Genomic DNA, 72,089 nt, shown 5'->3' with positions numbered 1-72,089 from the left:
TAAGCAAATAGCCTATAATTCCCTTTTTCATCTATAACTATAATTATAGTCAAAGTTTACAATTTACTTACTTGCATAGCGCTTTGAAACGAACACACACTTGCACGAGCTTTCGGTTTGAGTTCAAGAGCTTAGTACCCGAATCCCTCAAACCTAGGCTCTGATACCAACTTAAAACGCCCCATTCTTTAACTTTTGACTTGGTTAATTATAAACAATTATTTTGCAAAATTCGCTCATGACCCGTCCGTAACATAAGTAAATCCCTGTTTGACAACTTCAATTCAAGCACATTATTGACACTTTCAAAAGACTTAACCAAGACCAAGACCTTACTTCCAAATATTTACCAACATATAGAAAAGTTTTTAAAGAGTTAGCAATTCAAACTTCAAAAGACTAGTTACTAAGCAAACTAGTTACAACAAAAGTGCCTTTTTGACCAAAAACATTGTACAAAAGTAGCGGAAGCGCATATAGGCGAGATTCATATGTGTGCTCGTTCCAAGTCATCGAACCGATTAAGTTGAGGATTTACCTACATCAACAACAAATTTCATTTTCTTAATACATTACTACTAATATGATAAATCAAATTAATTCATCTCAAACCTTCACTTCTTTAATGCACATTCTTACCTAACGAATCGGGTTGAAACATACCATCTCGCAATCGAGACAATTCATGCCATTCATTAACCCTTTGAAGCGGGCAAATGTAAATTTACATAAACATCTATTCGATTCGTTTATAACGAATCGAATACGTGCATTTCATTACTTTTACATACATCCCATTCCAACCCGTTTATAACGGATTTTTAATTTATTTCTTTCCTTTTTGCATCACGAAACATTCCTTAGGCTCGTTATGACGAGTCGACTTTATTATTCATCCATTCATATATATTCATATAAATGACCCGTTCACAACGGGTTAAACTACTTAATTCAATTTCACACTAAACAATTGTTGCTTAAGCTTTTATACAAGAAATGTTGAACGACCAAACAAGGTTAAGTTCGAAATACACTTACCTCGATCTTGTGCGTTTTCCGTCTTCCTAGCACTTGAACTTTCTTCCTTCACGCCTACATTAACATGTTCATTCTATCATTTAGTCCATCCGTACATCATTTCATTATTTACATAATTTTATTGTATGGCAACATCGTCACAACTTTCCAAATTTCACATGTTTGTTCATTTAAGGACATTAAACACATATGTTCTAGGATATAATTTAACTAGTTCCCTTAGCAAATCATCAACAATCAATCAATCCATATGATCCTTTTTACTTCATATCAATCTAACTAATGTTAATGCATCATATTCAAGATCATACATCAATATTTCAAGGTTTTACATAGCTACTTCTATCATCTTGATTATCCTACATTTATGAAGATTTTCATATCAAATAATTTTATGAATCAAGATGTTCAAATCATCAAAACCACACATAAAACTATTCTACATAACAAATCCAACTTCCAACAACACTTATCATATCATAATCTCATGTTAGGGTTGAAACCCATTTCCTAAAATTCATCAAAACACGAAATTTAACTTACCACTCTACTGAGTATGTTAAGATAATCGAAAAATTGAAAGCATGCAACTGATTAACTTCAAATTCCCTTGTCGATTTGATAGATTTTGCAAGAACAAGGTTTCCCCTACTCTGGTCGAACCAAACACACACCAGTGTGTGTGATTTTTTTGTTTTGTTTTTAGTAATCCTTTTGATTTATAATTTTTTCACATTTCCCTCTCCTATTTTGCTATATGCTTAGGTCGTGGGGTATGGTGGGGCGGGGGTTGGGACCATGGGTTGGGCATTGGTTGACATGTGGAACCGGGTGGCAGAGATGGGAAACCCACTACAACACACGGTATGGTGGGGCGGGAGTTTGGGGTCGTGGGTTTGGTGGGCTTGTGGGCTGACCGGCTGGGCAACCCAATAACACAAATTTATTTTTTTTAATAATTTTAAATAAAGAAAATTACAAAAAAAAGAAGATTACAAAAAAAAAAAAAATTCCTAACTTTTATATTTGTTTTTTATCTCTTCTCTCAACGCCAAGACTATTTCTAACTCGTCACCCTGTAGGTGATCAATCGGCTGGGATAGAATTTTCAAATCATCCCGTCTTTGTTTCAGGGCATCTCTAGCGGCATCTCTAGCTTCTTTGCTCCTACGTATTTCGGCCCTTTGTTGTTGGAATACGTTGAATGTATCCAACTTGCATGAAATGTCATCCAACTGGTCGCTGTATATTCCCCTACGCGAGCCAGAACTCCCAGTTGAAGGCGACGCCGTTTGTTTTTGAGCACGCATTCTTGATGCATTTCTTCCATGCTCAGGCCGGTTTGGGCTTGGCGAATCATCCAAAAGGTCCTCAAACTCTTGATCTTGTGCATCAGATTGAGCTTGGGATGATGCCCTTGACCCTTTGGAAGACGAGTTAGTTTCGCTACCAATGGGGACAGTGGACCACTTTGGATGGAATTTACAAATCTCCCAACAATGCATGAAACGGAAGTCGGCCTTCATATTTGACTTGTATCCGACCAGTGCATTTGTCAAAATGTCGGCTTCGGTTTCACCACTTTTAGGGTTTTGCTTTGTTTTATTTAAACACCCACTAAATTTTGTAAGTTGGGTGCTTATTTCGGTCCACTTTGAGGATAAGCTATCGTTTTCACGAAAAGTCCCCTTACCCATTTCTTCATGGAATTTCCTACTAACGCATTCCCACAAGGCGGTTCGATGTTGCGAATTTCCTATTTTAATAAAAAAAGATTAATATATTACACACTCATATAAAAAATAATCATTCCATTAATATAAACTAAGGTTAAGAATACCTAAAGTTGAATGTTGAGATTGTTCACACCAAGCCCTCGCCAATGCAACTTCTTCAGCATAGACCCATTTTTGTTGTTTTCGTTTGGCGGTTTCAACTAGTTTATCCTCCTCGGTTTTTTTATGACTTCTTTTTTTGATGGGTTTCGATGCGGAAGGACCCTCTTTGGGTGGTTGAGTTTCGGGAACGGACTCGTTTAGTGAAAGGTCGATGGAGGTTGGTGAAAGGTCGATGGGCGATTGTGAAAACGGGGTAGGTATTGAATCTTCGGTTTGTGGGAAGTTAGTATATAAACGATTCCCGATATACGATGCATAACTTGCTAATTCGGGCGTAGGAGAGTGTATGAAAAACGGACGAGCTAGTGGACGAGTGGGTGGTGGGCTAGGATTATTTTCTTGGAATCCATACGGGTTATTCGGGTCAAAAGGACGGTTGTAAGGATGCATTTTTCGTATTGTAGAAGAAGAATTTGAAGATGTATAGAAGATGTGGTTGATGAATGTGGTAAAAAATGGAAGAAAAATATGAGTTTTATAGTGAAAAAATGGAAGTTTTTTTTTTTTATTATTATAGCCGTTGGCCAACGGCTCTTTTCTTTGGGCCATTCACAAACCGCCATGTCACCTCTTTGCCCCGCCCGGCTTGAAACCCAAGCCCCAAGGGGCCACGCCAAAACTCCCGCCCTCCCGGGGTGGTGACTTGGGCGTTTTACCCCAACCCACGCCAAAAGTCCCGCCCCATACCCCACGGCCTTAATTTAAGCATTTCACATAACTTAACTATCATTTTATCATAATTCACCAACTAAGTTAAGTTTTTTATTTATTTTTCACTTATTTTCATATTAAATCTTTTTGGGGTGTTTCAAACTAAATCACTTAACTTGAGGGAGGTTGTAAAAGTAAATTTATAGAGTTAGTGCACATGTTATAAAGCCAAATAAACTTGTACAAAATGACCAAATATGCGAAACCAAAAAATGAAGGACCAAAGCCGGGAGGAGAATTCTCTTCCAACTTTGGGTTTAAGTATATTGTATAGAATGGGGTTATATAGATTTTGGTGTATTTTGACAAATAAAGTATTTTGACTAATTTTTCTTTCTGGTAAAATCCCAATTAAATAAAAGATTATACTAGTTTTAATATAAACTTTTCGCTAAGTGCATGCATGGTTAAGTACGTAAAGAGAAGCATATGAAGTTACACGACCCAGCTCATTTAGCCACAATATTTTTCGAATTTCATAAATCCATCCTCTTGACACGTATACCGACTAAGTTGATTCAACGCGAACACTATACTAAGTCCCCGAAATTCATTTTTGAACCACCATCTACTTCTCCAAGACCTATGTCTAAGTTTCCAACTTCTTGGTCCATCACAAGGGCGTATTCCATTTCCCCATCATTTTTCTAGTGCGCTTAACACCCAAGATTTACCAGACCTTGGATCACCGGCCGCCTACCCTAAAACCCACCCTCTCAGATTGACTACATTGCCAATTTCAAGGATGGCGGTGGTCAATTTAACTGTGAGTACGTCCAACACCCATCCAATCTCGTCTCTGGCTATTGAAGGAAAACTCCCTTGATCATCTCCATTCCCTCAACCGATCAATTCCTTTTATGAGATTCGATGGTGTAAACACAAAAGAATGAAGAGGTATCCCCTCCTTTTGCCAGGACAATAATTCAGACATTGTTGGTGTTGATTGTTCACTTGTTGTCTTTGTCGGGCGAAATTGAGTTTTAATATGGGGTTATATTGGTTTCTTACACAAAGTTAACAGATTATTAATGACGATTGTTGTTAAATGCCAACTCACAACAAAGTCAACAGATTATTAATGATGATTGTTGTTAAAGGCCAAATGTGTTATATTTGAGCAAACAATGAGAACCAAAACTGTAAATTATCATACTTACTGACCAAATTTGTAAAACATGTATACCCCAAGGACCACTTGTATAGTTAAGCTAGAGATAATTAAACAAATTATTAAGATAATAATACTTTAAATACAAATCACTGTCATTATCATCCCTCATTCTTTTACCTAAATATTATTATATAAATCAGATAAATGTTCACAAATGACATAGATTGTGAACGTGTGATGGTTCATCATTCATGATTAGGATCGATCAAACCTCATTTGTATACCACAAAGTTTGCCACATCCCCATCGATCAAACCTCATTTATTTGCCACCAAGTTACTTTCTTTTAATAGATGCACATATTTTAATGAAGAATTAAGTAAATAAAAACCTAGTGGGGGTTCACTGTATCGAGTCTGGCTCCACATGTGCTCATAAACTGCAACCACGATTGCATGGTCCATCCCCCAAAGTCAAGAATTCAAAGTTTGAAAGTCAGCATTATATGAATCCGTCAATCCCAATCACGAAACCTGCCAACAACCAAGTTGGCCTATTTGAGCTCTTGAGTCTTTACTCATCTCACTCACAGTATCTGAAAGTGAGAAAACACACACTTTTTTTTTATTATTATTTAACGGCAAAGGCAAATTTATTAAAACACAACACACACACTTATAACATTATATATTCACACAATCATTTTGTGATTACACAGCATTAGGTAATTACATAATATCTAGTGAGAACAATTATAACGTTATATAATGTACTAGCACATATAACCATGGGCGGACCTAGATAGAGGGTTGGGTGAGCGGGCGCACCCCTTGAAAAAAAAATTTAGTGTATTTTACAGGGTAAAATCCCGATCACACCACTTGAAATTTTGATTAAACCTCTCGTTTGCACCCCCAAAAAATAATTCATGGGTCCGCCATTGCATATAACCCTCTAATGTATACATACACACACATCCGGGTACATAAAAAGTTTAATACTTAATAAAGTTATAGGTCCACATGTCCCATCCAGAAGACATTTAAGGTCGTGTAACTAAGCTTGAGCTAGTTCGACCATCTTACAGCCATATCAAAGAACTATCATTTTTTATTACTGCTGTCGAATATTCCTTACAAGATCCTTACGCAAGCTAACGTCAACATTAGTGATTACTGAATAGTATTATGAGTTATGACCAGCCGCCAAGTCCAAACAAAAAACCGTTTGACGACCGGACCCTACTTCATTAAACCCCTCCACACGAGGACCCTCCTAAATCTGTCAACTCGTTCATGCACCACCTTTATCTATAAAGATACCCCTTTAAAAATTTCCAAAGTTGTATATCAAAACAACTATTTTAAATTTGGAAAAAAAAAACGACATATATTATATATATTTCTTTCATCCTAAAAATCCACTATGGATCCTTCCTTTTTTTATCATTCCTCACAAGAAACCTCCTCATTTGAGTACTCTTCTGATTTACTATGTAATAATGTACACAACAATAATCACCACTTTCTCCCTTTCAACGAAAATGACTCCCAAGAGATGCTACTCTTTGGAGTCATTACCGACACAGTGAACCACAACCCGGTATCATACCCAACAAAACACACTAAAGAAGAAGAAGAAGAAGAGGGTTTCGAGCCAGAAAAGGAGTGCAGTTATCGCGGAGTGAGGAGGCGGCCGTGGGGGAAGTATGCAGCCGAGATACGCGACTCCACACGAAACGGGGTTAGAGTATGGTTGGGAACATTTGACACCGCTGAAGAGGCTGCCCTGGCATATGATCAAGCTGCGTTTGCTATGCGTGGTCCGGCGGCGGTCCTTAATTTCTCGGCTGAGGAAGTGTATGAATCATTAAGGAAGATGGATTACAAGTATGAGGAAGGGAGTTCTCCTGTTTTGGAACTAAAGAGGAAACACACAATCCAGAGGAAATCACTTGTGAAACAGAAGAAGAAAGAGAAGGAGGTTAAGGTTGAAAACGTTGTCGTTTTGGAGGATTTGGGTGGGGATTATTTGGAAGAGTTATTAGGGTTCTCTGAGAGCTGTAGCAGCAGTAGTTCTAGTTGGTGAAAATTTGAAACATTCCACACGCCGTAGACTTTTGTGTTACAACACGTACGTATTTCTAGGTTCTACCTTCGAAAGAGGTTTCTTTTCTTGAACGGTGAATTCACGACTTGAATCCAAGACATCATACTTTAAGTATTTTAAAAGGTTTTCCCTAATAAAAGGGAGTTGAGAGTACGTGACGATTTGTTAGATATGGACGGCTACATATAAAACATTTCTAGCTAGCTAGTTTATGATTATTTGTATATATTTAAGTAACTTGGTATGTGTGATATCTTATATTATAATATATCTAGTTATTATAATATATCTAGTTGTTTATTAAAATTATCTGCGAGGGTCGAACGCTAGATGACGTTTTTTTATAATTTTTTTTTTTATGTTAAGCTGGCTTTCACGGCATATTATTATTAAGGTTTATAACATGTTGATTATTCAATATCAACTTCAAATTTGGACCATGTACGTTTGTCGTTTAACAAGCAGTCATTAAAAGAACCCCCTGTATGCAAGGAGCAAGGGCGAATTTGTGTTGGTGGTAGGGTGGTCCTAGCTAGAAAAAACTCTTTCAGTTTTAGTTTTTTCAGGGAAAAAAATATATCTATTTAGTAATCACCTTTCATATTGTAGAAGGACACTCTCAACATAACCAAAATTAAATATTATTGTTCAATCGAGTTATATGGATCTCAAGCCCATGTGTTAACTTCTAACCTAAACTTTTGGAATCAAGTAAACAAACGTCTCGCACTTTGATTTTAATCTTGATTTTGGGGAATTGGCTTATAATAATCTCAACTATAGGTCATTGGCTATTGACAGTTTCACATTTGAATATTCACTCCACCAGTCCCACCTTTTATTTATTTTTCCTACACCAGTCCCCCGTTAAAAATAACTTAACAGAGTTAATATTTTTTTTTTCAAATTACAAGCAGACTTTTTAGTGCTTTTGATCAGAATGACGATACAAGTCCATTGATGTAAAACTTACATTGAAATGGTGCTCCATATGACTTGATTTTTGTTAATTGAAAATTTAAACACCCGAATTGAAGCGCCGTTTTCATCGTTTGGAGCACCGTTTTGAGGTAAGTCTTACATCAATGGACTCGTATCATTGTTCTGATCAAAAGCGGTAAAAAAATTGTTTGTAATTTGGAAAAAAACATAACTTCGTTAAGCTTTTTTAACGGGGGATCGGTGTAGGAAAATAGGTGAAACTTGGGACTAGTGGGGGGAATATTTAAAGGTGGGACTGTCAATGGCCAATGACCTCTAGTTGGGATTATTATAGGCCAATTTCGCTTGATATTTTAGACTTTGATACTTTTATTGCATAAGTTGTTAATTTGATTTACGAGTAAATTACTTTTTGAGTCCCTATGTTTTAGGATTTTTAACCACTTGAGTCTAAAATCAAAATGTTTAACATCCTGAGTCGCTATAGCCACTTTTCTTAACCATTTGAGTCCAGATTTCTAACACTATTAGAATTTTTTGGTTAAATATTATTAAATGACAAAAATACCCTCTACATCTTCCCTATAAAAAAACCCTCCGCCTATGTTGCACCACCACATCACACCTTCACCTTCAGATCTACATCAATCCCCCTTTTTCCCACACTCCCCGTAAACACAAATCTCTAATTATCATTATTATTATTATGTATCCTCAATTTCAACCATTGGGTGTCAGCCCAATGGCCACCAGCCCGCATTCTAACCCGGAGGTGGCGGGTTCGAGTCTTGCTTGTTCCCAATGCCCCTACGGTAGCGGAAACAAATTGCAGTTCATCCAAATCTAAATGGGGGCATCTGAATCCATACAAGTAGCAGAAGACGACGATGAAGAAACCGAACAACTAGAAACACATGATTATACCTGAAACTGCAAAAAATCAGCCTGTGTCTCCCTCTGGCAAGCCAAAGTAGTCAAAGAGCTAGCAAAGTTTTCAGTTTCCAGCGGATCAATATCAACACAAACAAGCCTACCGTATCCCCTTTTTTACAAAACCCGAGTAAAGCCGGCACGTACGACCTCAACTTGGGAGAAATCCCACACCCCTCCTTCATTCTATTCACCAAATTGAAAGCTAATTCGGGGTCTTCTTTTGTTGCCGCCGTCAATCAAGGTGTGGGACCCTTGCAACGTGTTGTCTACGATGGTAGTGATAGTGGTGGGGATGGTGGTGCGGTGGTGACAATGATGGTGGTGTGGTGGTGGTGGTGTGGTGGGGATAGTGGTACTGAAGTGGGGATGATGGTAGTGCAGTGGTGGGGATGGTGGTGGTGGGGCTGGTGGTGGAGGGTGGTGGTGATAGATGCCTAGAGAATGGGGATGATTAAAAGGATACAGAGGATGGGGTTTTTATAGGGAAGATGTGGAGGGTATTTTGGTCATTTAACAATATTTTACCAAAAAATTCTAACAGTGTTAAAAAATTTATACTCAAATGGCTAAGAAAAGTGGCTATAGGGACTCAGGGCGTTAAAAAATTTTATTTTGGACTAAAGTGGTTAAAACCCCTAAAACACAGGTACTCAAAAAGTAATTTGCCCTTGATTTAATTAGGTTGTGTAAATGAATTGCTTAGCCTTTAGATTTTCATATATAATTGATATTTAAATTGAATTAAGTAGCTATCTGCCGAACACTGATGAACAGACTCTTCAGTGTCATTGATCTCTTCTCCTCATCCAAGCGTTCTTCAAAAACAAAGAACAAAAAATGACATATGACTGTCATCAGTATCTTTTTCTTGAATATTTGTCCATCTCATGCAGCAAATCTTACAGAGTTACTCCTCTCAGCTAACAATCCATTCAGTGAAACTTCACGAAGAACAATACTGAATATCTAAGAAAGCATATTAGCCATCTTTGATTTTTTTTAGCATCTTGGAGTTTTACAGTGAGTGGTATTTAGTAGTATTGGCGTTTGTTTTTTTTGGTTTGATCAAATAGAAGTTGCTGAGACGTATCATTTTATAAGGATGTCTTTTTGGCGCGTAGGTTTAGGCGGTGCATTATTATAATAAAGTATTTATCGTTTCAGTTACTATTTTATAATTATTGTTTTTGATAAGCTTTTTATCTCTGAAGTCTGTAACACGTCCCATCTTTCAAGTTTGGCGTTTTAGATTCTAATATAATAAATTTTCGGTCTCTTCAGTTTTACTGTTTTGTAGTTACTGTTTCTAGTTACATTTTCAAGTTTGGTTTTTATTTTTATTATTTTATTTTTGGGTTTTTTATAATACTTGTCCAAAGTAATTTTATTATGGTTTGGTAGTTTTTGGTGCGTTTTATGGCATGTTGGCGTTTTGACAAGCATTTGGCTGTGTGGCATTTTTATTACATATGGCGTTGTTATTATATAACAATCAACTAAAAAAAGTTAATATATATATATATATATATAAACAATTGATCTTACAAATCTTCAGTGTCACTAGTCACTTTCTTCTTTTAAAGCATCTTCATTGGCTGTTTTGACTTTCGTATGATTTTTTTTATTTTTGTTTTTTGAAGTAGTTTTTTTTTTGTCACCGTGTGCAAGCACAAAGTCTTAAATCAGCCTCTTTTTCTTGAATATTTGTCCATCTCATACAACAAAATGTTATTGACTTTTCACCCTTCAGCCAACAATCTTTGAATTTCCAATGAACGATGTTTGATTTTTTAACTTTTTGGCGTTTTACCGAAAAAAAGAACGCCACTAAATAAAAGCACCTTAAAACTCTAAATTTTGATCATGCTAAATCAATAATGTTTTGTTGTATGGTGATGGACAACATTGTTAATTCTCAGTTAAGAAAGATGTCTGACAATGTTGTCCATCCCATACAGCTAAACTTTATTGACAACAAACCTCAATAATGTTTTTGTATATTTTGGCGTTATAAATTGGATGGAAGTTGAGGATAAAGTCAATAAGATTTTACTCAATGAAATGGACAATATCCTCACTTAAAGATTTTGTCCATTACATTGAGCGAAACCTTACCGACAACCAAACTGAATTTCAAATAAAAGTTTTGGTTTAGAGGATATTTGATGTTTGGGTTTTTTTGGCGTTTCTAAGACGAATGGTATATATTAAATATGGCGTTTGTGTTTTTGTGTGTTTTAATGGAAGGTCTGAGATGTTGTATATATAGGATGTTTTTTGGCGGTTTTTTTAGGTGGGATTTTATTATAATTAATTTTGTCGTTTTATATCTAATGGCGTTTTTAGATGATGATGGTTTGTGCTATTGTAGGTTAAGGTAGTAATTTAATGGCGTTTTATTTCATGCGATAGCGTTTGGTGTAGAGAAGTCAAAAGACCTTTTTACCCTTAATGAAGCGCGCCACAGCAATAAAAGTTATGTTATTTACGAAAACGCCACCGCGTCATCTAGTCCATAGATTGTTTTGATCGGACGATCCATAAGCGTTCTCACCGTTCTCACACTTTTCACCGTTTTCTCTAAATCCTGACCATATATATATATATATATATATATAAGTGGTATATTTTTAGCTATTTTATATATTGGTTCAAGTTTTAATATTTATAAAACACGAAAAAATATTATTACACTACACTTCATGTTGGGTAAGTGCCACCATCGTTGGCGTAATTAGGTTATGGTAAGATACTTAGGTCGATACAATTGTAGGACCGTTTTCGGGACCGAAACCGTGATTAGTGTGAGATCGGTTCAAGACCGGAGAGATTAGAGATGGATAAACACACTTCTTTGAATTAATCGGTAGTATAACATTACAAATCGGCCCGATTATATGATAACCGAACTAATACCAAAGGAGTATACATCCGGGGAGAGACCAAGTGGTGATCTCTCCCCCACACAATGAAGCTCACAAGGAACTCTCAAATGAGCTCCCCTTCTCTCTAAGTTTTGCAAATGACAAAGGGTTGGTATTTATACCCAAACCCCCTTGTCTAGCAAAACCCACATGGTCAAACATACAACCCTCTCATTTGACCACTTCAAACGAGCGGGTCAATACACATTCGTTTGACTGTGTCACTAACTATTACAAATTCAGCGTAAAATAATAACTAATCTATTCGACAAGCATCGGACACAAAATCTGCATCAACAAATTCCCCCTTGTCTGTTGCTGTCGAATGCTAAAAATGCAACTGCAATCGATCTTCAGTCAAGTATTTATCTTCTCTGTGTTAACAAATTCCCCCTTGACCGATGATCCAGGTAAGTAGTATCTTGACACTCTTTGTATAATAGTTCCCCCTCAAAGTACGTGTATCCGTGTTGGGTGTTGTGCAATTTCCTCACAAGGCTCAATTGACCGATCTTCCGCTGATCTTCCAATACTCCAACCGGCATTTGATAAGGGTTCCATTCTTTAAAAAAAATGCATCAAGTCTTGATCTGTCATAAGACAAACTCTACCACCTGTGATTGCGTTTAGAAATTTACCGAAGAAATTCAACATATGAAAAATTTTATCCCCCCATGTCTTTGGTAAGATCTCTAAACCTTAACAGATTCCCTCCACTTCAAAGAAACTGTCATTAATTTCACAGAACAAATTCTCTCCACTGAGTAGAATTTATCTTCAAATGTTCACCAATTCCCATGCACTGAGCGGAACTGTCATCAATCTTCATTGAATGTTCTCGGTTGTTCGAAAAATCACGAAAACGACTTTCTTCTTTGCATATTCTAGTTGAATAAGAACGTCCCCTAGTACCTCGTAGGATCCGACTTGTATCCCTCCAAAGACTTTGTGAACTCGTTAGGACCGGTATTGACATTCTAGGTTCATTCATTCGTTACCAAATGCGAGAATATGACAATAAACAAAAAGATTTCTTCGTTGCATATTCTAGTTGATAAAGAAATTTCGCCTAGTACCCCGTAGGATCCGACTTGTATCCCTCCAAAGACTTTGTGAACTCGTTAGGATCGGTATTGACATTCGAGGTTCATACGTTCGTTTTCAAATGCGAGAATATGACAATAAACAAAATGCTTTCGAACATTTACGAATAACCGATAACAATCATAAACATTGACGTGAAGAAGTGAACATACCATTTTGGTTTTTGGCCCATAATAGTCAAGTCACCAAAATTTGACGTTTGCATCGGTAACCGTGACTACCCCACATTTTTCAAAAAATATCATCATCTGTTTTCATCATTTTAAAGCGATCCCGCGCGCTCCCGAACCCGTATAAATTGACATTGAAGTTCGATTCAAATATCCTTTGCGAACACCCGACCCCACTTTGCAACTCACAAATAGAAGCGGGTCATCCATGTTTCATCCTAGAAACTTAGATATTTGGGCCCCCAAAAAAAAATCCAACCAAACATCATTATGATGTTTTATAAATAAGTGGATCCATAAAAAGAAAATCCATAAAATTCGTCAATTATGCTGGCCCAAAATAAATATTTCATCATTCTCTAAACATTGGTCTTGAGACACACAACCAAAGGCCCATTCAAACATTAAAAACCCTTCAACTTGTCACCAGCCGACAATCATCTTCCAGACTCTCTCTCTTTCTTCGATACAAACAAAGCAACAACTGTAAATCATCACTCCAATCCCCAAATACAAATTGTGCAGACATCATCAAACCCTTCACTCTCTCTATGCGATACAACATCAGCATCCAATAAACCCCCTTTTTTAATCTTTGCGATTCCAACCACAGGAGCAGACAACCTCCCTAATTTCAAGTCTCTCTCAATTTCCCAAAACCCCTTTCTTCTCCTCTTCGATACACAATAGCAACCAGCCGACATCATCTTGGTATCTTCCTCTTCTTTTGTCATCTTCGATAAACAAAGAACAACAGCCAACATCCTTTCTCTTTCTGCGATACCAGCTGATAATAAGCCAAGGAGCCGACGAAACTATGACTAGGTCGACGAAACAAGGAAGCCGACGAAACAGGATATTCAGGAGTTTCGTGGGCGGGGCGTTTCGTCATGTGCAGGGGAAATGGGGTTTCGTCGGGAGTGGGTATGAAGAAACCCTAGTTCTTTAACCAGCCGCCACCCATCTTGAAGAACAAAGTGTACTGTTCTTTTGCAAATTTGACGAAAACATTGTATATATGATTTTTGATGATGATAACTTGATTATTTAGGTGTAAAACATAAAACTTAACCTTCTGGTCATCACAGATCTGCATATTCGGGTCCAGATCTGGATTTTTCTTCTTTTACACCTTTTTTTTACATCTTGAACAAAAAGCACAAAAATCACAGATCTAGAGCACATGTGACTTAGTAAACGGTTAGATTTACTAAATCGGGCACCATGGCTCTGATACCAATTGTAGGACCGTTTTCGGGACCGAAACCGTGATTAGTGTGAGATCGGTTCAAGACGGGAGAGATTAGAGATGGATAAACACACTTCTTTGAATTAATCGGCAGTATAACATTACAAATCGGCCCGATTATATGATAACCGAACTAATACCAAAGGAGTATACATCCGGGGAGAGACCAAGTGGTGATCTCTCCCCCACACAATGAAGCTCACAGGGAACTCTCAAATGAGCTCCCCTTCTCTCTAAGTTTTGCAAATGACAAAGGGTTGGTATTTATACCCAAACCCACTTGTCTAGCAAAACCCACACGGTCAAACATACAACCCTCTCGTTTGACCACTTCAAACGAGCGGGTCAATACACATTCGTTTGACTGTGTCACTAACTATTACAAATTCAGCGTAAAATAATAACTAATCTATTCGACAAGCATCAGACACAAAATCTGCATCAACAACAATAGCCTTTAGTACCGAGTCATTTTCAACGTCTATTCAATCCAAAAGTAAAGGTTTAAATTTATGGGTCATAAAACTAAAATAAAATAAAAAGATATATTCGTAAAGAATGATGAGAAAAGGGTGTTAGTTAACATTGATCGCAAGAACTCGGTTTTGAGGCAAGAAGTTGTATCCTATTAAGTATTAATGCCTTAAATCGTGGAGTTTTTTAAGGACCCTCACACACTCGACGACCATATTGGTTTGAATAGTAAGGAAACGCCCCGCAACGTTAGATCAAACCACAACGATACTGTCAAATCAGCAGGGAAACTATGTACCATCGTCGTTTAGTATTTCGTAAGGAAATATCATAAGGGGTTTAAATGACCAATCATTATGGACCCCTTGGTTTGGTGTTAAATCCCCAAGTAAAGTGACGATAATATAAACCAAGTCATCGTCATCGGTGCTTTATTGCTATCTCCACGCTTTGGCAAGAGCTTACCAACCCAAAGTCCCAAACCAAAACATGTATTGTATAAGAATAAAATGCACATATAGTCCATGTGGTTTGCCAAAATAACAGGTTTAGTCCCAAACTTTTAGAAATTATATTGGTGCTCCCTGTGGTTTGCTCGGTTGTTACTCAGATAGTCCCTATAGTGGATGTCCGTTAGTTTGAGCTGTTGAGTTGATGTGAAATAACTATAATGCCTCTTAGTGTTAAATAATAACAACAAAAACATTAAAATTTAAAGAAATATGATTAATATTTGAGAATATGAGTGGGACCCACTATTTTTGCCTAAAAAATAAACTTGCACCCAACCCACACCCATTGTCCCCCTCTTCTCCGTTGATGTTTCTCTATCGCCGGTATCACCTCAGACACCATCCTCACCTATTTCATTCCATAACACCACCCACCTCCACCATTAACGCCACCCATCTGCAACCATTAAGAACACCAACCTGTAGAAAGAGAAATAGATGTATCTAGAAAGAGAATGAGATCTACAAAGAGAAACCACCGAGACCTATCACCGTCGTTTCTGTAGCCACCGATAACATTTCCCTTGCCATCGTTCCCTTACCCATAGCTTTTTGGCATCCTGAAGAGACCATTAACTTAGACAAGCAAGACAAATTCAACTTCACATCACCCTTAAAATCCATAATCTCCTCGAACAAATGTGACAATAACACCACCCTGCTCGACAAATCTGTACAATCTTTCTTAAACTCTCAATCCAACACCGGATGTCCGACCAATGTCCCTGGAAAACTGGAGGAGTAATTGTATAGAACCGATACCTTCCATCGTATAACATTCCTGTTAGTAATCGACCTTCAACCATAACCACAACCATCCACTTATCTCTTGAAACTGTAATTTTCAGTAAATCCTCCAAGTTTTTTTCGAGAAACCCATCAAAACCACGCATCAAAACAGATCAACAAACTGAAATTAGGGCTTTGGTTGGTGGATGTGTGTGAAATTGCTCATAAATGGTGGTGAACGGTGGTTGTCGACGGTGCGAAACGGTGAGGAAGAAGAACGGTGATGGTGGGTGGGTTTGTTTGAGATCTGAGAGAGAGAGGGCGGAGGGAGAAAAGGAAGGTAGGGTTGGGTCCTACATATTTATTTTTTTTTCTTTTAATGTTTTATTTATTATTTTTTAATATACAGGGTAGTTTAGTCATTTCATAGCAATTTAACTAGATAACTTAACAAACATCCACTATAGAGACTATCCGAGTAACAACCGAGCAAATCACAGGGAGCACCAATATAATTTCCAAAAGTTGGAGACTAAACCTATTACTTTGGCAAACCACAAGGACTATCCGTTTATTTTACTCTATTGTATAAAATAATGCTACCAACACCATATTGTATAATATCTCTAAACATGTATTATTGGTCCAATAAAACACATTTATACTAAGCTATACGATACGAAATCACATTTATAGGCTTATACGAAGTCAATACGTGACATATACTACGCTATACGATACGATATCACACTTACGAGGCCGATTCGTGACCTATACTACACCTATACGATTCGATATAACCTTTATAAAAAAACCTTCATATACGCTGCGTATAGGTCTATACGCAGCGTATATAAAGGGTCAATAAGACCATTTAGCCCTTCATTTGGGGCTATATGAAGCCAAATTCAAGGGTAAAAATGTCTTTTGACCCTTTATATACGCTGTGTATGGGTCTATACGCATCGTATAGTTGGAAAGACCATTTTACCCCTGCATTTGGGGCTATACGCAGCCATATGCAAGGGTAAAATTGTCTTTTTGACACTTTATATACGCTGCGTATAGGTCTATACGCAGCGTATATAAAGGGTAATTTTTATTTTTAACCACAAACTTGTGGTAAAAATATACTTTTTGACCCTTTATATACGCTACGTATAGGCCTACGCAGCGTATATAAAGGGTGAATTTAAAAAAAAAACATTTTGAAGTATCGTATCGTATAGTATAAGTCTCGTATAAACCTCGTATAAGTCTCATATATGTCTTGTATCTGCCTATAGGCCTATACGTGACCTATACTATAGTGTCGTATTGTATTATATCGTAACGTATCGTATCGTATAGTGTATATTATCGTATCGTATCGTATAGTACACCTATAGACCTAGACGGTTGTTATGTCGTATCGTATCGTATAGTAGCGTATCGTGTTGCATCGTCTCGTATAGTGTATAGTATAAGTCTCGTATAGGTGATGTATATGCCTATAGGCCTACACGGGACCTAAACCATACCTATAGGCCTATACGAGACATATATACACCCATAGACCTATAAGGGTGTTATATCGTATCGTATCGTATAGTAGCGTATCGTGTTGCATCGTATCGTATAGTGTAGTAGCGTATCGTGTTGCATCGTATCGTATAATATATTTGTATTATTTACCAATAGTATTGTTTTTTATAAATAATTTTCTTTTTTAATTTTTATAATTCATAATAGTTGTATTATTTTTAATTTTTATAATTTATATTTGTATTATTTACCAATAATATTGTTTTTTATAAATAATTTTCTTTTTTAATTTTTATAATTAATAGTAGTTGTATTATTTTTAATTTTTATAATTTATATTTGTATTATTTACCAATAATATTGTTTTTTATAAATAATTTTCTTTTTTAATTTTTATAATTCATAATACTTGTATTATTTTTAATTTTTATAATTTATATTTGTATTATTTACCAATAATATTGTTTTTTATAAATAATTTTCTTTTTTTATTTTTATAATTAATAGTAGTTGTATTATTTTTAATTTTTATAATTGATATTTGTATTATTTACCAATAATATTGTTTTTTATAAATAATTTTCTTTTTTAATTTATATAATTCATAATAGTTGTATTTTTTTAATTTTTATAATTTATATCTGTATTATTTGCCAATAATATTGTTTTTTATAAATAATTTTCTTTTTTAATAAATAAACAAAGGAATATATAAAAAATACAAAAATTGAGCTTTATATACGCTGCGTATAGGTCCCTACGCAGCGTAGGTCCCTACGCAGCGTATATAAACCCTTGTTTTCTGTGCAATGATTGCTGATAAGGCTCTGAAATCCAGGGTTTATATACGCTGAGTATAGGTCTATACGCAGCGTATAGGGTTAACCCTATACGCTGCGTATAGACCTATACGCAGCGTAGGTAAACCCTAAGTGTGCAGATAGGCAAACAGGGTGTGCAGATAGTTAGAGCCTTATAAAATATATTTCTCCATATTTTAATTTAAATGCTTCATGCATTTATAATTTGTCATGGTCTCCTTTCTATGCTTCAGAGTTTTGTCACATAAACTTCACCTTTTATTACATAATTTTATATATTATATTCAAAGAATTCGCTAACAGTCGTTTCATTTTCAATTTGTATTGTACCATCTTGTACATAGCTTACCGAGATAACATAATCATCATAAGCTTATTCCTGCATAGGAGTCACATCCTTAAGATGTTTATTTAGATGCACTAAACTGCCTAGGGAAATGCATTAAGAGTTCCAGTTATGTTCAACTTATCAACGTATACATCAATTATATCGTTCTCCAGAACATATTTTACATGATTTTGACACTTTAAATCCTATAGGGATTTCATGTAAATTTCATTATCATATATTTAGGATATCATAATACTCATTAGACGCGTATCAATTCTCTATTGCATTACTAAACTAGAAAGTTGTTGCATACTCTACTGGAGAATATTTCTCCTCATACTTAATTACGAGCCTTTACGAATATACATATGACACCAGTTGTTCCTTAAATTGCATAACTTCACATTTCTCATTAAGTTTTCGCATAAAAGGCTCATTTGTATCTAACATATTTTACAACTTTCAGTTGTATGGACCACTTGTCCAAAATAACTTATCAACGTATACATCAATTATATCGTTCTCGAGAACGTATTTTACATGATTTTGACACTTTAAATCCTATAGGGATTTCATGTAAATTTCATTATCATATATTTAGGATATCATAATACTCATTAGACGCGTATCAATTCTCTATTGCATTACTAAACTAGAAAGTTGTTGCATACTCTACTAGAGAATATTTCTCCTCATACTTAATTACGAGCCTTTACGAATATACATGTGACACAAGTTGTTCCTTAAATTGCATAACTTCACATTTCTCATTAAGTTTTCGTATAAAAGGCTCATTTGTATCTAACATATTTTACAACTTTCAGTTGTATGGACCACTTGTCCAAAATTTCAAGATTCGTGAGAGAATTCAATTCTGGCTCAATTGCGTGCTTTCATTTTGGCCAATCATTTCACCTTTCATTTATCGGTAGATCTTGGTTCTTGATCCTCATAATTTTCATTATTTCAAACGCTACAATATATACAAAAATACCATCGACGACAATTTTGTTATGATTCCACATATTTCCAAACATGATATAATTTACTGAGATCTCTATATTCAGGTACATGAGGTTCTTTTAAAACCATCATGTCGAATGTCTCTTTATGAGACACTTTTACTCTACCCCAACTTGACTGTTTTCATTACTTGCTCCATCTTTTAGGATTTTTTTTGGAACCGATTAGTCTAACATTCTTCAAGCGTGCCATTGACTTATCACCAATGTATGGTTGTTCTTCCGGAACACTAATCTTAATTAGAGTATCTGACTTAGTTAGTCACTTTATTTAAGTCAGTGAATGTGTCTATAATTAATTTCCTAATTCTAGTAAATGAATTATCATTTGAACTTTCGATTAACGTATTTTAGTTTGAGAATCAAGATGATAGAATGATAATTCATTACAACTTGCATAATTTTCCACATTAGTCTTTAACGCCCCAACACCTCTCCGTGAACGTCAAAAAGGAGTTCTAAACGGGGGTTGTGAGTGAAATTGCAGACGTAAAATAGGGGTTAAGAGTGGAACTTAATGCAGCTTAGATGAACCAATAAAATCCTCCATTTAGAGGGAGGCCTTTAAGAGAATTCACCCCACTCCATCCAACATGCCTTAGAGGATGATAATGGAAGGTGGTCGATTTGTTCTACTTTTTGTTTTTGTTGAAAAAGAAAAGAGCATAGTATGTGTCATTCCTGAGCTTTCATACTTTAGTAACTGGTTTATTTATTCATCTATAAATTCACATATTTTAGTATACCCTTAATCTATATTTTTTAAACTAACAATTTTGTTCGAATATATAAACTCGATTATATTATATATATTATGTATATTATGTAGACATAACTCTATTATACCTATGTATATGTGTGTGTATCGATTATGTTTGGGGACACGTCGGATTAAGACACACTGGTTCAAACGGCGGTTAATCCCGCCAAAAGTAACCGCCATAAAATAACTGTCCCTCACTATGTATAGAAACAATTTGCCGGGATCAATAACCGGCACCAAGAAATTTTGTTATAATATCCTTCACTCATAATCATCCAATTCGTTTGTGTGTGTGTGTGTGTTGCTTGTATTTGATTCATTATGAATCCATAAAGTGTTTATGGTGAATCAAGTTCTGCAAATCATGTTCAAGATGAAGTTAAACTTCCGCTGCCAACATGTGGTATCAGAGCCACGACAGATTATGAAGGAGAAAGAGTTTACACGTCTGCAACGGTTCTGCCATGCAAACATTGTTTCGACGAACAAAGGGAACGATCGATGACAAAGACAATACAAATAAGATGCTACTAGTCCAGCCAGCCTGGACATCAAATTGCTTACTGCAAAGAAAAAGTAAATGATGAAGCAACTCTTTTGATCAGGCAAGCCATTGATACCGACAAACAAAAACATGAAGAAGATGAAGTCCGAAACTCAGAATTCATCGTCAACGGCACTGATGGTGGCCTCTGGTCAGAAATCTGGTATGTAAACACATATTTTTATACATCATTACTCCGGTAATTTAGATGCATTCAAGAGGATCAAGAATATGTTCGGTGTTGAAACAAACACCGGTGAAAATCATTTCTATCTCATAAGGAGTATAGGGGCTGTGGATATTGTCACGACCCCCGACCCCATCCTGGTCGGAATAGGAAGCCGCGAGCAGTCAAGTGGTACCGGTGATTATTTTGAAAAACATTGCAGCGGAAATTTCATCAGGACCGTGAGTTAGGAAAAATATCAGAGTTTAAAAACACCGGATTTTATTTATTAAATAGATGGGATAACCCATGTTTTACAAAGGTAGCTTTAATAAAACGATATTTCTTAATTTGATTTAATTAATAAAATAAGCCACTTCTTGAAGTCCTTCAGTGCTGGATTCAATCCTTACTCCAATCTACTGTAATTACCTGAAACGCGTTTTAAAAAGGTTTTGTCAGCGGGAAATACTGAGTGAGTTCATTCAGGTTTTATACAAAACAGATTTGTTATAATTCACAGTATTAAGAGCGATTACAATGTTTATATGTCAACCAACTACCCACAGTATTTGTCACTCGACTCGTTTCGGTGACTGTGGTCATATCACTGTTGGGTCCGTTCACCCACAAGTGACGTCAATCACTGTAGGTCCCCCTTGAGTCTTATGGATCTTCACAGAATCGTCTTTCCAATCAAGAGTGCGGAATCCTCTTGATCAGAATTAGCAGAAAACGTGTAGAAAACAGAAATCAGAAATTCAATTTCAAACCGGATCTTTATTGATTATCTATCAATCTGATTACAATCAATCCAAGATCCCTAACCAAACCCTAATTTCGTCCAAACCCTAATGTTCTCACGAAATTGCTCTCTAACAACTGTTTTGGCTGATTAACCTCAACCCTAATGTCTAACCTTGTTTATATAACACAAGGTTCACAACTGGGCTAGGTTAAAGACTCATGGGCTGCGAATTGGACAGGCCCAATTCGCCCCCCATCACCCAATCCTTTGGGTTTAGTTAGCCCAAACATTACAACTAACTATTACAAAGCTAAACCCGCTAACTGTTTATCGTTTAACTAATTACAAGATATCCAAAGACCAAATCTAAGCTGTTGTCACAAATATGCACCAACAAACTCCCCCTTGACAATAGCTTCATAAAAACTTTGTCTTGAGTCAAAACTTTGTCTTCGGTCTTCTTGCAATCTTCATGCAGTCTTGCACTGTCTTTGGTCTTTGGATAGCTTCAGCTTTAACGGCTTCTGTCAGCAACAGACTGTCAGCAACAGACTCCCCCTAAGCTGATGCATCCAATCACCAAAACTTTAAAACGTTAGCTTTTGAGTAAACTCCAGTTCAGCATTTGCACATCAATCTTCAAACTCTTCAATCTTGTCTGCAATATAGAAAGGAGGTTCTACCATGCAGCCAATCAAACTCTCATCTTCACAGCAACTTCTCAGCAACAAACTGCTTCAATCTGTATACTATAAAACAAACATCTCGAGAAACCATAAGAATTTTTCAACATAAGTTAAAGAAATTATTATTTTTCAAGAGATTAGTTAAACTGTATCACAGATTAAGCATTTTCAATCTATCACCAACACGCAAAACTTTTTGTTCAACACACAAGAACCTGCCTGATTGAAAATTTTGAACTCACTTTCTAACACCGTCTCCCCCTATCAGTAACAATTCCTCCAAGAATAACAGTTTTCCGTACGTTAAGAATTTTAAACATAAAATGACACTATTTTTGGATTTTTATATTTTTCTGAAAGCAAGTAAATAACGAAAGCAATAAACACTCTATTTTTGTGAGAATCACTGGTAAGAAGATCATATCAGCACAATCAAACTGTTTCACACAATTAGATAATTCTTTATTCAATTTTTAGTGAAAGCAGTTCACGACGATTACCAGTATGTTTGTCCATCTAAACAAAATGCATGAACATTTCAAGTACCATTACCGTATGATACATTAAGGTAATTTTATTTACTGAAATACGAGCGTGTCCCACTTCAGGATATACCCCCACTATCAAGGTATGCACAAAGATTCATCGTAGTAGGTGAGTATACTGAATTCATACTTTAAGATATCCTGACTGTGTCCAGTTCTGCATATAATCTGTTTTATCATGTTTTGATTTCTTAACAATGAACACCCAAATAAATACTAATCAAATCCTGGAAATATAAACAGCACACTCTATCATGCAAGTATCTTCCCTACCACATATTTCACAAGTCCAATCCAGAGTTCTGAAATCTTAACTGGGAATAGGTTGAGAAGAGAACAGAATAGATCGTTAGTAGAGATGGTATAATATACAGATCAAATGAGATTTTCTCAGTTTGATATAGGTTTCTTGGGTTTCTTTTGGGCACTTGAGGGCCTCTTTCGGGTGTATTAGATCTATAGCGCGACAACGAACAGCTAGGCCAGCATGTATCTGGATGCAGCAGAAGCTGTTGTTGCCTAGCACCTCCAGGTCAGCATATATCTGGATGCAGCAGAGGAGGTACACGACTTTTTACAGAGAAGATTTCAGAATCAGATCAAAATTGTGTGTATCGGGAAATATACAGACATTTAAATAGAAATGAGCTAATTCCAAGTGACTATCTTTCCTGGGGTCATGTACAATTTTAGTTCTAACAGACAGACAGCCAAGATATCCCTAGTTGAAACAACAGTATAAAGACCCAAAACTTCAGATTTTGGCAATCTATCAACGCAAGAATTAAGGTCATTAAACCATACACCACTAATGTGTTCCCCACTCATATTCAGTTCATTTAAGTTTATATCACATTGGTAAGTTGATTATTTCATGCTTTTGCCTACTGGTACATCATATGATGAAGCTGCTATCACACTTAAGCAATTTAGGTTCAAGTTCAGTGTGACAGTGTAACTTGCTGATGTACTATCATTTCTTCTTTTTCACACAGTGAAATCTCATTTTTGATTTTCTATTTTTTTTTATGTTTTTGATTTTTCAATTTTTTTGTGTTTTTGATTTTTAAGAAAACGGTAAACTATTTACAAAAAATTCTTATGAAAAACCAGTTATTCAGGATTCCTCATCCCGTTGAGTTCGACTAAATGTTCAAAGCGAGCCCTGTCAAATGCTTTAGTATAAAGATCTGCCAGGTTATCCTCTGTGTCGACTCAGCACTTTGAACTTCAATTTAAATCATTTAAAAAATATATATCAACAATCTCACACCCCCCGCCATGTGCCTAGAGCAGCCACTATCAACATAAGTTGATAATCCTCCTTAGCAGCTCCTGCACACACTAACTTAGAAATTAGTTAGATTGGGGGACCCAAGCCTTAATGGTCTTGGGTCGTCCAAATTCACCAACCACCGGAACATCCATCCAATATCCATTACTCCTAACTGGAGTCTTGGATCTCAGACCTGTTGGAATTTGATTTTGATTTCCACTAGGTCTTTGGTCCTGAGGGTTCCTATATACATTTGGACAATTTGACCTTTGGAAATTTTGATTTTGAAACCTACTTCTACCATTATCATACCATGAATTCTTGAAAAATTTTGGATGTTGTTGAACATTTGAGTTACAAAAACTCCTATGTTCATTTCTTCTTTGAAAATTTTGATTACAAGAAGTCTGGTATCGATTTTGATATCCGAAATTTTTATCTTGACTTTGAAATCGATTTGATTTACCATTATAATGACTAAATTGTGGAGAAATACTTCTTGGTCTATCAAATCTTTTCGAAGTTGAAGGTTTAGATTGAAATTCAGGTTTCTTTGTCTGACAACTTGATTTTACATTATTGCTTGACCCAACCTGATTCCCTTCTTTCACCACATCAACTTTTTGCTTACCTTTCTTCAAAGGACAACAACTCGCCACGTGCCCTTTGTTGTGACATTTAAAACAGGATCTTTTCTTGTAATTTTTCTTTTTGTTTGATCCCTTTTTAAATGTGTTGGCCTTTTCGTCTTTAGTATCCTCATCCACTTTATGAGGTGTACTGTTAGACCCAACAGATTCTTTCAAAGAAACTGGACTACTTGGCAAGTCAACAGCTATCGGATCCACTCCATGTGCAGTGGTTACAAAATCAGTTAGCTCATCTTCAGTTGGCAAAAATGAGTAGTCTTCATTTTCAGAAGGTGAAGCTTTAGTAAACCCCACCCCTGTTTTATCATTACTCCTTTTTAAACCTTTTTGAATTTGAGTTCTGACTAACGAAGAATTCCCAAAATTATGTAACTTCCCCTGAAGTTCTACAATTTTGGCTTGTGCATCAGCCAATTCTGTGCACTTTTCTGAAAGCTCGTTAGTCTTTTCTTTCACAGTTTCACGAGCCAAATCAATGACCTGTAACAGTTCATTGACTTTGCTTGTTAAACTGCTAATTTCCTGTTCATTTGATTTTAGTTTTTCTAAACAGTTTGACTCTCTTTTAATCAAAAGAACATTTAACTCTTTTCGGTTTTCCAAATCAGCTAACAAAATGTTGTTTTGCTCCGATAGTCTGTCAACTTCACCCTGTAGTTCAGTGCAATTATGACACGTATGACCTACAGGTTCTGGTGTTACCTTCACCACTGTTGTAAGTTCATTCACACCATTCATGCACTTTGAAACCTCTGCAGCCTTCTTCTCAACCTTCTGTTCAAGAGCTTTCTTCTTCTCTTCTTTCACAGCAACTGCTTCTTCATCAAATGCACGATCTCCTACACTCTGTCTTGATGAATTCTGATAGCGTTTTCGTAAAGCTTCCCACAGATCATAAGAATTCCCATAGTGCTTGATGGTATGTTTAATTCCCTCAGGCAGGGACATCTTTATCACTGCTAAAGCTTTCTTCTCAGCATCAACCATCAGTTTCTCAGATTCATCCATCTTGTCATAAGAAATCACTTTTGTCCTTCCTTCAACACGACGTGTAGGAGCCATGTATCCATCTCTAATACAATACCACATTCTGGTATCTTCGCTCTTCACAACCAATTCAAACTCCTCCTTCCAGACAGCATATTCGTTAACATTTGTAAGCTTTGGCCACTTCTCGACATTGTCCACTTTAATCATCTTTAAACACGTTTTACCGTAACCGTACTAATAAAACCGTACAAAAGTTGTCCGAAAACAGTGGTTACCAAATTATACCATTAGAATCGTCTCGAAAAGACGAATCCAATTATATATAATGTCAAAAACCGAATTCGGGATTTTTTTGTCCTAAAAATCACACGAGTTCAAAGGTCCAAACGGTTCTGTCAGACGAGTTACGGATCAATTTCTATTTGCAAAACACCGAAAAATTTTCGACGCTTGCTAACTGAAATTCCACCCCTTAAATATGCTGATAAATTCGCTGGTTATGATGTTAAATTCGCTGGTTTTGAGCTAAATTCGCTGAAATGGCTAATTTTGCTGGTTTACTTTCGCTGGTCAAAAATCGCCGCTTAATTTCGCTGAAACCGTGATAATTTCGCTGTGGAAAATTATTACGATTACCAAAGTCGCCTTTGGATTTTAAATTCGCTTATCAGTTAATTTCGCTGGGACAGATCAACGCAATAGTTAAATTCGCCAGAGTATTTCGCTGGTCAGTTCAATTCTCTGGTTTCTCAGCAAATTTAACTATCTTGTTCAACAAGCAGCTAATTTCGCCAATCAGTTAATTTCGCAGATCTGCAAATTTTGGAAGGTTAATCTTTTCGAAATTCTGATTATTCTCCAACACAATTCTGCAAAATCAAACAAGCAAATCAGTCAACTTTTGATGAAAATTTTTATGAAATTTATGAAGAACACGAAGAACAGTCTTCGAATCTTCAAGAAATTCAGCCAAAATTCTTCAAAACTATCAGCCAAAAACAATCCTGCAAACCCTAAAACCTGCAAAACAGCAATCAAACAACCCAGAATATCAAAACAGCCAAAAAAATTTCGAAAATCTGTATCAAACCAAGAAAAATTTCGAAAATTTATAAACCCTAATTTTCAGGTTTATCAAAAATTTCGAAATCACTCCCTGTTTCTGCAGCAAACAATTCTGAACCGAGCAACCAAGAGCCTAACGCTCTGATACCAATTGTAGGTCCCCCTTGAGTCTTATGGATCTTCACAGAATCGTCTTTCCAATCAAGAGTGCGGAATCCTCTTGATCAGAATTAGCAGAAAACGTGTAGAAAACAGAAATCAGAAATTCAATTTCAAACCGGATCTTTATTGATTATCTATCAATCTGATTACAATCAATCCAAGATCCCTAACCAAACCCTAATTTCGTCCAAACCCTAATGTTCTCACGAAATTGCTCTCTAACAACTGTTTTGGCTGATTAACCTCAACCCTAATGTCTAACCTTGTTTATATAACACAAGGTTCACAACAGGGCTAGGTTAAAGACTCCTGGGCTGCGAATTGGACAGGCCCAATTCGCCCCCCATCACCCAATCCTTTGGGTTTAGTTAGCCCAAACATTACAACTAACTATTACAAAGCTAAACCCGCTAACTGTTTATCGTTTAACTAATTACAAGATATCCAAAGACCAAATCTAAGCTGTTGTCACAAATATGCACCAACAATCACTATTAGGTCCGTTCACCTAAAAGTGACGTATCATGATTTAGGTACGCTCACCTAAACTGATAAAACGCTAGTAATGTGCACATTACCCCACATACCCGGCTGTAATTGAAGACTACAAAGACTTAATCCCTGTAATTATAACTTTGGAAAATAATTTGGAGTATTGTAAAACAGTTGATAAAAAGAGAATGACTCACTTTATAAGCATGCAAGATTGAGTTAACAAGCTTCTTGATTCTACTTCTTCCGATAATTAAGCATGCACTTTATTATTCTGGATCTTCTGATGATTTAATAGTTTGTTTGATTGTAAGTGTGTAGTTGGGAGTATTCTTGGTAGTTAAACACATAGTTTAACAGAATGGAATACGTATTGGTGTAAAACCCAAATCAAACCTTAACGGTAGTCACGAGATTCGAACCTTAACGAATTTCACAAAGTATAGTCTTATTCAGACAGTACTTTGGTATCCATTTAATGAACTCACAAAGTATAGTACTTTGGATTCAGTTTAACGAAATTCACAAAGCACAACATTTCGGCATTCGTTAGATGGTTCCTGAATCGATCGGACAGGACATCGCTTTGGTGATTATTGGTTAGAACACCAACGTATAGAGAGAAGAAGAAAAGAAATGAGCAACGAAGAATGAAATCCTAGGTTCCTATTTATAGCAAGTAAGCAAGCACCTCAACAAATCTTCTGATCAATATGGGATACAATTGACATGCCTACCTACCTACTTGACATGCTAGCTAGCTTGCTTATATATATTAATTCAGCTGCTTCACTCGTTTTTCTCGAATAACTTTTAAAATATGACGTTTTATAAAACGACGAATATGTCTTTAGAACGAGCATATTTTTATCTATGTTTTAACCTAAGTTTCATTAAAAACGGAGTAAGGTCAAAAAAAATAATATATTTAATTATTAATATTAAACGTTCTCATACGACCCCATATATATGTATTTTTAATAAATCTTACTTAGCTTAATTAATCTTGTTAGCTTAATTAATATTGATTAACTGATTAATTAATCATACTAAACTTAATTAACAAATTAATTAATCTACTCAGCTAACTTAACTGCTAACTTTATTTAACTTATCAAGTTTACTTAGCTATTAAGTACTCTAGCAGCTCCTTGCTTACGAGTTCTAATTTCTAGATACAATGGAACGTGTATTAGTGTACTAACTCAATTCAACTTTAACGACAATCACGAGATAAAACCCTCACAACGATTTATAAGTGCAATACTTAACAATTCAGTGGATTCACAACGAATGACAGAGTATAGCCCGAGTTCAGACAGCACTCAAACATTCAAGTTGAAATCACGATGAATAACAAAGTACAACTCAATTTGAGCAGCACTCAAACAATCGTTGGATAGTTATAATTGATCGGACGTTGAATCGTAGCAGCGATTGAGTTAATACCCGGTATCGTAGCAGCACCCCGCTATACTAATTAGTGATTCGTGTGTGTTGTGGATTGTTTCTGCTATAACTCAGTCTACGAAAGGAGAATTTACGTCGTTCAAAGGCCAGGATTCAAGTCCCAATGTCGGCTATTTATACACGAAAATTGACATGCTTACGGACCGTAAGCCTTATCCCTTACGGTCCGTAAGGGAAACAATCTATTTATAGGGTAGCTGGGTTCGGGACTAGCCTTGCTGACTTGACAGAATTTTATTTTAAAATTTTGACAACGAGTTATTGTGATAATCGTTGGCTAGGTTTTACCCCCCTGAGTTTTTAGGGGCCCTGATCCTGATTCCGATTGTTCTGAAAATTTTAGGGTTTGCGCAGAATTACTTGGGTGTCTCAGTTAGGGTTTCCTTATTGGATAATTATCATACTAAGTATTAATTTTATTGAGAGTTGTTCCATCCTCCCCACCTTATTAAAAATCTTGTCCTCGAGATTTGGACTATGATATTTTCTTGGGGTTATGTTTCTTCTTTTAATTAAGAGAAATAATGTATCGTGGAATGGAATCAAAAGATATTTTGAGGGGTATGGATTTTGAAAACAAAAATGATTTATAGAAACAATTGGATTCAATATCCGGAATGAACTTACTTAGATCAATTGAGGGAGATTCCGAATTGATAAATATCTATTTGTGAATGGAAGTATGGAAAATGATTTGTCGAAAATCAATATCGTTTACTTAAATGGTACTGGACAATAGAATTTAGTGTATCGTAATCTGAGTACATAATTGTACCAAGAATATGACAAATCAAACGAATGACGTATGAATAGGGTTTATTATTAGCACATGCTACAAATGTATATGGATACTGCAAGGTATTGTTATGATTGAAAGAACTTAATAATAAATTTACCGTTTTCGAAGTTAACTGAGAGTTTCAAGGAAGCGAGTCTAGGTATTTCAAAAGATGAGACATTCCGATGAAATGATATAATTTCCAAGGTGATTATGTTCAAGCCAAAAGATATATGATCAATAGATTTTTTTTTAAATGAATGTGAAGAACTTTTTGAAATTAATAAAATTCTTTGTCAGAAGAAAACTTACTTGATTGGTACCTAAAGAAGATTTAAGATTGACAGGTTCAAAATGAAATGAAAACATGAAAATGATTCGTCAAATATTGAATTATGATATGAGAAAATCAATGTGCTGAGATGGGTGATTTGTAAGAATACACGAAAAGACAATAAAGTTAGCGTATTTTTGTCTTAATACATAATTGTATTCAGATGATTTTAATCAAAATGTTTGATTAAAGATAGGTGATATTTTGATTTATTAAATACCTTTTCCTTTTATGTTATCATAAAGTAGAATAATAAATAAATATAGATAGGTTTAAAATATCAAAACCCGTGGTAATTTTGACAAAGTAATGATATATGTTTTATAAATAGGTTTACCCAATATCCTAGAACTCACGATTATCATTTTTTAAAATCAAGTATGTTTAACTATAAGATTTTATAATAGGGTATTTTAAATCATAAAAGTAAAATAATAAATGTTTATTTTAATATCAAGCATAATAACATTTGATATTTTAATGTATATATATTATAAAAGAGTATTTCTAGAGTTAAATGCTTGGTTGGTCCCTGTAGTTTGCAAAAATTTCACACTTGGTCCCAAAGGTTTACTAATTACACTCGTGGTACCCAAACATGTCAAAAGTGCACTCGTGTGGTCCCCAGGTCTAACTGAAGTTAAATTTCTCTGTTAAATCCCATCACGTGCTAAGCACATGAGGGTAATTTGGTCTTTTCACCTGGAGCCCATTATAAAAACCACCTTATCTTCTCTTTTCCCTCAATAATAACGACCGTCTTCTTCAAGGAACCCTAGATTTCCTCTCTCCCATGTTTCTCCTGGAACCATAGAAGATGGCAACCTGTCGATGTGGAAAGTTAGCCATTGTTCGAACATCATGGACCGACAACAACCCAGGACGTCGATTCTATTCATGTCCATCACCGGTATGCAATAGCTTTCATTAATCGATGTTGTATTTGGTTCTAATTTTTGAATTGTTTGATGTGACAGGATGTCTCGTGTCCTGGATTTGTTGGTTGGGTTGACCCGCCAATGTGCCCACGAGCTGTTCGCATCATTCCAGGGCTACTTCGAGCAAGAAACAGGGCGGATCAAGAAAGGGATGAACTTCGGACTGAACTAAGATGGAAGAACAAGCTGATTTTAGTACTGTTGTTTCTGTTAGGGTTACTGTTTGCAATGTTGTTAGCTTGAGTGTAATGTTATTGTGAATTATGTAATTTGACCAAATACTACTTGAATGAAATTGGTCGATTTTTGGTGTTCAAAGGTATTGTTAATAAAGTGCAAAAGCGATACGGTTGACCATTGCAAAAGCGATACGGATGACCATTTTTGATAAAGTGCAAAAGCGATACGGATGACCATTTTTAATAAAGTGCAAAAGCGAAATGGATGACCATTTAATAAAGACACAACAAACCTAATAAAGACACAACAAACCTAACAAACCTAATAAAGACACAACAAACCTAATTAATAAAGACACAACAAGTATAATAAACACACTCAACTGCCAAGGCTATTTATTACCTGCCATAGCTGATTACCCAAGCAACCATAATAAAGACACTCAACAACCATAATAAAGACAACCAAAATGGACATAAGCATACTGATGAACATGTCAAACATAATAGACAACCAAAATGGTGGCATAAACATAAGCCACCAAAAGATAATATAAATGCAGCCCTTCAAAAGCATCCAACCTATTCTTCAGCTGCAGAACCACCAGCAGAACCAACAGCAGCTACCTCATCATTTGCCGAACCACCTTCAGTTGCCTTTCCTTTACAGCTTCTTGAATTATGCCCCTTGACATTGCATTTCTTACAGGTTACAGTCCCACCCTTTTTTGTCAGCTTACCTTTCTTCTCCATGGCATCTTCAATCTCCACTTGGTCTCTTCTCCTCTTTTTCTTTGGCCTGCCAGCTTGTTTGTGGTGAAGTGGAGGGGTTAATGTTGTTGGAACTGGTGATATTGGCCAGAGTTTGGGAACATTGATGGGACCAACCTTGTAGGCATAAGCCTTTTTCCAAGTGTCCAGATAGTAGCATAGATGGACCCAATCCTCAGGTGGCCCAACCTGTTGTTTGTGTGCAGCCATATCCCAGTTAACAGCTACAGCATGCTTACATGGTATTCCAGAAATTTCCCACCTCCTACATGTGCAAACCTTTTGTTCCACATTCACAACATACTGCCCAAGAGTCCCTTGTACCTGCCACCTACTATCACCACACCATTTCACAGTGCATTAGGCTGCAGCCTTCTTGATCTCATCTAAAATCTCTGTTATCTTTGGTGTGAGGGGGCCCTTACACTGATGTTGCACCTTCATCACATTGACTATTCTCTTCATCAAATACTCCCTAAGATATTCCAAGCATGAAATGATTGGCTTTTCCCTCCCTTCAACAGTTTTGGCATTTAAAACTTCACACATGTTATTCAGTAGAACATTAGATTGTGCCCAACCTACACATTGATAACCAATAAAGCAATGTTTAAAGTGATAAATAAATTTGTACTTATTTTGAGATGTGGTCTAGTGTTTGTGCATATTACCTGTAAAGTGAGATCTAGACCAATGCTTTGGTGGAATTTGTGCCAACCAGTTGTACGCTTCCTCATTGAACTTCTTCAACTCTTCCATTTTTTCCCTAAACTCAGGTACTATTACCCAAGAACATGGGTCAATAAAGTCATAAGCAACATAAGCAATCTTTAAAGCCTAAACTAATTAATCAACAAGTTACCTGTTCTGGCAGTTGCACATGCCCATAAGCAATCTTTAAAGCCTTTGCCCCTCCATTTTAAATTCATATTTTGGTGAATATGCCTAAGGCAGAACCTGTGTTCTGCAGCAGGGAATACCTTTTCAAGTGCAGGAATAAGGCCCTATAATTAACACCCAAAAAAGTAAACATGTTAAAATTCAAACCAATAATTATAAACAGTGGATCAGAAAATTGCATAGGCTAACCTTTTGTCTATCAGAAATGAAGGTAAACCTTGAGTTGTTTTGTAATGCTAGATCATCTTTGAGACATTCTAGAAACCATGTCCAGGAATCCTTGTTCTCTGTTTCTGCAATTGCATAGGCCAGTGGATAGAGTCTATTGTTGGAATCCAAGCCTACTGCAACTAATACCTGACCCTGTTGTGAACCCTTCAAGAAAGCCCCATCTAAGCCTAGTATGTCCCTCCCACATTCCTTGAAACCTAGCTTCAGTGGACCCAAGCAGATGTAAATTCTCTTGAACACCCTTGTTGGAGAATCTGGGTTGGGTTCAGACTCAACTTCAATGTGCACTATTGTGTCTGGATTTGCACTTTGAAGCTCCATTATATAATCCCTTAACCTTGAATATTGTTCCTTGTTGTCACCTTGAACTTCTTTTGAAGCAAGAGACTTTGCCCTAAATGCTTTCATCCTTGAAACCCTTAGTTCATACTTCCTAGCCAGCTCTTCTTGGATGGTCCTCACAGAGATGTCTTTGTTACATTCAACCAATCTCTTCACAGCAGGCTCCTTAGCCATGAACTTTGCTGTGAGGTGATGGCTTTCTCTAGTTTGCAGACAGGTGTGTTCAGACTTGTGAGTTTTCACTGTCCAAGTTTCCACTTCATTTTTCTCTTTAGCAACATACAACACAAATGGACAAACTACTTTGTCTAATCTTTCTTTTCTTTTTCTACAGAATATGGCATTGGCAGTGAGTACCTTTTTTGACTTTTGAGACCCGCTGAAAGATTCCCTGGACCTGGGCCCAACAGTAGGTTCATTGGGCTTGGGCCCAACAGATTTTCCCTTATTGCCCTTCTTGGGTACTTGTTTCACAAACCCATCACCTTTCTTGTAAACTAGGACATTCCCTTCACATACTACTCTAATCCTAGTCTTGTCATTTCTCAAAAATGACAACTCCCTTTTGGTAAGAACTGCATGCCTCCTAACTTGTTCTTTAACCTCCTTTGCAGATCCAAATTGTTGACCCAAGTAAAACCTTGATTCATGCATCCTACTCTTTCCCTGTTCAAACAGTTAAGTAAACAGTTAAGTAAATATTTAAGTAAACAATTGCATTCATTCATCAGTTAAGTAAATATTTAAGTAAACAGGCATCCTAACCTTTTGTTTATTCCTGATTTCCCTTAGCTTTTGGCTCCTTCTTGTTTCAAAATCTTCCATTGATTCATCAGTTAAGCTATCAAATGATTCATAGCTAAGGTTGTCATCAATTTCATTTTCATAATCCACTTCATTTCTAACATCATCATCAATGCCAGAATTACGGTTGCCCACATATTCTTCATCCTTATCTACAAAAACACTGAAGTCCCTCATATCAACTTCCATTTCTTCCACCTCATAATCATTGTCAACTATGTAGTCACTGTCTTCTGAATCATCACCCTCATTCTCACTTTGATGAGAACAGTCAGCCTCACTACCACCCTCATCCTCACTACCACCATCATCCTCAGCCTCCCTATTGCCCTCACCCTCATCCTCAGCCTCCCTATTACCCTCACCCTCATCCTCAGCCTCCCTATTACCCTCATTATCCTTATGACCCTCATTGTTTGGGAATTCTACAGAAAAATCAATGTCATCAAAGTTAAAACCATCTACCCATGTAGCCTCTTTTGCATTATCAGTCTCAATCCCTATATTATCATTGTTACCTACTGGATTATCATTGTTACCTGCTGGATTATCATTGTTACCTACTGGATTATCATTGTTACCTACTGGATTATCATTGTTACCTACTGCATTATCATTGTTACCCACTGCATTATCATTGTTACCCACTGCATTATCATTGTTACCTACTGCATTATCAGTCTCAATCTCTATATTACTTGTATTGTTATTAACACTAGAGGACCTTCAACATACTCAAGCATCAATCTCCTTCAGGTACCAACTTTTTTTTGTTTTGTCTAACACCAACAAACTCCTGGTTTTCCTCTGGTAATTCCTCAATAACAACCTTAGATCCCTCAGGTGATTTTAAATAAGTATCAACCATAGATGTTCCTTGTTCAATGTAAAAGTTAATTAACTTATTTTCACCCACATATTTTGACAAGTTACGAACATCAGCATCACACCCTAAAGCTACCAAACCAGTATCTAAATCTCTACCTGGTATTTGAAAATGATAATAAAGTGGCACCTTTTCTTTCAAGAACTTTAGTTCTCGCATCATCCAATCAACTTCATGAACAGAAAACTCATCAATGTCGATGTAATCCACATACACTGACCTTCCTTGTAGATACCTTCTGCTTGGAACCCTCCTAAAAAATCCACCGTAGAAGATTTTTGCAGAAAACGAACTAGGGTTTCCTTCTGTTCAAAAATCATAACAAAAAAACAGGCAAAACACTATGAGACACTTCAAAATCGCTAAATGTTTGAACTTTAGCACAATCATACAAAAAAACTTACTGTAATCACGATCTGGAGTGAAATCATCATACTCGTCCCTAATGTACCAACCCATTCTGTTCGATCGATCCTATACGGCTGATTATTTCTTCAATCGCCTTGATTTTGCAGAGAAAGTGAAGAGACGGGAGGGTTTCTTGGTGTTAGTGTGAGAGAGATGAGAAGAAATGAGAGGGAAAACCATAAATATCAACTGACAACCAGGGACTAAACTGTGCAATTGCAAAAGTAGACATCAAATCAAGGTGAAAAGACCAAATTACCCTCATGTGCTTAGCACGTGATGGGATTTAACAGAGAAATTTAACTTCAGTTAGACCTGGGGACCACACGAGTGCACTTTTGACAAGTTTGGGGACCACGAGTGTAATTAGTAAACCTTTGGGACCAAGTGTGAAATTTTTGCAAACCACAGGGACCAACCAAGCATTTAACTCATATTTCTATAAGTATTTAATAGTTGTGAAATATTAATCAAGATGAACATTTATTTATAATATGTCTTGTTCATGAATACTTAGACAATTATTTAGATAATTTTATTCGTCCCTTTAATTGTTTTATGAAAATATGTCTTCTCTTTACAGTACAAAGTATATATATTTTTATATATAATATAAAAATATTTTTATATATAATTGAAATTTACTAAATAAGTATGATGACTTAATTTATATACATTAAATAGTTATTATCATGGTTGGATATTGGTTAGTGCTGTCTTGTTTAAGCATAGGTGATCAGTCCATGCCTAACTAAGGCTAGGCTACCCAATACCTGTACTTGACAATAACCCTAATACCTAAAAATAATATTAACACCACTATTATTAATATTTTATTACAAATATTAATTATCAAAAATAAATAATAATAACTAGTCATAAATTTAAACGAGATTAGCGCAATCTTCAAATTTGTGAAAACGTCACCACAAGGTGATCGTGATTTAAAGAAAATGATTCAATGAAGTTGAAGACCAACAAGCATGTTATAGTTCAAGAGAAATGAAGTGCTTGTTGGGATTATTTTGAATATGATGGCTTCAATTCATCATATAGGACCTTGAATGGAATATGTATTGCGAGCAAGTTAACTGATTTTGAATAAAACGAGTTTGAATAAGAAAGTTCGAACATGATCACAACAAAAACCATGTATACCTTTCAAAAGAAAATCGAGTTTTTCAAGAAATTCATTGCTTCGATATTAATGAGTCATCGCTTTGTAAAAACGCGGTTTACAATGCAAAGATCAAGTATAGTGAAATGATATTTGAACTTTTTGATAAAACAACAAATGGGAATGATGCCCTCCTATGGTTTTCATAACTCAAATGAACCACATGCGCAACAAACAGTGCATGTGTAACGTGTGGATTTACCAAGAAATGAAATGGATCAATATTTGCTGCTATGAAAGAAATCCTCATGGTATGATGACCATTAAAAGAAGTGGAAACACGAAAGTCAACTCTTTATAGGCAGAAGTCAGAATTGCAGCGAAAGAAATATAAGAACTTCTTATCTGGAATTTCGTGTGATAACTATTGTTAAATGACATTACCAGAGAATGTCGAATCTGGTATATTTGTCATAAAGGAAATAAGGGAATTGCAAAAGTATATGACTTCTTTTGCAGTACCAATAATTATGACTCTGATTAGACTATGCATCGATGGTTGTGAAATCTTGTCCCAACATACCTCAGCGATATTCAGATCGTTTGTAGGATCATGTGGCAGAGTGCCGCTTTTTGATTAGTAGTTCTTCCACTGACGGAATTAGTATTGGTGTCGTCGTGCCCAATCATATTTTCCAAAGGTCTTGCCTCGAAAGTCGTGTGTGATATACTTCGACGTCTGTGGGCGTATAATTTAAGTTTCACGTGTTTTCTTGTGCACTAGCCCAACTTTACATGCTTCTTATTTGCGTTAATAGTTTATGGTAACGCATTGGAAATTCTTATACTTTTGATGGTGTCCCAACTTAATGGATTTCCATTATTATTATTTTCGCTCGAGTTACGAGGTAGATGATCAAACAAAATAATGTTTGATATCGATATATGTAAGAGATTCTTGATAAAGGAATCTAGATTTATTATTGACACATATGCTTGTGCTTTATTCTTAATTATCAATCGTTATGGCTTTTGGAATTTCTTATAGATATACATATCTATATAATCATATATTTCACATACTGTAATATACATACCCTTTATAAGGTTAATGTATTTAACAGATTCTTATTTCCAAAAACAAGTCTGATATCAGGCCATGATACTATTTAGGGAAATCTTGTCACTTGTTTGACATTTTATTTACCTCGTCTTATCCGATTCGCGCCGGAGAGGTAACCTCAGTATATCCGGAAAAGCTGGAGAGTCTGCTACACCATGCCCAGTCTTGCCGGAGAAAATTTTCTATTTCCCATAAATAGTATCTTTTCAAGATTTTTAAAAATGCCTCTTTTATTAGTGCTTTTATTCAGAATCAAGGAAATTTGTATTTCCATAACATATCTTTTATTCTAGACCAAGTAATATCAATAAGCAAGAATAAATAGCAATTAAGTGCTATTGCCTGCTAACCGTCATTCTTATGGCATACCAATATCCATTACATTATACTTATATAAGTAACTAGGCTATCACCCGCGAACATCGCGGGTAGAAAAATTTATGTTTGAATTAAAAAATAATACATAAGTAATATTTATAAACTAATGAGTGGATTGTTTCCCTTACTAAGAAATATTTTTTATTCGGTTTGAATAATATTCCAAATTGGCGTCCATGTGTGTTTAAAGGTTTCACGTAGAATCATTAACTTTTTACATGGGGTAACGGCATGAGGAAAGTTTGTTCGATTTGTTATTATTTTGAAATGCCTTTAGTGCAGGAAGTTTACAAAAATAAGTTAAAAATAATGGGTCATTTAAATTGTTTGGTGAATGTATTTTTTTTTTGTTTCTATTGAATCAATTGGGGCAATCATATCTTGGGCTCCAATTGATTATTTTGAAACGTTCTACAGGCAAAATAAAAAAGTGTTTTCATAATGGCCCAACTTCCCTTTGACTCACACAAAAAATGTTATGCATTTTATGTTGCTTTGTGATAGTTATGTATTAGTGAAATAACTTAACACAATAAATACAAACAATAAGAAATCGTTTTAAAAAATACTATACTCTTATGAATATGTGAAATGGTATTCAAGTAGTGTTTCAACAAAATTATAAGTCACTGAGGTTACTTACTGTTAATAAACACCAACATATGTAAGGTGATATGATAAAAAACAACTAATAACAACCATTCTAGTAATATCAACAATTCAAGTAACTTTTATTACAGTTATTAGAATGAAAATTCAATTCAGACACATATCATAAGTGTGTGAACACTTCTTTGTAAACCACATTAGTTGTTGTGTTGGTAGGTTTGCCATCCTTATCAAGAATTAACATCTTCACACCTTCCCTTGATTTAACTCTTGATAATGCTACATATAGCTGGCCATGTGTAAAAACGGGCTCTTTTAAAAACAATCCAACCTTAGATAAAGATTGGCCTTGACTCTTGTTGATCGTCATAGCAAAGCACACAGCAACAGGAAACTGTCGTCTTTGAAAAGCAAAAGGAATTTTTTTGTCGGAGGGAATCATGCTAATTCTTGGTATGAATGTTCTGGTTCCGACATTAGCACCTGATATAATTTCAGCTTCTATAACCCTCTTTCCAAGAAATGTAACCTGTAACCTTATACCATTACACAAACCATTTTGCTGATCAATGTTCCTAAGAAGCATAATTGGAACTCCAGGTTTTAAAACCAAACGATGATTAGGTAAACCAGATATCTTTAAACCATTAAGGACATCAGGAGAATACAACTCTTGTTGGAATGAATCGATACCTTTCTCCGTCGCACATATACTATCAGAACTCAGGTACTCTGTTAGTTCACCAGGAAACAATTCTAGTAGTCGATCATTTATTTCATGTACCACCTCGTTTTTTGGTGTCAGAATCGCCCTTTCAGAAAAATAATCTCGATCCTTATATCTTTCAAGAACAGATGGATATACAAATTGAATTAAACTTTCGATGGGATCCAAACAATCTGTGATTAACAAATCAGATGGTATTTCTACAGTTGCTACACCATCATTGTCCCCTCCAACTTTACCCTCGCCAATATCAAGAAGCCATTCGGCAAATCTCTTTGTCGACTCGACTGTAGATGGTAAAACACCAACAGTCAATCTCATGTTTTTGGTCAAAGTAAGTAACTTGCAATGGGGCCATATATAGGATGAACTCAACGAAGCGTTAACAATTTCTTGCCTACTTCCGTTTGGAATAACAGGAAGAATTTGTCTAAAATCACCACCAAAAACGATAACCTTACCTCCAAACAAAACATCCGACTGACACTTGCTTTTATCGACAAAAATATCTTTTAATGTTCTATCTAAAGCTTCAAACGCATGTCTATGTACCATGGGTGCTTCGTCCCATATAATCAACCTAGTTTGTTTAAGCAGATAAGCTACATCACCATCGAGCCTTATGTGACACATAGAACTCTCATCTAAATTTATGGGGATGTGAAATCTAGAATGAGCCGTTCTACCTCTTGACATTAAAAGTGAAGCAATACCACTTGAAGCCACATTTAAAACAATCTGCTCTCTCGACCTAACGGTTAAGGCTAACGTCTTCCACAAAAACGTCTTACCCGTTCATCCATATCCGTAAACAAAAAATACACCTCCTTTGTCGCCTTCAACGGCTGTCATTATCTGATTATAAACATATAGTTGTTCGTCAGTCAATGAAGATTTTAGACTATCTAACTCGCTCTGTACCTGAGGAACATTAAAAGACAGTTCTTCATCAACCAGACGATTGTTTCCAACAGCAAACGAATCGTAATCAGGATATGGAATTGTTGGCCATCGTGTCAAAGAGGACCCATTTCGAATGAGGTACTTCTCAATCTCCACCAATGTCTTGTTCTTCAATCTCTCATCTGACATTACAAGATCTGTACAGCAAAAAGTAAAGCCATTTAAAAAATGTGGGAAAAATTAAATATGAATACTATTATGCGTAATAAATGAAAAACAAACCTTTGTTCTTTGTTTCTTTTCTCGTTTTGTATAAAATGTCATCCCCCAAGTATTTCCATGTTTGTTCGAAAACAAATTCAGGTCTTGATAATGTGTTTGACAACAGCAAAGTAACAAACAATGCACGAATATAACGACCATCTCCCGTAAAACTCGCTTCTTTAATGGCTTCTATGTATTCCATGTCATCGTCTAACAAACCCATAGCATAACATGCATCCCTGAAGGTTGGAAACAACTGGCCATCAACAGTTCTAATTTCTTCAAAGGATCTTGGTCCTTTGACTTTGTTTAAAAGAATTCTAAGAAAATATGGTTCACCCAAAGCAGGGGAAACAGAATGAATGCGTCCAATCTGTAATAATTTTCTTTTACGTTCTGCCCAATTTCTATCTTTTAGTTTCCAACAGAATTTTGTAGGAAACTCAACATACGTAAGCTTCCGTGCTTCCTCATTATTTATGTTCATCTCCATCCACTTTAAAAAAATGGATGAAGAGACTGATGGCTTGTCCAACACTTCTTCAATATCGTCTTCGGCACCAAAAACAACATTTTGTTGACCTTCCATATGAAAAGGAAGCCTCATAACTGGAGGAAACCTATAGTGAACTTCATTTGCAAATATTCTCCAAGAAGCTTCACAAGCGGAAACGTACCTACAATCATAATAAGCTTTGATCTCATCCTTTGCTGTTTGTTCGTTATCTGTACCGTCTCCATTTGACACCACAAGCGATGCTTTGTCTGGACCTTTATTAATGTACTTAAACAAATATTTGATAGAACCCGCTTGATTGCACCATTCTACATTAATGTGAGCTTGGTATCTTTTCAAGAGAAGCGGATTATATGGAACGACACTTCTGTTGTCCAATTGAACTTTGGACTTGATAATGGTGTTTCCATTATCTCTTCTTCTGTATACAGGGAAACCTTCAGCATCGGTAATTGTTTCATTAATGAATTTTTTTGGAAATTTTTTAGAACATCTATTATCAACCATACAAGGACAATTGGGATTTGCATTTCCACATGGACCATGAATCATAAACTCGGATACAAGAGCATAAAGAGCGGGATCTTGATTCTTATCTGGTATCTCAGCAGATATGAATTTGTCTACGTGATAAACGGAGAGAAGCTTGGATTCAGGTTTCAAAAAAATACAAATGTGAGCATGTGGCAATCCACGCTTTTGAAATTCAACAGTATAAACCGCTACAAAAAAAATTAATAATATTAGAGTAACTGTAAAAATTTCATACTAAAAATAATAATATAATAATAATAATAATAATAATAATAAGAATATTTACATTGTATTTATACCTGCACTTAGTGCTCCAAAGACTTTCTTGTCCTTCAAATCCTTTATGATTGAATCCAGTTTCATCTTAAACAAACGACACATAATATCTGGTCTGTCCTCTTGCTTAATAGAAGTATTTCGAAGGTATCGGATAATCTCTGGCCACTTAGGATTACATGTCACCGTAATGAAAAAATCAGGATACCCGAACCATTTGCAAATAGCCATAGCATCTAGATAATTTTGCTGCATATACCGAGACCCACCAGTAAAAGATGATGGTAGTACTAACCGTACCCCAGTATTAGATAGATCCTCTTTTCCCTCATTCTTAAATTTCTGAAGATTTGTGTATGATTCAGACCTAAGATGTTTTTGTTGAAAACAGATATAATTAAGTCTTTCACTCTCGATCATGGTATATGCATCAACCAAAAATTGCTGGAACAATCTGCGTGCATTTAATATTAGCGAAAATGAAGTTGATCGATCTTGGATTCTATAAGCAAAGAATTCTCTCATTGTACACTGGGGACTAATTTTCTTTAAAGTACTTATACCATCCCTATGAGGAATGTCTATTCTATATCCGTCATCACCATTGGGAAAAAGAATTGGATACTGAAGTGCAAGATATGATGGATGAAGTTCACTTATTCGTTGAAGACCTTTCGTGTGAGACTCAACAACAATATCACGATGGTCAACTATTTGTTGGATACCACCAACAATCAATGCAGCAACTTCAGAAGATGAAGGCAAGTTGTAAGTACGACCATCAAGATCTCTTTTGTAAATGATACGAAGTTTGAAGTTCTCATTAGGATTATCATTGAAGTGGTTTCTTGCTATTCTGTAACTTTTAACCAACTGATTATTATTATCCAGGAAGTCTTTTAAAAACTTTATGAGATGAAGATCTATTTGCTTTAAATGCAAGTCGGACTTATTTGTGGAGTCACTGTGAATTAAGAAAAACGTGTTAACTAAATTTAGCACATAACATAACATCTGTGTATTGGTAAATAAAAAAAAAACTAAAAAGAACAATAGTTGGTATGAAATACCTGAACAACTTATTTCGATTTGAAACTTCATTCTCAGTGTCATAAATATAAAGCTGGGAGAACTTTGGCTGTTTTCCAGGTGCAGGTACCAAACCACCTAATGAATGAAAATTCTGTCCACTGATACGAAATACATAAGGTGCCCTTCCACTATTGATGTTTGAATCTACTTTTCCACCCATGGATGTGAATGCGAACATAGAATTATATCGACGGATATTCTTTAGAAAATACTTGTTGTTTTCATTAGAATTTGCAAATAGATCCTTGTATATTGAAGAAGGCTCTTTCAAATCCGGAAGCTCCACTTTTCCATAACCACAACATAAGCTATAGCTTAACTTACCCAATGTAATTCTCCCTTTACCACCTTCGTCAGTCCATAAGAATGAATCACACATCTCACATTTAAGGCTTTGATTACCATGATCCAAATAATCTAACATAAAACAAATTGATCACTGAGTAATGAATAAATTAACGAATACAGTTTATTTAACTAATAAATAAACAACAAATACTCAGAATTATTATAACGTGTCGATACACCCTTACAAGGGTCTTGAATGGGAGCAAAGTCTACATTCTCATCATCAGACGTAAGATCTAACATTGGAATAGGATCAATACGGCGTTTCTTAGGTAAAAGCTTTTGTTTACCGGAATTCAGCTTTGTTAACGTTGAGGACGATTGACCAATGGAGTTACTGCTTTGTGTAACAATGTTTGAAACAATAGAAAACCGAGTACTTGTAGAAGTGGTAAATTCGTTATTCAAAGGAAGACCACCTATTGAACAAAAAAAATAGTAGCTAGTGAGATATATTTAACAATACATAAACTATACAAATTTATAGACTATAATGAGAAATAAAAGTTGATGAGATAACATACTGGTCGTGATGGTACTTGATGATGCTGATGTGGTTACATATTTCAAGTTCCGCACTGTGTGAAAATTATTAGATGATGAAGAAATATTTGGATTATAATTCTCTTTGTCGATGACCTGAGACCGATTATCGACTTTTGAGCATCCTCTACTAAAAGGACCAGTACTTTGTTTCTTTGAATTCGATCGTTTGCTATCAAGATAGAGCTTGCGCATTTTTCTTCTTTCTTTAGCAAGTAATCCTGAATCATTCAATTTGATAATACTATATATATTAGATCCTATTCGTGTAACAAACTAATATAACAACGTAAGAAGTGTAGTCAATGAGATAACACATATTAAGTTACATTAAGATATGACATACCATTTGAGTTATAAGTTAACGAAACTGATTCATTTGTACCTAATAAATTATGTATATAAAAAATCAATAAGCACAACATACGATATGAAATCGTTAAATAACTGAAAATAATGAAATATATAACATACCAATAACTGTTTGAGGTGTATGAGCGAATGATATACCTAGATTAGTGGTTAAAAGTTGGCCACAAAATAGAAATATATTTATATTGTACAATAACTAAATTTAAATTGATCCAATAATAAATAAATACTTGTAATATGTCAAATTTACCATTGGAAATATTGGACAACGGTGTTCTTGGAAGCGTACCTACACACATAGTTTGTAACGTGTGAGTATATATAGAGATTACTAATATCAAATGGAATACATGTAATTGTAATTGTTAACAAAATCAATTGTACTAAAATAACTTACTGTTAGATGATTCCCCAACTAAAGTATTATCAATCAACGGTGTATTTTTAAATCTTTTCTTACTTGCCATTTGCTGTATTCATAAGTCAAAACAGACAACATACGTTAAATTCATAATAAAATGATATAAAGGAATAGCGTATGTTAAACATTATTTTCATAGAAGCACCGCCTTTTACATTATAATAGTATTAAACATATGGTAATGATAATATAGTAGTTGTTTAAAAATCACCAAAATATGTGCACCTAAAAGAATATCAATAATCATTACTGTATATTTAGTATATAATTAACGTCTATAATGATGTTAATGCAGGTTGAACGATTTGTAGTTGTTACGCAAAAAACCTTGATTGATGGAAGACGAATAATTTGGATGGGAAAATGATGGTTAACAAAATCAAAATATAAAAAAGTGTTAAATAGGTCGGTTACGCAATTGATAAAAGCCCTAAAATGAAGAATAACGAAATCGTATGAAGTATGATTAGATTTTTTACTTGACGTTTGTAACTTGAAAACAGTTGCTGATATAAGAAATGTGGATGGAACCTAATAAAATTGACAATAAGAAGGTAATAGGTGAGTCAATTGGTTTAGTGTCATGCAATAAGGTTATGGTTAATCTGTGATATGAATAAATCTGCATATGAACATGTTATTAGTACTTACGTAACCGTGTGTTTTGCTAATATGGAATGATTGGATGATGTAAGGTGATGATCAGGAATCTGTATTGCATTCAACTTAAAAGAACAATATTGCGCGCATCGGATATTATAATTTAACAATGTTTAAAACATGAACATATAACATAATAAGAGTTTTGCAGATACCTGAGAAATGAGGTTATGTAGAATCGTTGGTATGACAACGAATAAAAGAGAAAGGATAGCTAAACACGTAACACAGATAGTGTTCGATGCTTTGACAAGGAATTCAAGTAACTGGTTGATGAATATAAAAAATGATAACTACTTTTATTCACACAATGAACTTATTTATATACAGTATGTAGGATAACTAATAATTACAATTCGATAATATATAAGGAAGTAAATTAAAATAATTAATATTAAAATATAAGTTACGTTCAAAAAAATATAGGTGCTCTTTAATTAGAATATTGTATTGAAAAGAATTATTAAATACTTGTATTTAGAATTAGTATAAAATAATAGATGTCAATTTTTAAATTAAATAAGGTTTTGCATTCTTTCCATATAATGGTCCTTTATCTATATATAACTCATAGGGTAGGTTGACTAAATATTGTAGAAACAAAAAAGTCGATTGCAAATCCAGTTGTGAAGTGATTTTATATATTTTTAATATTAATAAAATTATGCAAAAATATATGTAAAATTTATAGTTCATCAAGTTTACAAACTTAAGTTCACATAATATGTAAATTAATTTGACTCGTGAGTTTGTTTGTTTTTTTGTTCTAATGGAACAAATGGATCTATTTACGTACGTTGGGCTATGGTTGATTATGTATAAATGTTATATAGGCAAAAAATAGTGTTTTCATAATGGCCAAACTAACTTTTGAACTACACCATTTTTTTATGCATTATTTGTTACTTTCTGATAAAAAATTAGAACATATCTGAAATATAGATCCGATATAAGAAATCCGTCACATTGAATTAAGATAATGAAAACATAAAACACCGAACATTTTGCAAACCTAAACGAAAGAAATCCAATACGATATTATCCATATATATTAAAAACAGATCTTTATTGAAAAACCCAGAACACAATTCGACACAAAATACGGCCCCCTCATATTATCAGATGAGAAACGGATCAGGATGGATGCCTTCTTCAAGAAGCTTTTCCTGTTACAAATATCGAAAATAATGTGACAATCACTACAAGGAGTGTTAAATATAAATATAGCAAATTTAATTTCATTCGATTTATTATATGGAAAAAAAATATATTACCAATCTATTATTAACGCGGGTGCAATGCTTCATCAGAAATTCAAAACTTGTTAGTGCTTCATACCAATCTTTACATACACTTCTGAACCGAACAACTGATTTGAGAGGGAGCCTAAAAAAAATTTCCATGAGAACCAAATCAAATGGCATATTCTCCATGATACAAGCAAACCTAGGAAAAAAAAATACACATATAATAACCAAACTAAATTACTTCGTTATCATAAATCAAAAGAGAGAGTGGGTCTTACAAAAGATATTTCGATAGTACCTTATAGAAGAAACAAAAAAAAAGTATAGAAGTTGATATGTATTGAATGAAAACATTCTTGTTAATTTATATGAAAAAAAGAATTATAAAAGGAATCTATATATATATCATTCATTACACGATTTTGTCATATGTGAGATGATATAATTGGGATAGATATATGATAGGCATATGTGAGATGAGACATTAATTATTATGTATATTATAAATCTTTAATATGTTAATAATATGTTTGGAAAGTATTGAAAAGTTGGTTTCGAATTTGTCATAATTGTTGAGAAAAATATTAGTTTGATCATAATTATTTTCATCAATCACTAAATTATTTTACCGAATTTTAAAACATTCCAAAAATGAGAACAATAATTTTAGAATCATAATTAAACTTGGCAGATGTATTAGCATAAATTTAATTTAGGAAAATAATGGAAAGGTATATTATATCATTAAACTTTATAAATATATATTAATTATGTGTATTAACATTAATTTTAAATGAACACCAAGAATTCGTCATTCAATTAAGTGTATATATAGATTTTAAAAAAAGGCTATAATAAATAAAGCAACCTAAATTTAACCGGGAATCACTGTAGACTTTAGAAAACTTTGGATGTCTTATAAGTTTAAAACATTGGTTGTTGATTGATAGATAATTAATTAGAATCTTACAATAGTTACAATATGATAGTAAGTTTGACAACCTAGCAAACGTCCGAACAGTTATCATTCATAACATCATGACTCAAACATTCCAAATCCGTAACGTTAAAAGATTAACAAAACATAATTGAGGAAGTTGGTAAGCGAAGATACTACAACATGTACATAACATGCAAAAGTAACTGACTGAACATGTCGTTAGTGAATCTAAAGTAGCAGACCAACAAAAACGGCTATTGTACTAATAAGTAAACACAAAAGGATAAGAATACTGTTTTTAACCACCAACAAATCCGATCTAGCACCACCACGTCAACGGTAAATCAACATACCTTTACTTTTGACAAAAACCATATGAAATTCGGAACCTTTGACTAACTGTTTGTCTCGAACAAAATTCTTCATACCAGTCACGTTATAGCGCGGATATCCTTCAGAGTGCTCGACACCAATGGACACGTCCCAAGTCAAACTAGCAGAGTCCTTAATAATCAAATCCCTCTTACGATCCAAACCGTGCAATTGTGCCCACTTCTTTTTTAGTCGCTACGAATACCAATAAAATAATTAAATATTTTAATTGGTTATTATACGGGTCATCGATTTATAATGAATACAAAACAACACATGCATTAGCAGTATGAATATGTAAATTTCAAAAACTTACATAATGATTGTCCACGCGAAATACAACCGGTACTTCATCGTCCGTAGTCTCTTCAACACCAACTACCGGAATGGGATTAGGCAAATCATCATCAGAAATATCAATCACCTCATTTGTAGGTTCTTCTTTGACAACACAAAGTTCTGGTGGTAGAGTTAATAGGGTGGGTTTGCAACAGAAAACACTCATCTCAAATGTATGCAAATCAAGCATTTCAAAAACGACCAAATGATGATCAGTAATAGACATCTCCTTCTTGATTCGATTCCAACCAGTTGTAATATAGATATCATTGTCAAAAATATCCATACGAACGAACCATTTACGATTACAAGAGGAACGTACCACAACAGGATAATATGGACAAGTTGAAAGCATCTTGTGATCAACAAACAACCTACTCACATACTACACGTGATATGCAAACATATATAAGTTCAGACGTTCAAAACAAATATTCACTTCAAAATTTTAAACACATAGAATTTAAAATGGGATAAGTACCATGCAGTTATCACGGTCCCAAGGATTTCCAGGTTGGTAGTAGAAATACTCAGACGGCGCAAGATTTATGTCTTGATAAAAGTAGATGAGACGAAATGAAGATAAAGCTTCTTCATATTGGAAAACCACCCAGGCAGATGACGGTAACTTCAAAGAAGTGACCATATCAAGCCACCCGTTATACAGAAAGTAGTCGCCTGCAATCTTAATAATTTTTACTTTATAAATCATCCCATCGACAGTGGGGATGACAGCATTCTTATCCGGGTAGTTGAATGTTTTAATCCAGTCGCCATATAATGCCGGAAGTTTCTATAAAGAAAGACAGTATGTAATGATAATGTTAATTATAACATGAATAATCAACGACAATTAATTAAAAATTGAATTATGTTGGTCCAACATTTTATAAGATTAAAACTAACCAACGATTTTCTGTCCTTGTTATGGACACGAGCAGCAAATCCATAAACCATTTCAGGTTCCTACGTATGCCTTCAACATGACACCATTAGTTTAATATTTATACAATCAAAACATAATAGTAAAATTGTAATACTTCAAACAGGATGTTCAAAAAATATAAAAAAAAATTAAAAAATATAAAATATTTATATAAAATCACCAAATCTAACCATTAACAGTAAACCTAATCAAAACAAAATCCATTAATAAAAACACGAAATCTTCCAATAAGTTTATGTCTAACCCAATACTTTCGATCATTGTACCATAACTATATAAACAAAATTGCAAAGTACAAGATTGCAAGCATAGATTACTACACTCCAGACCAAACAATCTCGATTATTGTTTTGGTTTCAGGTTTAATCAGAGATAAAACATCAAGAAACACATACTATCCAAGATTATATATTCTGATAATCTTATACAAAATACTCGCATAAGATTGAAGACATAGATTATTACCCTAAAGAACAAATATTTTCGAGTAAAAAAGATGAAAAAATTACACCAAGCGGAGATGGAATCAAACATTTAACCATAAATAATTGATGAAGACAAACAAAAGATCCAGGTATGCGATTGCATGTATAGATACATAATCGGCGATGGAAAGCTTTACATTTAAAGTAAATATTATGAAAACAATACACCAAAAACATTTTAGCTATGAAAATGTATGATATTACCGATGAAGATTTTGAGGGTTTTTTGATGAACTTGTTGAAGATGAAAGTATGCCTTGGTTCTTGTGTTGAAGATTTTGAAATAAGTGAGATATTCTAAAAATCTTACTAAAATATCTCTTTATACAGGATCCGGATACACATAGTTTGGCGGGTCGGGTATGTTTCCTAACTCTCGCGGATATATCTTATAGGTTTGTAACTTTGATTTAAAAAATATATAATGTATTGAAAGTAAATAATATTGGTATCCATGTACAATAAATATTTTAAATTTGAAAATGCAAACTTATACAATATGAAATTTATATTTATATCTATATATATGTAATGTACTTAAAGTGACTACGGGAGATTTTTGAGAGTTAGGTTCATTCGTTTGGCTGTAGTGCCATCCTTTTTGTAGGGATAACCAATATCAAGACCCTTATGGTGATGCGATCTAATTATCCAAGGCCACTTAAACATGACACATGATACCTTATTTAGCATGTCTATTAGACCATGTGTAGTGGTAGTGGGTTATAATGCCCCCATCATGGGGCATTATCCGACACGTGGTGTCCTAGTCAGCGATGGGGAAGTATAGCAAAAGTGGTGTAGTGGGTATAATGCCCCATAATGCCCCCTTCCAATTATTAAAATGAATAAAAAAAAGAAATAAGAGACTTTTGGACCCACTTGGACCACTAAAGTCCCTCCCCATTGGTTAGTCAAAAAGACACTTCTGGACCCATTTGTGTTTTGGGCGTTATCTTTAAAACGCTATTAGGAATTTTTTTCAAAATTTTTTAACTTTAACGCCCCATGTAATGGGGTTGGCGGCGTTTGAAGGCGTTATTTTGCAATGTTTTTTAAAAATCACGCCCCACTACGGATGGTCTTATATATAACTTTATTAAGTTGGGAGACGGGGTAAGTTTCCGGTGAGAGTTATCAAGTTGAAACCCAAAATTAGTTTATGATAATTGTATAAGGTTTTAAAAATAGTCTTCTCATAATGGCGCAACATCTTTGTGACCATTTCGAAATTGGTTATGCATTATTTATTAGTTTATGATAATTATGTATTAGGCAAATAACTTTAGACAACAATTACAAACATAAAAAAATTGGTTTAAACAAATTGTATACTTTTATGAATATGTCAAATGGTATCAAAGTAGTGATTCTTAAAAAGTCTAATTGAATCAACAAATTTTTAACTGATTGAGGTTAATCAACGTTAATCAACTCGAAAACATGAATATAAGTTGGAAAATCCGGGATAGGGAAAATTATATTTGAATTACAAATACATAGAGAAAATTAGTAAACTAATTAGTGTGTTCTTTCCCTTCCTAACAAAATCTTTTATTCGGTTTTAGTCAAATTCCAATTTGGCCTCCATGAGTGTTTATAGTTTCATGTGGAATTATTAACTTTTAGGTTATGAGTGAAATATAATTATAATAATGTTTGGAGATAATTGTTAACGATAATTGTGGTGTTAGAAAATAATATCTATATTTATAAACATAAAATATATATAGATTATACTATACAACTTTTGTATTTTTTTTGGATTGATTTAATTTCAATTACGGTATTTGGTAATAAAGAAGGCATATTACCACAATGTATGTTAAAATATGTAATTTATGAAACCAACTTTTTTGACATAAATAAACATGAAACGTAATACACTTAATTATTTTAATATTAAACTAAGCAAAAGATAAAACACAAGACACTTGAAACAAATTACATAGTTCGATAAACAAAAGATGAAATACTGTCAACTTAATTAAATTTTTCTAACGGAAAGGCGAAACGATTGTCTCCAAAAATAATGCGCCTTTAGGTCCGTTAAAGCTGTCAACATGTTGAATGTAGTTGAAAGAATCGTTGCACAGTAGAACTTCAACAGTATCTCCCCAAATACTTGTTATCAACCACTTATTGTTTTGAATTATATTCGTCCTTTGCTGCGGCTCCAATTGTTGAACTATGCGAGCATTGCTGAAAGAAAATACCGTTATCCAATCATCATGTTCATATTTGACCAATTCTGCAGTTAGTTCATCAGAATATCGAACAACAATGCCATGGAGCTTGTTCGAAATTGTTAGAAAATGCACTTGGCAAGGATTGACTTGAATACGTTCGGGAAAACGAAGAATACTGAACGATTCAGATACAACATCAAAAGCAACAATGTTACTTTCACCAGGTGGAATCCAGTAATTGGAAGCAGTGAAATAAATTGTTTTGCCGGAATAAATTCCAGCCGACCATGAATAAAAGTTTGAACCTAACCGACATCCTTGCAAGAAACTCAAATTTCTCCATGACTCATTATGTCGTGAATATACACGAGCAGTAACTGCACCAGCGAAACAGTTAATATGAAGCACTTTCAGATCGTTGTGCTCGTCAAAGTACATCCCACCCGTATCATCATGTCGACCAAAATAACGACTAAAATAGTCGTCCGATATCAACTTAAAACGCCTAGTCGTTGGATTCCAAAGGACGAGCTCATTCGCATCAGTCCTCCTAATGCAAAGTAAAATCAGTCCGTTAAACGAACCTATAATGATTAATCTTGATGGCTGGACATCGTATGGAAAAGTGACGATTTTTCTGGTATCGACTTCCAAGTTGCCAGATACTATGTCGTCAACGACAATGGTATGTTCATTCAAAGAGAGCAGCTTCTTTTGTAGTAAGTTTGAAAGTCGTCAAGTATGTATTAAAACAAACTTTGGTGTAGATAACTCATAACACCATTGTTTGCAAACACACTTGAATTGACAAACTACCTTTGGAGGTAGTCTCGATAAGATCTCTTCAAACATCATGTCATCACCAATACGATCCATGATCCTTAATACTCTGAAAACAAAAAAAAATATATTAAACAAAAAACGATTGTATAAAAACTTAATGTATAAACACTTGAGAACTATCAATTGAATATCAAATATTTTATATTAGTAAAATTTCATACAATAACCATAGTAGAACAATTTTAACACTTCAAACAGGATGTTCAAAAAATATAAAAAAAAAGACATTAAAAGAATAGAAACTATTTATATAAAATCACCAAATCTAACCATTAACAGTAAACCTAATCAAAACAGAATCCATTAAGAAAAACACGAAATTTTCAAATAAGTTTATGTCAAACCAAATACTTTCTATCACTGTACCATAACAATATAAACAAAATTCCATTGTACAAGAATGAAGAAATTTATTAGTATGATCCAGACCAAACAATCTCGAGTATTGTTTTGGTTTCCGGTTTAATCAGAGATAAAACATCAACAAAAACATACTATCCAAGTGTATGATTGAAGATAATCTTATACAAAATACTTGTATAAGATTGAAGACATATATTATTACCCTAAAGAACAAATAATTGCGAGTAAAAAACATGACAAAATACACCAATCGGAGATGGAATCAAACATTTAACCAGAAATAATACATGAAGAAAAACAAAAGATCCAGGTATGCGATTGCATGTATAGAGACATAATCGGAGATGGAAAGCTTTACATTTAAAGTAAATAAGATGAAAACAATACACCAACAACATTTTAGGTATGAAATATGTATGATATTACCGATGAAGATTTAGAGGTTTTTTGATGAACTTGTTGAAGATGAAAGGTTTCCTTGGTACTCGTGATGAAGCAATACAAATAACTGAGATATTGTGTGAGAGATATTAGTAAAATATCTCCTATATATAGTGTTGATACCCATGGATTTTTGGTCGGGTTTCTTGCATATCTCGTGGATTATGTTATAAGTTTGTACGATCAATTTTTAAACTATATAATGTATTGAAATTGACTAATAATATCAATGTACAATAAATATATTAATTTTGAAAACACAAACTTATACAATATGAAATTTATATATCTAAATATATATATAATGTATTTAAAGTGACTACGGGAGATCTTTAAGAGTTAGGTTCATTCGTTTGGCTGTAGTGCCATCCTTTTTGTAGGGATAACCAATGTCAAGACCCTTATGGTGATGCCATCTCATTATCCAAGGCCACTTTAACATGACACATCATACCTTATTTAGCATTTGTATTATATGTAACTTTATTAATTTGGGATACGGGGTCAGTTTCTGGTGAGAGTGATCGAGTTGAAATACAAAATTAGTTTATCATAATTATATAAGGTGTTAAAAATAGTCTTCTCATAATGGCGCAACTTCGTTGTGACTCACACGAAATTGGTTATGCATTATTGCTTAGTTTATGATAATGAAGTATTAGTGAAATAATTTTAGACAACAAATACAAACATAAAAAACTTGGTTTAAACAAATTCTATACTTTTATGAATATGTGAAATGGTATCCAAGTAGTGATTCTTAAAAAATCTCATTGAATCAACAAAATTTTAAGTGATTGAGGTTAATCAACGTTAATCAAGTCGAAAGTATGAATATAAGGTGATATTCAAAACACCTATGATAGTACATTTTTTAACGAAAATCAGTAAATGATAAAGCATATAATATTACCAAATGCCAATATAAAAAACCTTAATTACTTCCAAAAAATGTCAAAATAAATTCCATAAAACCATCAATAGCATATAATGCCTTATTCCAACACATAAGTCTTAAAAATATGTAAAATGGAAATTCAAATCAAGACCATGGGCAGATTCCTTCATTTCTCTAACTTTGGAGTGATGAGGTCAAACTTGATAGCATCTTTTATTTCCACATCACCCGGAATGTTCGGACGTTTAGTAGAAGAACTGTCAACAGCATCAACATCATAAACTTCTTGAAGGTTACGTTTGACGTTTTCCAACTTTGACTGACCATGATCGGTAACATCAACATGTTCTGGTGTAACATTGTCACCAATTACAGATTGTGATTCCTGCAGAATAAATAAAATAATAACATTCAAATTTATTTTTTATGGTTATTGTTGTATTAACTAAAGTGACACTGTGCAAAATTTAAATGTTACCTTAGATATGAATTTCACATTACTGACCGAATCAGACAGTGATTGGACATTTGACTCAGACTGATCAACCTACACAAAAAACCAAATATATACACAAAGTTGCTTATATTAAGAATAACGGTGATTGGATCACCCGCGGGGAGGGTCATCGGTGGTATAATAAGATGTTTACATTACAGATATTTTTTGGGTACTACTAATTTACCTCATTAATTTTCCATTTTTTTTCTAGCGCTGAGAGTATGTCATCGTCAGAAGTTAACATAGAAATTCCATAGTTTTCCGACTGGTTAGCAATGTTATAACTGGAAACTTTGATTTGAAAAGCAAACTTTCTGTTGATCAGCGTATCAAACTCAGCTGGAAGTGTTTGAAAGCCTCCTTCTGTCGAACTGTCAACCTATTTAAAACAATGAATTTTGCCTCAGATGTATGAATTGAATACATTCTAACCACAAACCTAATAAAATTGAGGATAATTAGGTAAAAGGTGTACCTTTGTATAAACATCGAGGAGTTGTTTGGCGGTTTTCTTAAATAGCTTAATAGCTTCATAATCAAACAACGTACAAGACACAGTCCCTGTCGAATCCTGAACCCTTAGAGGTATCTTGTATCTAGTAGGCAGCAATCAACAACAAAATCCAAACATGCAATTAGATTATATGTTATGGATGAATACAATAACCAGTAAAGAAAAAATATATATTATACCGATGAATAGGGGTAATGTCAACAGCCTCGCAATCACCGTTTGTACACTCAATGATATTCTGATCTAAAACGTCAAAGCTGCCGTCCTCTTTTTCAACCAGCTGAGATCTCTCTTCAATTAGTTTCTTACAATGATTGCATGCTAAATAGTACCAAGGCTTATTATTTGATATTGCAATAGCAGTACCAACGATGACAACCTTCTTTTCCTATTATAATAAAGTATTAGAATATAAGCCACAATTAACAAAAAAATACATGATGTAGGAAATGTACCACTTCAATGGAAGAAATGAAAGCATTGTACACAAAGTCACCAGCATTTAGAAACTGTTCTTCAACATTGGATATCACTTGAGAACATGAGTGTTTACTGGAACACGACTGAGAAAACTCCTTCTCCACATACCTAGAAGAGGAGTAATGTATTTAAAAAAATAAATTAAAAAAAGACAGTTTAACTTTAATTTCAAAATTACACAGAAATACCTTTCTTTGAACTCTCTTATCTCATCAATATCAGAATTCATGAATAGACGACTTGCTTCAAACATATTGGTAAGGCCAACTTTTTCTGAAAAATGTTATACAAATGGAAAACAAACATACATAGCATATTTATTAATATACATATATATAAGAAAAATAAAATAGCTGAATATTATTATGTTTCTTCATTAAATATATTTGAAATGAGTACCTTGATAGATGTTTACCGTGCCAAAATGCACAAGAAGAACCACATGATCTTCGCGGTCCTTACCATTCATGTAATCGGACATCTCGATTGCATAGTTTTCCCATAATGTAAGACTAATCTTCGTATCACTGTACAATAAATTGTTTACATTTTAAGAATACAAACTTATACAATATGAAATCTATATATCTATATATATATGTAACGTATTTAAAATGATTACTGGAGATCTTTGAGAGTTAGGTTCATTCGTTTGGCTTTAGTGCCATCCTTTTTATCCACATCCTCAATAGGATAAGACACAACCACATATCCAAGAAAATCTACGAAACAGAACAATGTGTTAGTTTAATATACGTTTCACTATTTAAAAAGTATTAACATATTTTTGATAAAAAGATAGAACAGTTAAATATAACTGTTGAATAATCCATACCTATAGGAGTATTAGCTGGAACTTTTTTGGTCAACACAGATTTAAAATCAGTGAAACGAAAATAGTAGCGAGGCCCAGACCAATTCTCTATTTTCAGAACAGAACTGAATGGATACAAAGATAGCTTCTGATCTTTTCCCGTAACCTTTATCTTTGTAGTATCTTTCGCAAGAGATGGTTTGTAAATCAATAAACAGTCATCAACAACCAAATGCTTCAGGAACCGTTTGAAAAGCTTGTTCAAACAACTACATTGCATAAATGAACCCTGAAATCAATAATACATAATGTATTTAAGTTGATCAACATGCATAACAAATAATCTATAATAAATTATTAGGAAGTTTCATAAAATAAAATAAAAATAGTAACCTCCTCATCCATCAAGACCATATCAACTCGATATATTTGCTTTTCATCACCATTCATTTTTTTATGCCACAATGATATGATCTTGGCCTTGATGGTGTAGTTAGTTAGGTGAGCATCGAGTGACCAGAACATAGTAATCTTATTGTTCTCCATTGAAGTGGTATAAAATTATTAGCTCTAAATCCGTAATGTAATTTATAAACTACACAATGTTAATTTTTTGGAATGATTGTTAAGTATTTTTGGAAGTTTCAAAACGACCATCAATCAAGTTTATTTTAAGAAATGATTGTCGGTTACATTTCAAATTTAGAAGATTCAACTTCCAAGTTTTTTAAGTTTTGAATTTTTTTAAAAATCATGCCATTAATATAAGATATACATTCTATTTATAAGGCCAATTTTTTCTGTATAATCATATACAAAATTCAAAAAAACATACATAGAAGATTTATTAAATCTGTATAATATGTGTAATGAATAAATATATTTGATTAATATATTTTAATTGATACATGAATAGATGTTTACCGTGCAAAAAAATGCACAAGAAGAACCACATGAACTTCGAGGTTCTTACCATTCATGTAACCGGACTGCAAAAATTGAAAACAGCATTTCAAATTAAAAATTGGGTACACATAAAGAGAAACAGCAGACTGCAAAAGTTGAAAAGAACAAATTGTAGAATTGCACCTCTGATACTATATACGGAATAACGAACAGATGTAAACACAAACTAATACACAAATCTATACTAATCTATACTAATAAGTCACATAACAGGTTTTACTGATACGTATCTATACCTGGAGGATAAACAACACGATTCTTTGGTATTTATAAATAAATAAAACACAGACTTCAACAAAATCCTTCAAACATAAGCATGAATCACCGGATGTAAAACCTAAATACATTAAAAAGAACAATTAGTTGTGAATATATGGTCTAGGATATGTGAAATAAGAATAGGAGAAATCATAAGTTAACTAAAATACGAAACATACAAAGGTTGAATCAGTTAAGATGATCAAGAATCAACGGATGTAAACCCTAGATACATTAATCATCGGATGTAAAACCTGAAATTAGGAGAAATCATAAGTGAAACCAAATATACAGAATACAAACCTTGAATCATATAGGATGATCATGAATCAATGGATAGAAGATTGAAGATTGTGTGAGCTGGAGTAGAACCACCGGAGGCGGCAGATCTAGATGGGAGAATTGATAGGTTTCATTGAGTTAGGGTTTTTGTTTAATTCTTTATATACTCGGGTCACCAATATTCATACGGATACCCAACACGGGATCCGAATGCGGGTATCTAGTTGTTCCCTATGGTTTCCCGCCAAAATGATCTATTTAGTTGCATGATGAAGGGACACGTGTCCCACATCTAATTCATTTATTATATATATAGATTTTATCTTGAAGCTTATATTAAGGTAAAATTCTTAAGTTCAAGTCTAAAAATATCCTGAGTGCTATCACATAATATTAAGTTCCAAATTCTCCGTTTAAACTTATGTATTATTACAACACCTAATTGCTTAAACAAGTGGCTTAGCTTATACTAAGGCATCTTTTCTTATGTTCAAGTCTAAATATTATCAAATGTGCTACCAGTTAATAGCAATCTCCTAACTCTTTTATTTAAGCTTAAGTATTATTATCACAACACTTATAGACTTAAAGCAGTGGCTCTGATACCACCTTCTGTCACGACCCCCGACCCCATCCTGGCCGGAATCGGAAGCCGCGAGCAGTCAAGTGGTACCGGTGATTATTTTGAAAAACATTGCAGCGGAAATTTCATCAGGACCGTGAGTTAGGAAAAATATCAGAGTTTAAAAACACCGGATTTTATTTATTAAATAGATGGGATAACCTATGTTTTACAAAGGTAGCTTTAATAAAACAATATTTCTTAATTTGATTTAATTAATAAGATAAGCCACTTCTTGAAGTCCTTCAGTGCTGGATTCAATCCTTACTCCAATCTACTGTAATTACCTGAAACGCGTTTTAAAAAGGTTTTGTCAGCGGGAAATACTGAGTGAGTTCATTCAGGTTTTATACAAAACAGATTTGTTATAATTCACAGTATTAAGAGCGATTACAATGTTTATATGTCAACCAACTACCCACAGTATTTGTCACTCGACTCGTTTCGGTGACTGTGGTCATATCACTGTTGGGTCCGTTCACCCACAAGTGACGTCAATCACTATTAGGTCCGTTCACCTAAAAGTGACGTATCATGATTTAGGTACGCTCACCTAAACTGATAAAACGCTAGTAATGTGCACAATACCCCACATACCGGTTGTAATTGAAGACTGCAAAGACTTAATCCCTGTAATTATAACTTTGGAAAATAATTTGGAGTATTGTAAAACAGTTGATAAAAAGAGAATGACTCACTTTATAAGCATGCAAGATTGAGTTAACAAGCTTCTTGATTCTACTTCTTCCGATAATTAAGCATGCACTTTATTATTCTGGATCTTCTGATGATTTAATAGTTTGTTTGATTGTAAGTGTGTAGTTGGGAGTATTCTTGGTAGTTAAACACATAGTTTAACAGAATGGAATACGTATTGGTGTAAAACCCAAATCAAACCTTAACGGTAGTCACGAGATTCGAACCTTAACGAATTTCACAAAGTATAGTCTTATTCAGACAGTACTTTGGTATCCATTTAATGAACTCACAAAGTATAGTACTTTGGATTCCGTTTAACGAAATTCACAAAGCACAACACTTCGGCATTCGTTAGACGGTTCCTGAATCGATCGGACAGGACATCGCTTTGGTGATTATTGGTTAGAACACCAACGTATAGAGAGAAGAAGAAAAGAAATGAGCAACAAAGAATGAAATCCTAGGTTCCTATTTATCGCAAGCAAGCAAGCACCTCAACAAATCTTCTGATCGATGTGGGATACAATTGACATGCCTACCTACCTGCTTGACATGCTAGCTAGCTTGCTTATATATATTAATTCAGCTGCTTCACTCGTTTTTCTCGTATAACTTTTAAAATATGACGTTTTATAAAACGACGAATATGTCTTTAGAACGGGCATATTTTTATCTATGTTTTAACCTAAGTTTCATTAAAAACGGAGTAAGGTAAAAAAAATAATATATTTAATTATTAATATTAAACGTTCTCATACGACCCCATATATATGTATTTTTAATAAATCTTACTTAGCTTAATTAATCTTGTTAGCTTAATTAATATTGATTAACTGATTAATTAATCATACTAAACTTAATTAACAAATTAATTAATCTACTCAGCTAACTTAACTGCTAACTTTATTTAACTTATCAAGTTTACTTAGCTATTAAGTACTCTAGCAGCTCCTTGCTTACGAGTTCTAATTTCTAGATACAATGGAACATGTATTAGTGTACTAACTCAATTCAACTTTAATGACAATCACGAGATAAAACCCTCACAACGATTTATAAGTGCAATACTTAACAATTCAGTGGATTCACAACGAATGACAGAGTATAGCCCGAGTTCGGACAGCACTCAAACATTCAAGTCGAAATCACGATGAATAACAAAGTATAACTCAATTTGAGCAGCACTCAAACAATCGTTGGATAGTTATAATCGATCGGACGTTGAATCGTAGCAGCGATTGAGTTAATACCCGGTATCGTAGCAGCACCCCGCTATACTAATTAGTGATTCGTGTGTGTTGTGGATTGTTTCTGCTATAACTCAGTCTACGAAAGGAGAATTTACGTCGTTCAAAGGCCAGAATTCAAGTCCCAATGTCGGCTATTTATACACGAAAATTGACATGCTTACGGACCGTAAGCCTTATCCCTTACGGTCCGTAAGGGAAACAGTCTATTTATAGGGTAGCTGGGTTCGGGACTAGCCTTGCTGACTTGACAGAATTTTATTTTAAAATTTTGACAACGAGTTATTGTGATAATCGTTGGCTAGGTTTTACCCCCCCCCCTGAGTTTTTAGGGGCCCTGATCCTGATTCCGATTGTTCTGAAAATTTTAGGGTTTGCGCAGAATTACTTGGGTGTCTCAATTAGGGTTTCCTTGTTGGATAATTATCATACTAAGTATTAATTTTAGTGAGAGTTGTTACAGATATTGTATCAAGAAATGAGAAATTTCGAATTCAAAGTGTTTACTACACTCCTGAATTGGATAGAAATGTTCTCAGCCTTGATCAACTGGTGATTCAAGGTTTCACAGTGAAATTTAATGGAGAAAAATGCAAACTTTTTCTACTTTCAGTACACCCCTTTTGAATAAGAAAAAAAACATAAATGGGTTAACTAGAGAGGATGAAATCGGTTCGAGAGAGAAACAGTCTATAATCGATAGAGAATCAGATCATGAAACTTTCAAATCTGATTACTTGAATGATTATTTCGAAAAATTGAATCTAACTTCCAACAAACCCGATTGGAATATAATGATTATGCAAGCAATGAAATTCAACGAATTTCAATACTGTAAGGCTCTCTTAGATATGTTAAAAGATAGTGTGTATGTGATGAAATTCAAGTACGATTTAGAAGTGAAATTCGAGGAGATGATCGACTGGTTTTTGAGAATAAGGATGGGAATCACAACGAGACCGATTCCTGTATACATTAATAACAATAAGAAGGTGAACGTGTTAGAACTATACATGATTGTAAAGAGAGAAAGAGGCCATAGAAATGTGACTTCAAATAATCTATGGGCAATGGTTTCGAAAGATATGGGTCATGACTATGGAGATGGAGATTACATGAGAATCTTATATGCTATGTACTTAGATGTTCTCATTTACTACTATAAGTTCAAATCACTACAAGGAGATGTGAGAAAAGGACAAGCACAAGGATATGCAGGGACTGAAGACAAAGTTGCTGATGAAGGAAGAAGAACAATGAGCACATGCTGTATTCCGAAAGATGATAGGGAGCACTATGCTCTATTTGCTGGAAATGACTGGATGGGACTGAAGAAAGCACAAAAGCGACGGAGGTTCGATTTCCGGCAGGCTGAGAAGGCGGTGAACGAAGCCAATTGGAGCGTTCTAATGCACTCCCATAAATATAATCCAGTTTAAGGGGGAGTGTTCGAATATATAAACTCGATTATATTATATATATTATGTATATTATGTAGACATAACTCTATTATACCTATGTATATGTGTGTGTATCGATTATGTTTGGGGACACGTCGGATTAAGACACACTGGTTCAAACGGCGGTTAATCCCGCCAAAAGTAACCGCCAGAAAATAACTGTCCCTCACTATGTATATAAACAATTTTCCGGGATCAATAACCGGCACCAAGATATTTCGTTGTAATATCCTTCACTCATAATCATCCAATTCGTTTTCGTGTGTGTGTTGCTTGTACTTTGATTCATTATGAATCCACAAATTGTTTATGGTGAATCAAGTTCTACAAATCATGTTCAAGATGAAGTTAAACTTCCGCTGCCAACAAATTTAATCTCCTTATAATTTTACACTATTGTTCATTTCAAAATATAAACTCTCAACCTCTTAAGAAATGACACTATTTTATACACCAATATACCACTAAATCAAAGGCCTTTAGCATACCTTAACCTATCTAGCCCTATCTTCAGGGCCACTTTTAAAGTTGAACGATAAACTAACCTATTTCTAAATTTGAACTTGAACCCTCACCATTTAGGACTTAGCTAGGATGACCTACCTTAACAAACCCTTTGCTATCTAACCTGAGAAAATTGGTCTAATCTAATGCAATTTTTTGATGCTAACTTCTTTCTAACCTCCAATATAATTTGACTCTCAAAATTAAGTTATATCGGTCATTCACGTTATAGATGTAAATGCATTTCTTAAATCACACATATTATTTTTATGTAACTTTTAATTCAAGTTTGATCAAATTCCTCTGGTTTGAGTTGAATGTTTAGATGATGTCATAAGATGTAATAATATCTCGTTTTTGAATAAAATCTAATCCAAAATGATTCAGCTAGCGTTAGTCTTGCGACCAGCCGCCATGTCCAAACAAAGTCGTTTGACCACCATACCCTATTGCATTAACTCATCCTCTATGATGACACCCCTTTTACTATATATATTATTATTATACACAATAATAACAAACAAAATAATCCAACATGAATTACCTCTTGCATCCGGAGTTCTCCACCAGCTCTCCGGAGTACTCCGATCACCACCTCCTCCCCTTCAACGAAAGTGACTCACAAGAGATGCTTCTGTTCGGAGTAATCTCCGATGCCCAACCACCCCCCCACATTAAACAAGAAGTAGATCATCATGAGTGTTTAGAGTCAGAAAAAGAGTGCAGCTACAGAGGCGTGAGGCGGCGCCCGTGGGGGAAGTATGCGGCTGAGATACGTGACTCGACTCGTAACGGCGTTAGAGTATGGCTTGGAACATTTGACACCGCGGAGGAAGCCGCTCTAGCGTATGATCAGGCGGCTTTTGCTCTCCGTGGCTCAGCCGCGGTCCTTAACTACCCAGCCGAGGTTGCGTATGAATCGTTAATGAAGATGGGATACATGTACGAGGAAGGGAGTTCGCCGATTTTGGCGTTAAAGAGGAAACACAGCTTGAAGAGGAAGTCAATGATGAAGATGATGAAGAAGAAGAAGGAGAAAGAGGGTAAGGTGGTAAATGTTGTTGTTTTGGAGGATTTGGGAGGGGAGTATTTGGAAGAGTTATTAGGGTTATCTGAGAGCTGTAGTAGCAGTAGTTGTTCTAGCTGGTAATATTAAATTAAGCAAGCAAGTTTGTCATTTTTGACTTTGTTACACAAATCTTTGGAAGAAGTTGTGGATGTAGAGAGGTGAAATGATGTAAATTAGAAGATTAACTGTTTAGCTAAGAGTTCATGTTCCTTGTAACAAAGTTACATTGTGGACATATATAACTTGGTTAATATTTCAGTGTATTTTTATAAACATCAATAATACATATTTATGCAGATAAAATTTTCTGTTGATCAAAACTACATATTTATTAAATTAAGTACCAGATTATGATCGATCAAATCCATCCGGTATTTTCTAAGTCTGGTCTTTATAGATGTTCTTGACTCCAAGTTCCTATGTAACACCATACATTGGAACAACAACTTGCTTCATATCAAAGTCAGCGCGCATTGCTGCATTGAGGACGTGGAACAATAGTAAATCTTGGAAAGCGAGGTGTAATGAATATCCAATCCACAAGCTTCTCATTCGTGAATACTTGAATATTTTAGAACACTTTCAGATTAAACTATTTCGATGGTACACACAAAAATTAAATCGGAAAATTTTAGAGAGAAATCAAGAACAAGTGTGTGAAATCTGTATGAAATTCGTGTACCCTTTGAATGTCCAAGAAATGAACTTTAACTCCAATGAAAACCGCCAAGGGTTACAAACAACTGCCTAAATGCAGTTAAATTTGTTGTTTCACACCAAATTTTCAAATTCCGAAGCCTAAACCAACGCATAATAAAATATGCAAATTTTATCCATAAACTTGTACTCCATCAGCGGTTTGCCGCTACTGGGAACCTGCTACCAGGGGCACTGCCTTCGAACCTCGTTGTCTTACAGGTGTGAAACCATAGCATTCTTAGACAAATGTGCATTTCGACACTTTCCAACTTATTTGATCTTTGGCTATGATCTCTCATTGGTCAATAAATCCAATTACATTAAATAGCTAGATGACACTAAAATCACCAATATCAATCGGCATCTTGTAAATAAGTTTAGTATTAATTTCGGAAATGGTGGACAACGATGTTAGTTTATGCTGAAAGTGTAGCTTCATGGCTAGGGCTACAGTATTCCCGTGGTTGTTCAACCTTTTCCGATGATGGATTTTGTTGGCAGTGTTTTTGCTAATTGTGGCGTGGTTGGCGATGGTTAGGGAACGACTATAGGTGATGGTTGGAATTTATATGTTTTTTGTTTTTGAATTTTTCCTCATCTACGCCTTCTTTATTTGTATTTTTTCTGCAATGTTTGCTCTGGTTTTAAATTTCTTTCATTGTTAATAGCTAAGGTTAGGTTATATTAGATTTTCTTCATGGTATCGTAGTAGAGAGCTACACAGAGTAACCTATTCTGAATCTTAAACTGGGCATTAAAGAATCAGGCACTGGTGGATCATGAATTTATATATTAAGGTGTCTGTGTCTCCCCTTGATGCAAGAGGTGGATGGTTTAAATCTTGTAAGATATAGAAGTATTTAGGAGTATGCTAGTTTGTTGTTAAAAAAGTGACTTCTTAGACGGTGTCATTCTGTGCTCATATGGCTGGTTTGGAAGGCGAGAAGTGCTGTGTTTTTATGTCGTACAAATTAGTTCCTTGAAGGTGACAGCCTTCACCTTTCCTCATGATAAGAAATTGACATAAAAACCTTTGTTCCTTTTATTCTTTCAATTTTTCTAATCTATTTCTCTTTTCTTATGTTTTTTTGTACGATAGTTGGTGCTAGTTTCTCTTTAGCTTTGGGATACTGATAATGCTTGTCAATATAAAATATTAAATACACATATGAACAAGATATTTTTTGAGACAAAAGTCTAATTTATTTTAGTTACATCCTCTTAACTACTCTTAAAACATTTATTACTCATTATGTTCGTGAAGAATTAACAACTTATGGAAGCATCTTGATTTGTAGAAGAATCGTCAACCATTTTTGAACTTTTCACTCTAATAATGGGAGAATGGTTTGGAGATCAAACACACAATCTATCTGGAATCCTAATTTACACGCTAATATTCAGTTTCCTTGAAATCAAGCTTTTAGAGGTGCATGATCGATGTAACTGGACTTGAAATAGTAACACACACTTCGACTCTTGGTTGCAAAGCATTTCTGCTTCCATGTATTTACCTTAATCGATCTCCATACGGTGCAAATGTGGCTAGATGTTCTAGTTGGTCATACAATCATTAAAAACATTTGGCAAGAAATACTCTTTGTAGAAAGCTAAAACTAATCTTATGGTCTTTTAACTACATAAAATTGGTTGATCTTGGTAGCCTTCGTACTTACTTTTTCTGTATAATTCAAGCTCCCTCATAACCTTTGAATGAGCTATATATGCCATGAGAAGAAACTTCCTTATTCTGGTGGTTCTATAAATCAAGGATAGAAAAGTAGTTTGGATTGCACGGAACAAAGTCTTATATCCACCCAAATATGGAGGGCTGGCAATTGAAGCTAATTATCCACTAGCAACCTTGCTATGTTGGCTAAGTGGTGGTAGAGATTCAAAGTGGAACCAATTCCTTACGGTGCAAATTAAGTAGTTAAAGAATGGACTCTTTAGAATTAGACAACAATATGTTTCTATCGGGCAAATTAGGTACCTAGTGATTTCCAAATCATTTAAGTTTAATTAATCAAAAAATGTTTGGAAATAAAAAACTTTCATGTGACAATGGCGAGGTCACAATGGAACTCTTTGCTACTGAAAAAGGTGTAAATCTCAAACTAATTGATTGCTTTTTGATAGGTTACCGACTCGTTTCAGATATACGATAATAATCAAGATATGCGATAATAATCAAGTTATGTAACTAGAGGGTTACATAACGCACTTAGGGCTGCAAACGAACCAAAGGTTTGGCGAACAGTTCGTGAACCGTTCGGCGGGAAGTTTGTGTTCGTTCGTTTATTAAACAAACAAACACGAACAAGAAATTTCGTTTGTTTAGTTAAACGAACAAACATGAACAGAGGTCCTGTTCGTTTGTTTATGTTCGTAAACGTTCGATAACGTGTTCGTTTGTGTTCGATAGTTCATTAGTGTTTTTAGTTTTTATATTTATTTAAATACTTCAAAATTCCGACAAACTAAATATCTAATAAGTGTCAATATATTATATATTCTGTTCACGAACGATTGTTTGTGTTCATTTGTTTCCATTTATGTTCATAAACATTAATTTGTGCTCATTTGTGTTCGTCAACGTTCGTTTTTGTTTGTTGCCTAAAATTAACAAACAAACACAAACGAACACGATCAAGTTCATTCCCTTAACAAACGAACACGAACATAAAATCTCGTTCGTTAAGTGTTTGTGAACGGTTCGTGAACACATATATTTCTTAACAAACGAACACGAACAAGGTCTTGTTCGTGTTCGTTCGGTTCGTTTGCAGCCCTAAACGCACTTGTATTTTTAGAACGACAAACTCACACACCCACCAATCTACTCCTAACTCTACACCGTTTGTCCACCACGACAAACTCATAGAATGCAATTGCTAAATGGTGGAACATTGCTATTGGTGATTTCTACATCAATATTGTATGTGCTTTGATCCTTTTGTCGAATCCACAAACAAACGAGTCGGGAGCAAATCTATTTGGATGCAGCCGTCCAAACTGCTACTTGGATCATATGGAGGCACCCAGGGGCGGACATAGTGTATACCGGGGGGTAGCCTCCGCTACGGCTTGGCTCGGAAAAATTTGACGTTTTTAGTGTAAATTTTGGAAAAATTTGATGTTTTTTCGATTTCGTTACGGCTTATTTATAAAACGTTACGGCTTGGCGTGAATCCTAGATCCGCCACTGGAGGCACCAGATAGTTATACTTACGCAGTTTTGCCTTCAATGTACAAAATCTCCAGACAAAAACAAACTGTGGTGATGTTAATTAATATTATACCTTTTCTTTTGTCTTTTAATAGGTTGGAATTGTAATCCACCTAGCTAGATAAGTTCAATTGCCTAGGTAATCTTCTTGTTCTCTAGTAAGTTGCTATTCACCAAGTTTTAACGAATGATATTGTTAAGATGGAAAGGAAAACAAGTAAAACGAGTATAAACCAAAAATTATCATGTTTTAAATCTGTTGTGATAATGTATAGGAGACGACTTTAGGGGACAAGTGGATAGAACCGCTTTTTTCTTCGGCTTGGGACTTTACATACCCAGCAAATTGTCTTGATGAGTTAATGTGGGTTATGAATGATTTTCAACTACTTTTTGCTGTTAAATCATTAACTTCTAAACTTTTTCTGAATTCTGAACCGTAGGATATAAGTATAATTAAACATGCATTATATGCATGAAATCTAGGTACCCAAATGGTTGACATTCAAAAGTCAATAGCAATGAATGAAAAGGGGTAATGGTTTATTCGGATGGAGGGGCGCCGGCCTCACGGGTAGGGTGTGAGGGTTAGTACCCTCGGCGGATACACCGCCCAGGCTTGGCGAGTATGATTGGAGGTAGAGGAAGCTATGTTTGAACTCGTTTATTTTATCAAAAAAATGACCGTTGTGGATCGGTCATATGACCGTATGTGATTAAAAAAAAGAAAATTTTATTTTAAACATAAGTTACCTATAAATACCAACTTTTTAAAACTATTTCCACAACACAATTTTACTAAACAATACAAAAATAATTAAATTTGTCATCCATGGGCAACCAAAAAGGAGTCGGTTCAAACAAAAAACCACTAGATCCCGAGGGGGCGGTTTGAACACAAGAGGGGGTGGTTCGAATACACAAGGGAGATACTTGAACACACAAGCCGTTAAAACACACGCCACAACGGCTAAGTGTTTGGTAGTGATGGGTATATACCTTATTTTACATAACCATGCCAACCACAAATTTTTTCTTCGCAACCTAATACTCCTACTATGGTTGCACCCGATCAACTTGATTTCTCTCAAGACGCGATGTCTTCATTCGACCAATCTGGTACATATAGGAGTCCATATTGACGGTCCTCGCATGATCATGTGTAACAAACACTTCCAATATGTGAAGACCTTGATGATGTATATCGTGTGCCAGCCACACAATTTATGCAAGGATTAGAAGACATGCACGTACATGATGACGACTATGTAGACGAAGTTGATGTTGATGTAAAAAACAAAAATTAGTAATCGGGTTGGTCGTCAAGAATGGACAAGCAATGAAGAAGTAGCTTTAGCTAAATCATACATTCATTGCACTACGGACAAGACAAAGGAAATCAACAAAAAAAGAGAGTTTGTGGAAGCTTGTGCTTAAACGCTTCAACGAACAACTGGGCGATTTCGGTCGAACAACTCATAAACTAAATTCAAAGTGGACAGCTATGTTTACTAGGTATTTTGTTGCAAGTTTAGTCCTTTACACCCAACCATGTTAATTGTTGGGTGTAAAGGACTAAACTTGCTACAGAATACCTAGGTAAAGGACTAAACTTGCAACAAAATACCTAGTAAAGGACACCGCCTGTAAACAATTAACAGGGTTTTTTAACTGAGTTGGTGTAAAGGACTAAATTTGCAACAAAATACCTAGTAAAGGACACGGTCTGTCAATATTCGTTAAAAATGATACCGCCTGAAAGTGGTATAAAGATAAAGGACAAAACTTGTAATTTTTCCTAAAATAATTTTGTATTTACGTTATTATATTTAAAGCTAACTTTTAACTCTAGACATGTTCAATTAACCGTGTTGATTACTTATTTTTACCATCATTTAGATTAAAGTTTGCGTCATCTATGATAATTCATCGATATATCATGATACAAGTGCATCCGCCAGCAACCTTCAACAACCCCAATTCTACTTCTAGATAGTAACAATACAAATTATGAACAGTTTAAATTTTTTATTGGTTCATGACTTCATTTTATAGGATTAAGATATTATTATGTTTTATTTATTAATTTACTTTTTCAATTTCAACCTTTAACTTTAATAGATTATGCTTCTAAACTTTAATAGATTTATCATATGGAAGTTTAATAATAATAATTCTTTTTCTATAAACGAATTACGTTTTGACCCTCAAATTTTAATAAAATAATCATACGGGCCTTGAAGTTTAATTAACGAAAACTTATATTAATAAAAAATATTTGTTTTTTTTTATCTTTTTTGTAAGTTTAATTCTTTTTTATTTTAATTATTATTTATTAAACTTATTATCTGTATATAAAACATAAGAAGTTCTACGGTAGTTATTTATTTTAGTATAATATAATATTCTTTTTGTGTTCCATCATTGAAATGTGGGTGTTGCTTTGCTTTTTTTTTTTTAATTTTATTTTATTATTTTGTTACAATTTAATCTTTAAGTAAAGTGCAATTTGTCTTCTTGAGATTTGGTCTAGATTGTCGTCTGATTTCCTGTCTTTCGTTTTTCGCCCGCTAAGACCCTGATGTGGTTATTTCATTGTCACCTGCCCCCTGTCGTTAGTAAACGATTAAGTTGACTGTAAAATTTTGGTAAAAGACTATCATACAATTTTTCTTATTACAAAATACGATCCTGTAGTTTTATTTTAATAACAATCACCCACCACCACCACCACTACCACCACCACCGCCATCCACTACCGGTGTTCATCCTTGCTATCTTCCAACATTCAAATTCTCATCCATTTTCAATTAAAAGGAACATCGTTTAATTATTATATATCACATAATCTTCATCCTAAAAGAAACATCATATAAAACTTGACCATGGACCGTGGGTGGACGATGATTCTCTTCAGATTTCAACAACCCATGTGTTCTATTCTATCAGTATGCTGAAGTTGTTGATGTAAACAACAAAACGTACATACTACATACCAAAGACCTTCTTGTTTATAATCATCTCTATCAAACACCTTCATCATCATCATCCTTAACTGCTTACCTTTTTACTTTAAAGAGGCTGTGATGATAAACTTTAGTCTGTTCAAGTGGATGGGAGCAAAGTTTGAGATTACCCACATCTTGGCAGGGCAATCAATCCAGATGATTATGTGAAAGATTCTTTCACATTGCAACCGATTGATTTGCAGCCATGGCCGATTTATCCATTTTTGTTCCATTGTTTACAGATCTGAACCTTATACAAATCAGGTTTGCAAACTCAAAAGATCTGAAAATTATTTGAATTTACCTTACTCAAGTATAAAAGTTGTACTTTTATCTTTGAAACTTGTAATTGTTGATTTTGTATTAATGTATGTAACTGGTATTTTGCATGAAAGCATGAGATACACTAGTAATCTTTTAACATATAGGATACAATAAGAGCAACAACCATACTCAGTAAATCCCACAAATAGCAGAGCTACTTATAGGGTCTGGGGAGGGTGGGATGTAGACAGACCTTGCCTTTAGCTATACATCGCTATTTCGCAGTATTTTCGCAAATTATGCATACTTTATCGCTATAACACATCGCATCACACGCTAACGCTCACGATGATGTTGAGTGAGGACCTATTCTACCCTCCTCGATGGCCGTGAAGCGTCGTAGGGTAACGCATATTCGAAACGAAACCCGGTTATTGTATCGCAACTTTCAAATATGGATATGTATACGACCCTATGTGACTAGTTATAATAAATATACGAAAATGAGGATGAAAATGGCCATCTGATCGGACAGCCATCCGATCGGACAACCCATCCGATCGGACAGCCCATCCGATCAGACAGCCCATCCGATCGGACAGCCCATTCGATCGGACAGCCGATCCGATCCAACACGCTGCACCACCTCCTCCCCTCTCTTGCCTATAAATACCCCCGACTCTCACCTCAATTGCCTTGATGTGAGAACTCCCACTCGACCAGCACGCTTTTGGGCTATTTTCTCTCGATTTCTCACGATTCTTGTAAGTTTACAACTCAAGTCTTATACTTCTA

General features: G+C 34.6%; 5 protein-coding genes across 5 annotated transcripts; 2 read left to right on the top strand and 3 right to left on the bottom strand.

Moving 5' to 3' along the window:
* Positions 1 to 6,080: 6,080 nt before the first annotated feature.
* On the top strand, positions 6,081 to 7,146 carry LOC110904536 (ethylene-response factor C3). The gene has a single exon (XM_022150380.2). The coding sequence runs from the start codon at positions 6,187 to 6,189 to the stop codon at positions 6,847 to 6,849; it is 663 nt and encodes a 220-aa protein (XP_022006072.1). The 5' UTR covers positions 6,081 to 6,186; the 3' UTR covers positions 6,850 to 7,146.
* A 31,977-nt stretch (positions 7,147 to 39,123) lies between these two features.
* Positions 39,124 to 40,383, bottom strand: LOC110907663 (ATP-dependent DNA helicase PIF1-like). Its single transcript, XM_022152610.1, has one exon. The coding sequence runs from the start codon at positions 40,381 to 40,383 to the stop codon at positions 39,124 to 39,126; it is 1,260 nt and encodes a 419-aa protein (XP_022008302.1).
* A 99-nt stretch (positions 40,384 to 40,482) lies between these two features.
* On the bottom strand, positions 40,483 to 44,359 carry LOC110907664. Its single transcript, XM_022152611.1, has 7 exons — positions 44,146 to 44,359; positions 43,807 to 44,040; positions 43,252 to 43,690; positions 42,205 to 43,145; positions 41,011 to 42,093; positions 40,609 to 40,787; positions 40,483 to 40,542 (listed from the first exon to the last, which is right to left on the bottom strand). The coding sequence occupies exons 1-7, from the start codon at positions 44,357 to 44,359 to the stop codon at positions 40,483 to 40,485; spliced, it is 3,150 nt and encodes a 1,049-aa protein (XP_022008303.1).
* Positions 44,360 to 56,034: 11,675 nt separating this feature from the next.
* LOC110907665 (replication protein A 70 kDa DNA-binding subunit C-like) lies at positions 56,035 to 57,533 on the bottom strand. Its single transcript, XM_022152612.1, has 7 exons — positions 57,381 to 57,533; positions 57,009 to 57,276; positions 56,796 to 56,895; positions 56,573 to 56,700; positions 56,362 to 56,446; positions 56,190 to 56,281; positions 56,035 to 56,081 (listed from the first exon to the last, which is right to left on the bottom strand). Exons 1-7 carry the CDS (start codon positions 57,531 to 57,533, stop codon positions 56,035 to 56,037), a joined length of 873 nt encoding a protein of 290 aa, XP_022008304.1.
* A 6,027-nt stretch (positions 57,534 to 63,560) lies between these two features.
* LOC110904537 (ethylene-responsive transcription factor 1B) lies at positions 63,561 to 64,385 on the top strand. The gene has a single exon (XM_022150382.2). The coding sequence runs from the start codon at positions 63,561 to 63,563 to the stop codon at positions 64,173 to 64,175; it is 615 nt and encodes a 204-aa protein (XP_022006074.1). The 3' UTR covers positions 64,176 to 64,385.
* The last annotated feature ends 7,704 nt before the right edge of the window (positions 64,386 to 72,089 follow it).

This window comes from Helianthus annuus, chromosome 14, assembly GCF_002127325.2.
Source record: "Helianthus annuus cultivar XRQ/B chromosome 14, HanXRQr2.0-SUNRISE, whole genome shotgun sequence".
In the NCBI taxonomy this organism is placed as follows: Eukaryota; Viridiplantae; Streptophyta; class Magnoliopsida; order Asterales; family Asteraceae; genus Helianthus; species Helianthus annuus.
The sequence above is the reverse complement of the archived record's forward strand: the minus strand, read 5'-3'. Positions and strand labels throughout refer to the sequence as shown.

Coding starts and splice junctions, on each gene's coding strand:
- LOC110904537 (XM_022150382.2), top strand. CDS start 63,561: ATGAATTACCTCTTGCATCCGGAGTTCTCCACCAGCTCTCCGGAGTAC.
- LOC110907665 (XM_022152612.1), bottom strand. CDS start 57,533: ATGGAGAACAATAAGATTACTATGTTCTGGTCACTCGATGCTCACCTA. Junction 56,447..56,572: donor CACGGTAAACATCTATCAAG/GTACTCATTTCA, acceptor AACATTTTTCAG/AAAAAGTTGGCCTTACCAAT. Junction 56,282..56,361: donor ATAAGAGAGTTCAAAGAAAG/GTATTTCTGTGT, acceptor CTCCTCTTCTAG/GTATGTGGAGAAGGAGTTTT.
- LOC110907663 (XM_022152610.1), bottom strand. CDS start 40,383: ATGTCAAGAGGTAGAACGGCTCATTCTAGATTTCACATCCCCATAAAT.
- LOC110907664 (XM_022152611.1), bottom strand. CDS start 44,359: ATGCGCAAGCTCTATCTTGATAGCAAACGATCGAATTCAAAGAAACAA. Junction 44,041..44,145: donor ATCAAGTACCATCACGACCA/GTATGTTATCTC, acceptor TTTGTTCAATAG/GTGGTCTTCCTTTGAATAAC. Junction 40,543..40,608: donor TGTCTTTTAATGTTCCTCAG/GTACAGAGCGAG, acceptor GTTTATAATCAG/ATAATGACAGCCGTTGAAGG.
- LOC110904536 (XM_022150380.2), top strand. CDS start 6,187: ATGGATCCTTCCTTTTTTTATCATTCCTCACAAGAAACCTCCTCATTT.